The 54,387-nt window shown below is 47.5% G+C and overlaps 1 protein-coding gene and 2 pseudogenes across 6 annotated transcripts, besides 2 other annotated features; all 3 read right to left on the bottom strand.

Moving 5' to 3' along the window:
- RNU6-1097P (RNA, U6 small nuclear 1097, pseudogene) lies at positions 590–696 on the bottom strand (annotated as a pseudogene).
- RPL36AP27 (ribosomal protein L36a pseudogene 27) lies at positions 7,789–8,170 on the bottom strand (annotated as a pseudogene).
- NPC1L1 (NPC1 like intracellular cholesterol transporter 1) lies at positions 9,352–38,147 on the bottom strand. Of its 6 annotated transcripts, NM_013389.3 has the most exons (20): positions 38,023–38,147; positions 35,634–37,159; positions 33,659–33,759; positions 33,073–33,245; positions 32,657–32,785; positions 31,264–31,446; positions 30,556–30,670; positions 30,248–30,375; positions 28,897–29,034; positions 28,572–28,661; positions 18,869–19,059; positions 18,529–18,653; positions 17,809–17,935; positions 17,582–17,637; positions 15,403–15,483; positions 14,024–14,174; positions 13,520–13,751; positions 12,901–13,014; positions 12,620–12,782; positions 9,352–10,466 (listed from the first exon to the last, which is right to left on the bottom strand). In NM_013389.3, exons 1-20 carry the CDS (start codon positions 38,074–38,076, stop codon positions 10,264–10,266), a joined length of 4,080 nt encoding a protein of 1,359 aa, NP_037521.2. In that variant the 5' UTR covers positions 38,077–38,147; the 3' UTR covers positions 9,352–10,263. The 6 variants fall into 6 exon arrangements, with proteins under 6 accessions (NP_037521.2, NP_001095118.1, XP_011513628.1 ...); NM_001101648.2 differs by lacking the exon at positions 15,403–15,483; XM_011515326.4 differs by lacking the exons at positions 15,403–15,483; positions 30,556–30,670 and having other exon boundaries at positions 30,248–30,295.
- Positions 31,437–31,506: an enhancer, noted in NCBI's record as "active region_25941". NCBI's record gives its function as "activates an Ori minimal core promoter by ATAC-STARR-seq in GM12878 lymphoblastoid cells {active_cell/tissue: GM12878}" and the evidence as "EXISTENCE:reporter gene assay evidence [ECO:0000049][PMID:35858748]".
- Positions 36,819–37,440: an enhancer, noted in NCBI's record as "H3K4me1 hESC enhancer chr7:44579601-44580222 (GRCh37/hg19 assembly coordinates)". NCBI's record gives its function as "activates a minimal SCP1, AML or CMV promoter by ChIP-STARR-seq in naive and primed H9 embryonic stem cells {active_cell/tissue: H9 hESC(naive and primed)}" and the evidence as "EXISTENCE:reporter gene assay evidence [ECO:0000049][PMID:30033119]".

A 54,387-nucleotide genomic window follows, 5' to 3' on the forward strand; every position in this document is an offset into this window, starting at 1 on the left:
CTTTTCATAGCTTAGCTTGATAGCTCATTTGTTTTTAATGCTGAATAATATTCCATTGTGGGGATTAACCCATTCACCTACTGAAGGACATCTTGGTTACTTCCAAGTTTTGACAATTATGAATAAGGCTGCCATGAACACCCATGTGTTGGTTTTTGTGTAGACATAAGTTTTCAACTCCATTGGGTACATACCAAGAAATGTGATTGCTGGATCATATGGTAAGATATATTTAGTTTTAGAAGAAACTGAAGAACTGTCTTCCAAAGTGGCTGTACCATTTTGCATTCCTATCAGTAATGAAGGAGAGTTGCTGCTTCTCCACATCCCTACCAGCATTTGATGTTGTCAGTGTTCCAGATTTTGGACATTCTAATAGATGTGTAGCAGTATCACATTGTTGTTTTAATTATCATTTCCCTGATGATATATGACATGTAGCATCTTTTCATATGCTTGTTTGCCATCTGTACATCTTCTTTGGTAAGGCTAAGTTTTTAATTGAGTTATTTGTTTTCTTATTATTGTATTGGAGAGTCCATTTAGATTTTAAATAAAAGTTCTTTATCGGATAGATCTTTTTCTTTTTTATATTCTGAAGCACTTCACAAATGTGCATGTCATCCTTGTGCACAGGCCATGGTAATCTTCTCTGTACCATTGTAATTTTAGTATGTGTGCTGCTGAAGCCAGCACAGATGTGTCTTTCGCTAATATCTTCTCCCAGGCAGTGGCTTGTCTTCTCATCCTTTTTAAATTTTATTTATTTATATATTTTTTGAGACAGAGTCTCGCTCTGTTGCCCAAGCTGGAGTACAGTGGCACAATTTCAGCTCACTGCAACCTCTGCCTCCTGGGTTCAAGCGATTCTTGTGCATCAGCCTGTCAAGTAGCTGGGATTACAGGTGTGCACCACTGCGCCCAGCTAATTTTTCTATTTTTAGTAGAGACAGGTTTTCACCATGTTAGCCAGGCTGGTCTCAAACTCCTGGCCTCAAGTGATCCACCCGCCTTGGCCTTCCAAAGTGCTAGGATTAAAGGCATAAGCCACCGCACTTGGCCATTGTCTTCTTCTTCTTGACATTGTCTTTTGCAGAGCAGAAGTTTTAAATTTTAATGAAATAACACTCATCATTCTATTACTGCTAAAAAAAATTTATTAATTACAGTTTATCAGTTATTTATTTCATGGATTATGTCTTTGGTGTTGTATCAAAAGGTCGCTACACCCAAGGTCATCTAGGTTTTACCCTATGTTGTCTTTTAGGAGTTTTATAGTTTTGAATTTTACATTGAGGTCTATGATCCATTTTCAGTTAGTTTTTGTGAAGGGTGCAAAGTCTGTGTCTAAATTTATGTTTTTGCACATAGATGTCCAGTTGTATCTGTATCATTTGTTGGAAAGACTGCCCTTTGGCTGGGTATGGTGGCTCACACCTGTAATCCCAGCACTTTGGGAAGCCAAGGCGGGTGGATCACCTGAGGTCAGGACTTTGAGACCAGCCTAGCCAACATGGTGAAACCCCATCTCTACTAAAAATGCAAAAATTAGCCAGGCATGTTTGCAGGCCTTTAGTCCCAGCTATGCAGGACACTGAGGCATGAGAATCACTTGAACCCAGTGATTCTCATGGTAAAGGTATAGGTCCCATTGAACCAAGATCATACCAGTGCACTCCAGCCTGGGTGACAGAGAGAGACTCTGTCTCAAAAAAAAAAAAAAAAAAAAAAAGTCTACCTTTGCTTCACTATATTTATTTGGGTCTATTTCTAGACTCTATATTCTGTTACAGTGATTTATTTATCTGTTCTTTACCAGTTCTTTCACTGTCTTCATTACTATAACTTTATAGTAAGTCTAGAAGTCAGATAGTGTTAGTCCTCTGACTTTGTTTTCCTTCAATATTGTGTTGGGTATTCTGGGTCTTTTGACTCACCATGTAAACTTAGTTAGCAGTGAGATAACTACTCCCGATGCCTGAGACTCCAGGTCTCACTCTCAGCTGATGTCTTTGGTCTTAGGTAAATTTAGTTACCCGGAATGATGACTTACTTCTTCCTTACTGCATAGGCAACCTTGGTTATCTGAGATGATGATTGTCTTCCTCAAGGGGAGTATGACCTTTGAACCCCATTTATAACTCACTTAAAAATGGGTATGGACAGCCTGGACAACATACTGAAACCCCATCTCCACTAAAAATACAAAAACATCAGCTGGGTGTGGTGTCACACGCCTGTAGTCCCACCAGTTACTCAGGAGGCTGAGGTGGGAGGATAGCTTAACCCTGGGAGGCAGAGGTTGCAGTGAGCCGAGATCGCACCACTGCATTCCAGCCTGGGAGGGAGGGAGGGAGAGAGAGAGAGAGAAAGAAAGAAAAGAAAAAGAAAAAAAGAGAGAGAGGGGGAGGGAGGGAGGGAGGGAAGGAAAGAAGGAAGGAAGGAAGGAAGGAAGGAAGGAAGGGAGGAAGGAAGGAAGGGGAGAGGAAAAGGATGTTAGGTTGATAGGTTTTGACTGTGTCCCCACCCAAATCTCATCTTGACTTGCAGTTTGCATAATCCCCATGTGTTGTGGGAGGGACCAGGTGGAGATCGTTGAATCATGAGAGCGGTTTCCCCCATCCTGTTCTTGTGGTAGTGATTTAGTTCTCACGAGATCTGCTGGTTTTATAAGGGGCTTCCCCTTTCACTGGGCACTGATTCTTCTCTCCACTGGTGCCATATGAAGAAGGGCATGTTTGCTTCCCCCTCTGCCATGATTGTAAGTTTCCTGAGGCCTCCCCAGCCATGCTGAACTATAAGTCAATTAAAACTCTTTCCTTTATAAATTACCCAGTCTGGGGTATGTCTTTATTAGCAGCATGAAAACAGACTAATACAATGTGTATAGAAAGGTTTCAAAGAAGCAAAACCTTAGTAAGAATATTTGTGTGATGGGGGGAAATTTTTGTATATTTCGTATTTTATATGCTTGTAACATTTAAAGTATTTGGTCTATTAGTGTAAGAATTGTATAATTCCAATTTAAAATGGTATTTCATATAAGCTTAAGATTGTAAATTGAAATGTTGCTAAATCTATGTGCAGTGTTACAACATCTATAAAAACTTTATATTAATGATATTCCATAAATTTAATTTATTAGGTTTAAAAGAGTTAAGTATATGGGAAGATTTTGTTTCTTATGCAGAGTATTTAGGAAGAAAATGGAGACTATTACCTTTATAAATGCAGTTAAAATATGTTCAATTAATTAAATTTGTAAAGAGCCTAAATATTTTCCAAAGGTTACCTTTAAAGTAGTGATTAAATAGAAAAACAGAGGCTTGTACTATTGATTGAAATTAAGGCTGTTGAGGCAGCACTAATTTGATCAAGGTTTATTTGAAGCCAAATGTGAGAATCCGCTTAGGAAACACACCAACAATGTTAGGAATGTTCCAGTCTGTTACAAGGTAGAAGGCTTTTATAGGAAAGTTTAGGAGAAGGGAGGGGACTCCTCATACAAGAGTTTTTTCCTCTTTCATTTGAGGGTACAATACAGAGGTTACAATTGTTGGATACAGATTGCAACATACAAGCTAAAATGTCTACATGCAAGACAATCAATAAAACTTTATGATTCAGAAATAAATCAGTGTTCTTCCCAGTGTCAGAGGGTTACACATTAATCAGTACATCAACAATTTGAGGAACTCATGGTAAGATGCTTTCCTTAGGGACAAGATGTCACCATGGATCACAAGGCCTTTCCAAGGTAAGTATATTAGTCTGTTTTCACACTGCTGATAAAGACATAGCCTAGACTGGGCAATTTACAAGAGAAAGAGGTTTAATTGGAGTTACAGTTCCATGTGGCTGGGGAAGCCTCACAATCATGGTGGAAGGCAAGGAAGAGCAAGTCACATCCTACATGGATGGCAGCAGGCAAAGAGAGAGAGCTTGTGCAAGGGAACTCCTCTTTTTAAAACCATCAGATCTCTTGAGACTTATTCACTATCACGAGAACAGCACAGGAAAGACTTGCCCCCATGATTTAATTACCTCCCACCAGGTCCCTCCCACAACGGGTGGGAATTCAAGATGAGATTTGGGTGGCGACACAGACAAACCATATAAGTAGGTTAATTTGGAAGCCTGTTTATTTTTAAAGTAAATCGTCAAATGTGACCGATAGTTCATCAGTATACTGAACTTAAAACTGAAGGAAGAACAAGGTTTTTTTTTAAATTTCTGACTTCAGTACATCAGGTATCGGGGCGGAGGGGGGTGTTGCTATCTTTGAGGTACCTCTGGCTGCGTCTCTTCTCATCACAGTTAGATATCTGGAACTCAGGAACTGAACTGGGTTTTAGGCAGAAGTGAAGTGGAAACACTTTTTAAGCACCTACTATGTCACAAGTACTAGATGCTTTCACATATAATATCTCATTTCATCCTTTAAAAAAAACGTGGGGAGTCAGGGCAAATTTTCCTAATTTTTTTTTTTTTTTTTGAGACAGGGTCTCACTCTGTGACCCAGGCTGGAGTGCAGTGGCATGATCACAGCTCTCTGCAGCCTCCACTTCCTGGGATCAAATTATCCTCCCACCTCACCCTCCCAAGTAGCTGGGACCACAGGTGAGTGCCACCAACCCAGCTAATTTTTTTTTTAATGCAGAGATTGTGGTCTCTGTGTGTTTCCCAGACCAGTTTCAAACTCCTGGGCTCAAGTAATCTTCCCACCTTGGCCTCCCAAAGTTCTGGGATTGCTGGAGTGAGCCACTGTGCTCAGCCACTAATTTTTTTTTTCACAGATGGGGTATTGCTATGTTGCCCAGGCTGACCTGCGATTCTTAGGCTCAAGTGATCCTCCCATCTCAGCCTCTCAAGTAGCTGGGACAACAATTAGCATCACTGTGCCCAGCTAAACTATCCCAGTTTTTACAGGTAAAGAAACCAAACCCATGCCAGGTGTGGTGGCTCACACCTGTAATCCTAGCAATTTGGGAGGCTGAGGCAGGCATATCACCTCGGGTCAGGAGTTCAAGACCAGCCTGGTCAACATGGCAAAACCCTATCTGTATACAAAAATTAGCCAGGCATGGTGGCAGGCGCCTGTAGTTGCAGCTACTCGGGAGGCTGAGGCAGGAGAATCACTCAAACCCGGGAGGCAGAGGTTGCAGTGAGCTAAGATCACACCAGTGCACTCCAGCCTGGCCAACAGAGTGAGACTCTGTCTCAAAAAAAAAAAAAAGCAAAAAAGAAACTAAAGCCCAGATAAGTCAAATATGTTACCCAAAGAGGCCCAGCAAAGGAGTGACAAAACCAGCTTGGAAACTCTGCCTCACTGTGAAGAGTGAGACTATCTGCCCTCCCATTTCCTCTGAATTGCCATCTCTAGATGGCTCTGAACCTTTCCTCCACCCTCCATCTCCAGCATCCAGTCCCTCTGCTCATGGAGAAAGGCACATCAGAGCTCAGTTCTGACATCTTAGCCCCATACTGGGCCTATGTAGTTCCTATTCTGTGTGGAATGCCCTCCTCTCCTCCCTCAGATCCAATGTGGAAACGCTCCCCACACCACCTGGATTCTGACACCCCACATGTGCTGCCTGGCCCCACCTTACCCCATGGCCTGTAGGCCAAATTGTGAGGGAAGAGAAGAGGAAGAACTCTCACTGTGCTTTTACTCAGCCTTGCTCTGGTGACTGACAAAATTGAGGAACTTGTATTGGCCATTTGCTTATTTGAGTAGCCAGCCTAGCTTTTCTTTTGGTTGTCTGTCTTTTTCTTGCTGAGTTGTAGGAGATTTTTTATGCATTCTAAGCACAGGCCCTTTCTCAGATATGTGTGTATTTCAGATATGTGCAAATATCTTTTCCTCTCTATGGTTTGAATTTTATCTTTCCTAAGGATGTCTTTTGAAGAACAGAAGTTTTTTTTTATTCCAATACAGTTCAATTTATCAATCTTTTTCTCTATAAGTAAGGCTTTTGTTTCCTAAGAAAAGTTTTTCCTATTTCAGTCTTGGGGATACTCTTTTATGTTACCTTTTAGAACTCTATCATTTTATCTTTCACATTTAGATTGACAATCTATCAGGAACTGATTTTTGTGTATCTTGGGGGAGAGGGTCATGATTCATTTCTTTCTGTGTGGATACCCAACTAGGTCAGCATCCTACATTGAAAAACCTCCTTTACCCAATGCTCTGCATGCCTCCTCCATCATAAATCATGTGTCCTTGTGGGTATCATCTGTTTCTGGACTTTCTATTCTTTCCATTTTTCTATTTGTTCTTCCTTGTGCCAAAATCTCACTATCTTTATTTCTATATATTTATATTATCTTGATTTCTAGTAGTGTAAGTTCTCTGACTTTGTTTTTCTTCAAGATTGCTTTCGTGAATTTTCATCTTTTGTGGTTCTATATGAATTTTTGAATCAGCTTATCAGTTTCCACAAAAAATTTTCTGGGGTTATTATTGAAATTACAGTGAAACTAGTAATTAATTTGAAGAGAATTGACATCTCTGTAGTATAGAGCCCTCAATTCATGGTATATTCCTCCATTTCTTTTGACAGTTAATTTCTCTCAATATTATACAAATTAAAATACAAAGTTATTATTTTTCATAGTTTTCTTGACCACCTTTTGTTAGAGTAATTCCAATAGTTTATATATAGATTCTTTTGGATCTTTAAAAAAAATTTTTTTTTGTAGAGGTGGGGTCTTGCTATGTCTTGAACTCCTGGCCTCAAGTGATCCTCCTGCCTTGGCCTCAGAAATTGCTGGGGTTACAGGCATGAGCCACTGCACCCAGACTGAATCTTTTTTATACATATTTATGTTATCTGTGAATGATGTCAATTTTATTTATTTCTAATCCTTATAAACTTAGTTTCTTTTTCTTGCCTTATTACAATGGCTAAGACCTCCAGTGCAATGTTGGGTAAAAGTGGGCAACTTTGTCTCATTCCCAATCTCAGGGGAAAGGGTTTCAATGTTTGACTATTAAGTATAAAATTTGTTCAACCGTATGTTATTTTATATGTGTGTGTGTGTCTGTGTGTGTGTGTGTGTGTGTGTGTGTGTGTGTATAATAACATTATACAGTTGAACAAATACTACAGATAGGACTGGCATGGTGGCTCATACCTGTAATTCCAGGTACTTGGGAGGCTGAGGTAGGAGGATCCCTTGAGGCCAAGTATTCAAGACCAGCCTGGGCAACAAAGTGAGAACCCCATCTCTTAAACAGACAAAAATAAATACTAGAGATAAAAAGGGATATTTTTATAGTCATTTCAAACTATAAAAGTCTCAATTTATCAAGAAGGTTAAAACACCCTAAACTTGTATGCATCATACACACACACAGACACATACACACACACACACGGCTAAGATTTATTTTAGCTAGAATGTCTTGTTTCTAATGGGAAGGTTAGCCACATAACCCAGACCTCCCCCCTGCACTCCTTCCTCTCTTTGTATATTCTTTTTTTTTTTTTTTTTTGTTGAGACAGAAGCTCACTCTTTCACTCAGGCTGGAGTACAGTGGTGCCATCATAGCTCACTGCAGCCTCAAACTCGAGCTGAAACAATCCTCCCACCTCAGCCTTCCAAATAGCTAGCCTGGCTAACTTTTAAACTTTTTGTAGAGACAGTATCTCGCTATGTTGCCTAGGCTGGTCTTGAACTCCTGGCCTCAAGCAATTCTCCTGCCTCAGCCTCCCAAAGTGCTGGGATTACAGGCATGAGCCACCGTACCTGGACTCTCTTTGTATATTCTTTTTTTTTTTAAACATAAACTCAATATTTTATTGTCTTCATAATAAAACAAAAGATGACACTTAGAACTGGATCACTTGGCCCTTGCTCTTCTTACCTCCTCCCAGTTCAAAATGCTTGTATCTCTTAATAGCCAGCATTCTCTTAGATCTGCAGTTGGGCTTCATGCACTCAAAACTTAGCACAATCTTCTTTGTAGTTTTAGCCTTTTTCTGGAAAATTGGCTTAGTCTCCCCACCATAGCCCCTCTGCTTCCTGTCATAACATGGCTTTCCCTAGGCATACAGGGAAATGTGTCCTGTGTCACTCTGTGGGGCTGGTGCTTCCCACACTTCTTACAGAAAGTCCAGTGGGTTTTAGGAGTGTTCACCATGTTTGCAGGAGCACTATTGGCACTCTTTGTGTTTTCTTGATTTTATTTGCTGTTAAATATGTTGCAACTATTTTTCTGAGCTCATATGTGTCTTTCAACTTTCTTTAATTTTTTGTGTGTTTTCAGATGTTTTCCATTATTATATGGTCATACCTTAGTGTTTACCTTTATGGCTTCTGGACTTTGTGCTTAGGAAACTTTTCCCCCTCCAAGATTATAACATACTCTTCTGTGTTTCCTTCCGATAGTTGTATAGTTTCATTTTTGTGTTTAGTGCTTTAATCTGTCTGTACTTTTATTTTGTGTATTGTGTGAAGTATAGATATAACTTTATTTTGATCCAAATAATTTGCTCACTACTCTCACACCGTTTACTGAAGGATCTACCCTTTCCTCTGATTTGAAATGTCTGCTGTCAAAAGCTATTTTGTTCCTCAAATCTATCTGTTTATTCTGCACCTGTGGAGTTTTTAACAGGGTGAATTGTGCGATTTCTCCTCAGCCTCTATTCCCTCGTAGCTGTCCCTTCACCAAACCTCCTGTCCATCATGGTCAGCCAGCAACCCTCCCAAAGGTGGGCTAATGATGCTGGCACATGGGGCTCTTATGAGGACCCAAAAGTAGATAGTAGGCTCCAGAAACGCCAGCTCCTTTCCACCCCTTTTTGCTTGTCTTCCCTTTACATGCTGACAGTCCCTCTGAGCCTCAAAGCAACAGCAGCCCCTCAGCCAAACAAGGGCTGGACCCAGCATGGGGCAGAAAGACTCGAGGGGATCTGGAATGTTCCTTGACATTTCCACCCACTGCCCTGGCCTGGGGCCCTCCTGGGAGCTGGTTGTTTGTACGGTGGGTTCTTCCCTCCTTGAATGCACCGTGGTTCTCCTGTAGCTCCTCCAGGTGTTGCCTACTTCACAGTCTCTTCCAGAAAAGGAGGGGCTGCACATCCTACTCCTGACTGACTCTCAGGCTCTGTGCCCTCCCAGTTTGAAGAGAAATTACTCCCACTCCTCAAAGGCCCTTGTAAGGCATGAGCACACAATGGCCTGGCTACTTTCTTGAAAAGAGGGAGGAGAAATAGAACAAAACACAGACTAGTATCTCCACAAATCACTCTCCCACACATGTATTATTTGTGTCATTCACAAAAATTATCTTAAACCGAGAGGAGGAAGCCAGGGTAGGACATGTGACATAAAACACCATTTCTGCCAACAAATGTTTATTAAACACCTATGTGCACAGCACAGAGCCAGGATCTTCATCTCCACTGCAGTTCATGCTTCTGGAGAGCTGTCCAAAAGCTCGGGTTGGGCTGGTTTGAGGCCTGGGATCCAGGCCCGAGGTGAAGATGGGAGGACCAGCCCAGCCCCAAGAGCTCCCAGCCTTCAGACTCCTGGGTGGCCTTGACTGGCAGCAACAGCCTTAATAAGTATTGGAGCTGGAGACCAAACCCAACACCATTTTCCAGGAGGGGCTAATCCATGACCAAGGTGCTTATGAGAGCATCCTTCCTGGGCCTTATGAGAGCATCCTTCCTGGGCCCTTCTCTTGCCAGAAAAGGCCGTGGATGGCAGACCTGCAGGTGCGCCCTGGAGGGAGTGGCTGCCGACCGGCCTCCCACAGCGTTGGCTCTTGGCCTGAGCCTTTGCCTCTCTCTGGCCTCCTGTGATATCACACCCAGGGTAGTGGTCATTGTCTGTGTTCTCAGGGACACTGCTACGTGTTAAAGACTTACTGACACAGAATTAAGACTTTCGAGAGAGGAACTGAGAAGGGAAAAGTTGGATGAGAAGTGGGCTCCTAGGAAAGTGAGTGAGTGTGGGACAAACATGGAGTGTGTCTGTTCCTGCCAACTTCCAGACCCAGGCCCAGGAGGAGGCACTGCCCAAGGCCTAGGTGACTTGGAAACTGGGGACCCACTATGGGAGCAGAGGAGCCATCAGTGGTGCTGCCTGGATACCTCAAGAGCAGGCCATCCTCCAGTGACAGGCAGTCTCATGGGAATGGCCTCCCCTAGGATTTGAGGAGGGCGTGTGTCAAGGGGCAGTCACAAGGAAGATCCCCATAACCCTTTGGTTCAGGGCCATAGAGCCTAGACAGGGCCTCTGGCTGTATCAGAACTGCCGCCCATTGTTGGGCAAGAAGTTGCTGATGGCACCAGCACCTTTGATAGAACCTTCAAAGCTGTGGTTGACATAGATGTTGTCAGCTGTGGAGACTCGGGAGGGGTGATTTGGGCAAGAGGCCACCATGACTGCTGCCACCGCCTCCTCAGCCCGCTTCTGCTCCAGTGCCAGAGCCGGGTTAACGTCAGGCCCTGCGGAGAGACAGAGAACCACAGTCAGAGAGGTGGGCAGGGGACACAGGTGAGAAGCTATTCCTGGTTCTGTACAACAAACCCAGGGCAGGAAGGGTCCCAGGGGGGATCTGTGCCATGTGCCTTCCAGGGTCACTATGTTCACAGCCCAAGCTTCAGGGATGTCCTGGTCCCTCCATCCCCCAAGCATTTTGGGAACCTCCAAGGAATAGCCACCACCTGCAGCTCCAAGGCCCTGGATATCCTTTGTCCAAGCACACCCCACGACTGCTCCTCCTTGCCCCTCTCTTATGTCTCATCCACCACCCCCAGCGCACACACTCTACTCCTTCCAAGAGGGTCAGGGAGTCCCCACAAGAGACATGGTTAGGAACCACAGAGCTGTGTGGGCTCCAACCCCTACTACCTTTGACCAAGTCTGTAACCTGGGGCAGGTGTCTCAGTTCCCTCATCTGTAAAATGGGAAGGATAATAATACCTGCCTCGGGGGTAGTAAGAGAATTACAGACACATATGTTGATGCACAAACACACCCCTCTATAAATGTCCTCTAATAATATTATTACCATCTGGTGGGAGGTAAAATTGAACTCCTCCCAGCTTGCCCACCCTGAGAGCCAGAAACACCTTCATCCTGGGAGGCTCAATTTGAGCTTCCATGTGCCTCAGCCTCCCAAAGTGCTAGGATTACAAACATGAGCCACCACTCCTGGCCAGCATTTCAAAATATTAATGAGACCGGGTGCGGTGGCCCACGCCTGTAATCCCTGCACTTTGGGAGGCCAAGGCAGATGGATCACCTGAGGCCACAGGAGTTCGAGACCAGCCTGACCAACATGGTGAAACCTGTCTCCAATAAAAATACAAAAATTAGCCAGGTATGGTGGCATACACCGATATCCCAGCTACTCGAGAGGCTGAGACAGGAGAATCGCTTGAACCCAGGAGGCAGAGGTTGCAGTGAGCTGAGATTGCGCCACTGCACTCCAGCCTGGGCAACAGAGAGAGACTCTGTCTAAAAATAATAAAAATAAAAATAATTAAAATAATTAAAAACAAATTAATGATAGGGCTGGGCACAGTGGCTCACGCCTGTAATCCCAGCACTTTGGGAGGCCTTGGCGGTTGGATCACCTGAGGTCAGGAGTTCGAGACCAGCCTGCCCAACATGGTGAAACCCCGTCTCTACTAAAAATAAAAAATAAATAAATAAATTGGCCAGGCGTGGTGGTGCGCACCTGTAATCCCAGCTACTTGGGAGGCTAAAGCAGGAGAATGGCTTGAACTTGGGAGGCAGAGGTTGCAGGGAGCTGAGATCATACCACTGCACTCCAGCCTGGGCAACAGAGCGAGACTCCATCTCAAAAAATAAAAATAAAATAATGTAAAGTAAAATAAAATAAATAACAAATTTAAAGTAAAATAAAAGCCAAGCGCAGTGGCTCACACCTGTAATCCTAGCACTGTGGAAGGCCATGGTGGATCACTTGAGCTCAGGAGTTTGAGACCAGCCTGGGCAACATAGGGAGACCCCATCTCTACAAAAAATAAAAAATTAGCTGGGCATGGTGGTGTGCACCTGTGGTCCCAGCTACTCGGGAGGCTGAGGTGGGAGGATCACTTGAGCCTGGGAAGTCAAGGTGGCAGTGAGCTGTGATCATGCTACTGCACTCCAGCCTGGGTGTCAGAGCAAGACCCTGTCTCCAAAAAATATTAATAATAATAATAGAATGGAACCAGCAATATCAGAATGCTTCACATGTATAAAGGAAGTATTAATATTATTTAGTGAAGCATTTGTTTTAGGCAGGCATGTCTATGTGTGCCCGTGCATGTCACCTCTCTGTGTAAAATATATTTCTTGCTGAAGGGCATGCTTAAAAGTCCAACAGCAGTGCAGTGAAGATCCACAGTGTACAGGGCCACAGAAACGTTGTTTGAGACATACATAGCTGACAAAAAAAGATGTTCACAGCACATTAAATGAATAATAGTAGCTTCCAAGACAGAATTGCCACATGGTCATAGTCCTGGCTTCTGACATCTGCCCATGGCTCGTTTGCACTTCCTGAGCTTTTGTGGTGAGCATGCACTGTTACTGTTGTCGTCAGCATAATCATGACAGTCTGGTAGGAACAGGCCTGGGCACTCACCCACGTAGCTGAGGATGACGGGCAGGAAGACCAAGCCATGCAGCAGGCCCAGCAGAGTGATCAGGAGGTTGAGGCGGAAGAAGAAGATCTGAATGAGCTGGGCCTTGGCGAGGCCCAGGACAAGGATGCCAGGCAGGTTGGTCATGGCCACACCTGCAAACACCTGGGGGGTTCAGAGCCAGGTGTCAGGCAGGGCACAGGGCATCAGGCAGGGCACAGGGCATCAGGCAGGGCACAGGGTGTCGAGTGGGGCACAGGGTGGCCCACTCCTCTCCACTCACCGCACTTCCCATAGAGATGGTGGCCTCTTTGGCCCTCTCCAGCCAGGTGGGCTTGGTGCTGATGGCAAAGGAGCGGGTAATGTGGGACACAAACTCCACAGACATGCCCACCGCCTATGGGCAGAGAGGGGGCATAAGCCAAGAAAGGCAGAGGTGGGGAAGGAACTAGGGAGATGAGGCCTCCACCAGGACCAGCGTGGGGCAGGCATCTAGATTCTAGACAGAACTGGGAGTATTTGGCCGGGTGCAGTGGCTCATGCCTATAATCCCAACACTTTGGGAGGCCGAGGTGAGAGGATCACTTGAGCCCAGGAGTTTGAGACCAGCCTGGGCAACAAAGTGAGACCCTGTCTCTACAACAAAAATTAAAATATTAGCTGGACGCAGTGGCACGTGCCTGTAGTCCTGGCTACTTTGGAGGCTGAGGTAGGAGGATCGCTTGAGCCCAAGGGTTCGAGGCTACAGTGAGCTGTGATCATGTCACTGCCCTCAAGCCTGAGCAACAGAGCAAGACCCTGCCTCTAAAAAAAGAAACAAAAAAGAACTAGGAGTATTCTATGAGGCTGGATCCCCAACCACCCCTCCAGAGGCCCCCTGGTGCCTGTGTCTGCTGGGTTACCGAGACCAGGTTGATGAGGGACACAGCATTGTAACTGATGCCCCACAGGGCCATGAAGCCGACAGTGTCCACGAGGATCATGACAATGGAGAGCAGGTTGAGGAGGCCGGAGCGCAGGTCCAGGCCCAGCAGGAGGCAGGAGACAGCGAAGGTGGGCACAAGGCAGAGGCTGAGCATGAAGAGCCCCTCAGGGAGGATGGTCAGGTACTGCTCATAAAACACATTGGTGATCCTGCCAGAGCACAGAGCATGGTCACAGGCTCAGGCCTCTGGGGCCCTCATGGTGGGTGGGACACCCCACTTCAGAAGGAGAATGCTGAGGGTCAGGCAGGCTTATATTGGGGTACAAACCAGCCTAAGAAATAGGCCCAAGGCTGCAGCCAGAGCCTCCTGACCTAAAACTGGTCCTCATCTCATGCAACTCCTTGCAAGCCCTCCACCCTAACCTCCAGTCTCCAGCAACCATACCCCACCTCCCTCCAGCCCAGCCACTCAGGTCCTCACGTGTAGGGGAAGACCTCAAAAGCCGGGTCTGTTCCAGGCACTTTCCGCAGGTCAGCAGTGATGTTGGCTGCCAGCTCTCGAGCTGCCCGCAGAGCTTCTGTGTAATCCTGTGAGTTTTTCAGGGGCTTGTGATAGGCCATGAACCTGGAGGCTGGACAGCCATGGCACACAGAAGATGGAAGGGCAAAGGTCAGAGCCCTTTCCAGGACAACTTCAGAACACCGCAGACGCAGTGGCACAGGCATGTGATCAAGCGGGGTTCAGGGCTCTGCCACCACCATTTGAAATTCTTAGTAAATTTTGTGCAAGAGGCCCATATTTTTGTTTTGCACCAGCCCTGCAAACTCCATAGCTGGCCCCACTGCTGTGGGAGACCCAGGCCTGACCTTTGATGAGTGAAGCCTACAGAGATCTCCCTAGTGAACCGAGATTCTTCTCTGTATGGTTTCAAGATATGCATTGGATTTTTAAAATTAACTTAATTGGTTTTTAATTTGCATATTCCTATAGGAAAGGACTAGAAAGGAAGACAGAAAAATGAGAACGGTTGGATTATTAGAGCTGTGGCTTAGGGCTCCTGCCAGATAAAGGTTATTTCTTAATGACTTTTAAGAAATTAAGGTTATTGGCCGGGTGTGGTGGCTCATGCCTGTAATCCCAGCACTTTGGAAGGCTAAGGCAGGTCGATCACCTGAGGTCAGGAGTTCAAGACCAGCCTGCCCAACATGGTGAAACCCTGTCTCTACTAAAAATGCAAAAATTAGCCAGGCGTGGTGGCACACCCCTGTAATCCCAGCTACTTGGGGGGCTGAGGCAGGAGAATTCTTGAACTCAGGAGGCAGAGGCTGCAGTGAGCTGAGATCATGCTACTGCACTCCAGCTGGGCAACAGAGCAAGATCCCATCTCAAAAAAAAAAAAGAAGAAATTAAGGTTATTAAGACCTTTATACAATAAAGGGTTTTTTGTTCTTGTTTTTGTTTTCGAGACAGAGTCTCACTGTCACCGCAGCTGGAGTGCAGTGGTGCGATCTTGGCTCACTGCAACTTCTGCTTCCCGGGTTCAAGTGATTGTCCTGCCTCAGCCTCCCAAGTAGCTGGGATTACAGGTGCATGCCACCATGCCTGGCTAATTTTTGTATTTTTAGTAGAGACAGGGTTTCACCATGTTGGCCAGGCTGGTCTCAAACTCCTGACCTCAAGTGATTCGCCGGCCTCGGTCTCCCAAACTGCTGGGATTACAGGTGTGAGCCACCGCACCTGGCCCAAAAAGGTTGTTTCTTGGCGACACTCTGCCTCTATTAATAATACAAAAATTAGCTGAGCATAGTGGCATGTGCCTGTAATCCCAGCTACTAGGGAGGCTGAGGCAGGAGAATTACTTGAATCCAGGAGGTAGAGGTTGCAGTGAGCCGAGATTGTGCCACTGTACTCCAGCCTGGGTGACAGAATGGCAACTGTGTCTCAAAAAAAAAAAAAAAGTTATTTCTTTATTGTGTACAGTGAGCATGTGTATCTGAAAAAGAAACAATAGTGCTACATAGGTGTGGAGAAAAAAGAAGAGAAATGTTCTTGGATACATACAATCTCAGAGCAGGGGAGGTGCCTGGAGAACTTCCCACCAGGCCTCTGACCACCTGGAGGGTAGTTCACACACAAATGCCCAGCCCAGCCCAGCAATTCGGGGTCTGCAAAGTCTTGGGTGAGGGCTGAGAACTTGCGTTTCTTCTTTTTCTTTCTTTCTTTCTTTTTCTTCCTTCCTTCCTTCCTTCTTTCTTTCTTTCTCTTTCTCTCTCTTTCTCTCTCTCTCTTTCTCCCTTTCTTTCTTTTCTTTTCTTTTCTTTCCTTTTCTTCTCTCTTCTTTTCTTTCAATATCTGGCTTTTTTGCCCAGGCTGGTCTCAGACAGACTAGACTCCTGGGCTCAAGTGATCCTCCCACCTTGGCCTCCCAACGTACTGGGATTATAGGCGTGAGCTGCAGCACCTAGCTGGAACTTCATTTTGAACAATTTCCAGGTTATGCTGATGCTGCTGGCTGGGGGACCTCATTTTGGGAAGTGCTGCTCTAGACTAACCTAGTGCACACACAAGAAGACAAAGGTCAGAGATGGTGCAGACTTGCCCCCGGTTATGGGGGCTTGGCTCTACTGTGTGCTCCTTCCAGGCCCTGCTCCTCATTCCCTGACTGACACATCCACTCCCATCTGTCCACACCAGCCCCACCACACTGGCCTCACAGAGCCTGTTGTGCTCAGCTACCAGGGCTGGGCAGGGTGCATTGCCCTTCTGGAAACATGGGAACTTCATAGCTGGAAGGGTGGGGTGAGCGAACTTGAGGCAGCTTTCAGCCAGCAGTTCAAACTATGAATTATTTCAGTACAAAGTGAGATCATCCTTCAAAAACTCCCCCACCCACCGACGACCCCCATGTCCATCTCCAGCACGAGCTCCCTTAGGGCCCCTACACCGAGCATGTCTGCACGGAGCTATGGCCAGCTCCTTTACACAGATGGCTGTCTTGTTCTGCCATCTGCTGTATAAGCTGACAGCATGTTGTGGGTCCTTTTCCTGTCAGTCCAACTGCATCTCTCTTGTTACTTTTTTCTTTCTTTTTTTTTTTGAGAGAGGGTCTCACTTTGTTGCCCAGGCTGGAGTGCAGTGTTGCGATCACAGTTCACTACAGCCTCAACCTCCCAGACTCAGGCATTCTTCCCGCCCAGCCTTCTGAATAGCTGGAACTACAGGCACACGCCACCACACCCGGGCAATTTTTTAAATTTTACTTTGTAGAGGAGGCCGGGCACAGTGGCTCATGCCTGTAATACTAGCACTTTGGGAGGCCAAGGCAGGCATATCACCTGAGGTCAGGAGTTTGAGACCAGCTTGGCCAACGTGGTGCAATTCCATCTCTGCTGAAAATACAAAAATTACCCAGACATGATGGTATGCTCCTATAGTCCCAGCTACTCAGGAGGCTGAGGCAGGAGAATCGCTTGAACCCGGAAAGTGGAGGTTGCAGTGAGCCGAGATTGCACCACTGCACTCCAGCCTGGGCAACAAAGCGAGACTCCGTCTCGAAAAAAAAAAAAGAGGGTCTCCCTACTGTTGCCTGGGCTGGTCTCAAACTCCTGGATTCAAGAGATCCTCTCGCCTTGGCCTCCTAGAGTGCTAAGATTACAGGCGCCCAGCCTCTTGTTACTTTAAATGACTGCTAGGATTGTGCTGTGCCAAGCATCCTAATTCATTTAACCAGCTGCCCTTTGGGTGTAATTTGTGCTGGTAAGAAAGGTGCTTAGCCAGGGTGTGGAGAACTCCCAAGTATGGTATCAACTGCTGAATCAATTCCACAAACTTAGCACTGACCATGGACTTGGGAGTGAGAGAAGGGGTGAAGTCTGAGATGTGGAGCTGGGAAACAAGACCCCTGCTGACAGGGCCAGCGCAGTGAGAACCTCCTGACAAAGGAGGGAGACAACATGTGACAGGCTGTTCCCTGGGGTTTTCGGGGGCCCTCCAGAGCAACCGATTTATGTCCTCCCCTCCAGGCAAGGCCATGCTTACCTAAAACCTGGCCATCTGAAGTCAAGTTCACAGAGGTGCTGTATGCTGCCAGGCCGCTGCAAGAAGGTCAGGGCAAAGGCTTAGCCAGGGACGAAGCTTCTTTCATCTGCCCAGCCCACAGCCACCCCAGAGAGGCCCCTGATAGCCTCCTCCTGCCTCTCTATATTCAACCCCATCCTGTGTCCCACATGTCTGTCCTCCCCAGCAGAAGGCCCTCCCAAGCTTACCCTTTGGGACATTTGATGTTGGGCCGGTCGTTCAGGAACCAGGGAAGATACTTATGGAACTGCTCCACCGAGGGCCTCACAGAGCCCATCGTGATGCTCATGCAGTTCTTTAGGCAGTTCAGAGAGTCTGCAGAGAAAGCAGGGGTCTGGGCAGTGACACCCCAGGGCCAGCAGCTCCTGCTTTGTGCCCCTCCTTCCCCAACAATCCCATCAAAGGTCCTGGGCACTCCAGCCTCAACCAGTCGCTTCTAGGGGGATTTGCATTTGTCATTTGTGGGAGAAGTTCTCCTCTTGGCTATAGAAACTGTGGGCACCTACAGGCAGAAGGGGAAAGGAAGTTTGGGGCAGAAAAACAGGCCCCACAAAGGCCTCTCCACCTACAAATGCCACTGCTTTGGGCGGCAGGGCCATGTGCTAACCTCAGCAGCTCTCCCCTCCTGACTCCCCACTGCCCTGCCACCCGGGAGCACCATGTGCTCTGAAAATGGGGGCACAGTACACAGCAGTATACATGTGTGATGCCCACGGGCCAGCACGGTCACCCACACAGGTGCTTCTCACAGAGTGCCTGTCCCTCAGGCCACATCTGCACCCATGCCCCCGACAGACCCTGCAGGATGCGTGGGAGAGGTTGAGGGAGCCTCTCCAGTCCTCTCCTTTCTGTTGCCTCAGTTTGCCCGAGCTGTGGTGGACAGTGAGTCCCCATGGCCCCACACTCACTGACGGTCGAGGGGCAGAACTTGTCCTTATTGGGGCCAGATATATAAAGGCGGCAGCAGGAGGACGGGGTCAGCCAGTCAATGAAGTCATCCACCCAGGAGGAGGCAGGGATGGCCAGGTAAGACCTAAGGGGCAGGTGGGAGGAAGGGTGAAAAGGCCAGCTGGGCAGGGTGGTGGGTCCTTCTCGTGGCCCAACCCCCACGCAGCCCTCCCCAGGCATACGGCAGCAAGGCAGCAGGGCAGCAGGACAGGGATAGAACATCAGGAAGAGGGGACTGGAGAGGACTGGAGGGACTCAAACAGGGAGTAGGCTGGGGTTTGGGGCGGGCCAGGAACTCACTGCTCAGGGAACTCTGTGGCATACTGGATCTTCTGGGTGAAGGAGAAGTTGTTGCAGCCTGCACTGGAGCAGATGGCATTCATCCCAGCCTCGCTGGAGAAGTTGTAGCCCAAGGTGGTAACAAAGTACACCGGGGCCCCCACCTCGAAGTAGCGGTTCAGAAAGAGGAAATAGTCAAGCAGGTACGAGTCCTAGGAGTGGAGGAGGGTCAGTGAGCTTTGGTTCGCTATGCACACCCCTAAAGGGCTCAATCCAGCTCACACTCTCGAAGGTACACACAGAGGTACATGCTAAAAGGCACATGTTCAGAGGTCCATGATCAGAGGAACACACAGAGGAACATGTTCAGAGACACACATGCAGTTACACACTCAAAGGGATGTGCTCAGTGGGACACTCAGAGATATACACGTAGATACATGCTTAGAGGTACACAGAGGTACATGCACACAAGTACACAAAATATACACAGAGATGTACATGCTCAGAGGTCACACACAAGGTACATATAGAGAAGGACATGCACAGACACACACACTCAGGGGTACCCTCAAGATGTATGTGCACTGTACAGTTACACCGGAACACAGTTTTAGGTGTACCCCCAGATGAACATACTCCAAGGTTCACAGAATAGGTATAATCACAGGTGCAAACAGAAGTACACTTATGCAGGTACAAACACAGAGCAACACCTATCACCTCACATGAACACACACTGACACACACAAACATGCACAGACACATAATTGTACCCCTTCCTATCACCCCCAATATGGCACAGCCACCGTCTAACAAGCTGGCCTGTGACAACGGCCCATATTTGTGTGCACATATAAATGTCAGTGTGCACACCCTCAAAGCCATGCACCAGGCATCCTCATGGTCTGCTCCCTTCTATAACATAAAGGCTCAGAGTGACATTAGGGAAAATGGCACAGTAGGAAGTGTCAGGAATCCCTCTCCCCAGCTAGACAACAATTTGTCTGGTATAACTATTTTGTTTTTGTTTTGTTTTGTTTTGTTTTGAGATGGATGGAGTCTTCTGGGCTGGAGTGCAGTGGCGCGATCTCTGCTCACTGCAACCTCCGCCTCCTGGGTTCAAGCGATTCTTGTGCCTCAGCCTCCTGAGTAGCTAGGATTACAGGCATGTGCCACCGCTCCCAGCTGATTTTTGTATTTTTAAAAGAGATGGGGTTTCACCATGTTGGCCAGGCTTGTCTCAAACTCCTGACCTCAAGTGATCCACCCGTCTCGGCCTCCCAAATGGCTGGGATTACAGGCATGAGCCACCACACCGGCCCTAGTGTAACGATTTTGGAACTCTGGAGTCTATTGAGGGCTGGAAGCTTCCAGGATAAGGCTTGGACAGTAAATTGTGGTTAATTTCAGGCAATCTCAGCTTTAGTACAGTAGCAGCTACCCATTTGCCACTCCCAGCCTCAAGGCATGCAGCTGTGTATGCTTTCCAGAAGCAGCTTGTACACAGCTTGCAGGAGCCAGGTAGGCAAGGACACCATCCACCAAATATCAGCTGGGCATGATGGCTTACACTTGTAATTTCAGAACTTTGGGAGGGCAAGCAGGAGGGTCACTTGAGCCCAAGAGTGGGAGACCGATCTGGGCACATAGCGACACCCTGTCTCTACAAAAAAAAATACAAAAGTTAGCTGGGTGTGGTGGCACATGCCTGTAGTCCTAGCTACTCAGGAGGCTGAAATAGGAGAATCATTTGAGCCTGGAAGTTTGCTGCTGCAGTGACCTATGATTGCACCACTGCACTTCAGCCTCAGCAAGAGAGCCAGACCCTGTCTCTAATAAATAAATAAATAAGTTCAAATATCAAGGATCTGAGTTCTGATAATTGATCATTACTTCTGATATTGGTGGTACAGATACACAGGCAGGCAGCCACTAATGCAACTCCCACCACCGTTGTTGCAACCACCTCCACATCTTACTAAAGTGACTTCCAGGAGATTTAAAGAGTAAGCACCTATCCCCGACACCTTCATTTTTCCCTTTTTCTCCTTTTGGGAACCATACATATAAGGACAAGGACATTCAAAAGCAACCATAAATATAGGGATATTTAGACAGTCACCACACTGCATAAATGCTCAGAGAAAAATGCAGTCTCAAAAATACCTGAGAAGACATTAACTCTGTGCCTTTGGCTGATCCCCAGCACAGAAACACCAACAGCAATAAATAAAATAAAGCAAGCCCTGGGAAAGAAGGAGAATCTGATCTCCAGAGCTACCACATTATAAGAATCAAATGTCCATTTTTCAACCAAAAACACACCAAGAAAAAGAAAAACATGGCCCATTCAAAGGGAAAATATTAACCAACAGAAACTGTTCCTGGGTAAGACCAGACAGCAGACTTACTAGACAAAGACTTCAAAACAATTGTCTCAGCCAGGCACAGTGGCTGATGCCTGTAATCCCACAACATCAGAAGGCCAAGGCAGGCAGATCACATGAGGCCAGGAGTTCGAGACCAGCCTGGCTAATATGGTGAAACCCTGTCTCTACTAAAAATACAAAAATTAGCCAAGCATGGTGGCAGGCACCTGTAATCCCAGCTACTTGGGAGGCTGAGGCTTAACCCCAGGAGGCAGAGGTTGCAGTGACCCGAGATCACACCATTGCACTCCAGCCTGGGTGATAGAGCAAGACTCTGTCTCAAAAAATAAATAAATAAATAATAAAATAAATGAATAAAACAATTGCCTTAAAGTTGCTCAAAGAGCTAAAAGAAAACAAAGTCAAGGAAAAATTTATGAACAAAATGGAAATATCAATGAGGAGGAAACATAAAAAAGAGCAAAAAAACTCTGGAGCTAAAAAGTACAGTAACTTAAATGAAAAATTCACTAGAGGGATTCAAAAGCAGTCAGAAGAAAGAATTAGCAAACTGAAGATAAGACCATTGAAATTACTGAGTCTGAAGAAGAGAAAGGAAAAAAAATAACGAAAGTGAACAGAGCAGAGCCTAAGGGACCTGTCAGACATCATCATCATCAAATAGACCAAAATATGAATTGTAAGAATTCCAGAAGAAAAGAGAAAGGGGAAGTGAGATTATTTGAAAAAATTATGGCCAGAACTCCCCAAATTTGATGAAAGACATGAATATAAACATTCAAGAAACTCAATAAACTCCAATAGGATAAACTAAAGAAACCCACACCAACGGATATTATAATTTTTTTTTTTTGAGATGGAGTCTTGCTCTGTTGCCAGGCTGGAGTGCAGTGGCACAATCTCGGCTCACTGCAACCTCTGCCTCCTGGGTTCAAGTGATTCTCCTGCCTCAGCCTCCCAAGTATCTTGGACTACAAGTGCGCACAACCATGCCCAGCTAATTTTTGTATTTTTAGTAGAGATGGGGTTTCACCATGTTGGCCAGGATGGTCTTGATCTCTTGACCTTGTGATCCACCCACCTTGGCCTCCCAAAGTGCTGGGATTACAGGCATAAGCCACTGCACCCAGCTGGATATTATAATTTAGCTGTCAAAAACCAAAGACAAGCCAGGCATGGTGGCATATACCTGTAGTCCCAGCTACTCAAGAGGCTGAGGTGGGAGGATTGCTTGAGCCCAGGGTTTCAAGTCCATTCTAGGCAACATAGCAAGACCCTGCCTCTAAAAAATAAAAATAAAAAGTAAAATAAAATAAGTTTTTTAAAAAATAGAAAATATTGAAAAAAAAGAAGTGACTTGGCATATACAAAAGATCCTCAAAAAGATTATCAGCATATTTCTCATCAGAAACCTTGAAGCCCAGATGGCAGTGGGTTTGTAGATTGAAAGTGCTGAAGAATGCTGGGCATGATGGCTCATGCCTGTAATCCCAGCACTTCAGGAGGCTGAGGCAGGTGGATCACCTGAGGTCAGGAGTTTGAGACCAGCCTGGCCAACATGGCAAAACCCCATCTCTACTGAAAATACAAAAATTAGCCAGGCATGGTGGCACAAACCTGTAATCCCAGCTACTCAGGAGGATGAAGCAGGAGAATCACTTGAACCTGAGAAGCAGAGGTTGCAGTGAGCTGAGATCATGCCACTGCACTCCAGCCTGGATGACAGAGTGAGACTCTGTCTCAAAAACAAACAACAACAACAAAAAACAAGTGCTGAAGAAAAAACAATTGTCAATGAAGAATCCTAATTCCAGCAAAACTGTCACTTAAAAATGAGGGAGAAGGCCAGGCATGGTGGCTCATGCCTGTAATCCCAGCACTTTGGGAGGCCGAGGCAGACAGATTATTTGAGGCCAGGAGTTTGAGACCAGCTTGACTAACATGGTGAGACCCCATCTCTGCTAAAAATACAAAAATTAGCCAGGCGTGGAGGCATGCACCTGTAATCCCAGCTACTTTGGAGGCTGAGGTAGTAGAATCTCTTGAACCTGGGAGGTGGAGGTTGCAGTGAGCCGAGATCACACCACCGCACTCCAATCTGGGTGACAGTGAGACTCCATCTCAAAAAAAAAAAAAAAAAACTAAAAATTAAAAATAAAAATGAGGGAGATGCCAGATGAGGTGATTCGTCCTATAATCCCAATACTTTGGGAGGCTGAGACACGAGGATCACCTGAGCCCAAAAGTTCGAGACCAGCCTGAGTAACACAGTGAGACCCCCATCTCAAAAAAATTGTTTTAATTAAAAAATAAAAATGGGCCGGGCACAGTGGCTCACACCTGTAATCCTAGCACTTTGGGAGGCCAAGGTGGGTGGATCACCTGAGGTCAGGAGTTCATGACCAGCCTGGCCAACATGGTAAAACCCCGTCTCTATTAAAAATACAAAAATTAGCCTGGCATGGTGGCATGCACCTGTAATCTCAGCTACTCAGGAGGCTGAGGCAGGAGAATCACTTGAACCCAGGAGGCAGAGGTTGCAGTGAGCTGAGATCACACCATTGTACTCCAGCCTGGGCGACAAGAGTGAAACTCCATCTCAAAATAAATAAAAAATTTTAAAAAATTAAAATGAGGGTGAAATTAAGACATTCTCAGATAAACAAAAGCTGAAGGAATTCGTTATCACTAGACCTTCCCTGAAAGAAATGCTAAAAGGAATCCTGTAGGTTGAAATAAAAAGACATTAGACAGGCCAGGCATGGTGGCTCATGCCTGTAATCCCAGCACTTTGGGAGGCCAAGGCGGGCAGATCACCTGAGGTTGGGAGTTCAAGACCAGCCTGACCAACATGGAGAAACCCCATCTCTACTAAAAATACAAAATTAGCCTGGCGTGGTGGCACATGCCTGTAATCCCAGTACTCGGGGGGCTGAGGCAGGAGAATCGCTTGAACTCGGGAGGCAGAGGTTGCGGTGAGCTGAGATCATGCCACTGCACTCCAGCCTGGGTGGGCAACAAGAGCAAAACAACTTCTCAAAAAAAAAAAAAAAAAAAAAAAAAGACATCAGCAGTAACTCAAAGATGTATGAAGAAATAAAAATCCCTTGGCTAGGCATAGTGGCTTACACCTGTAATCCCAGTACTTCAGGTGGCTGAGGTGAGAGGATCTTTTGAGGCCAGGAGTTTGAGGTTATAGTGAGCTATGATCACACCACTGCATCTCAGCCTGGGCAACAGAGCAAGACTCTGCCTCTTTAAATAAATAAATAAATCCCTGGCAAAGGTAAATAAATGGGCAGTTATAAATGTTATGATTTATAACTCCACCTTTTTGTACATGATTTAAGAGACTCATGCAAAAAAAATCATTAGCCTATGATTTTGGATACATAATGCATAAAAATACAAAAGTTTTTGAGACATAGTCTCGCTCTGTCGCCCAAGCTGGAGTACAGTGGTACGATCCCAGCTCACTGCAACCTCTACCTCCTAGATTCAAGCAATTCTCATGTCTCAGCCTCCCAAGTAGCTAGGTTTACAGTTGTGTGCCACCATGCCTGGCTAATTTTTGTATTTTTAGTAGAGATGGGGTTTTGTCATGTTGGCCAGGCTAATCTTGACCTCCTGGCCTCAAGTGATCCAACCACCTCACAAAGTGCTGGGATTGCAGCCATGAGCCACTACACCCAGCTGAAAAATAAAATTTTTTGAGACAAGGTGTCTCTCTGTTGCTCAGGCTGGAGTACAGTGGCATGATCATAGCTGACTGCATACTTGAATTCCTGGACTCAAGCAAGCCTCCCACATAGCTGGGACTACAGGCACGTGCCATCTTGCCCAGCTAAATTTTAAATTTTTTCTAGAGATGGGATCTCACTGTGTTGGCTAGGCTGGCCTCAAATTCCTGGCCTCAAGCAATCCTCTTGCCTCCACCTCTCAAAGCATTGGGATTACAGGCATAAGCCACCATGGCTAGCTCAAGATATAATTTTGTGACATCAATAACTGAAAGGGAGGTAAGATGGAGTTGTTATAGGGCAGAGTTTTTGTATGCTATGGAAACAAAGTTGGCATAAATTTAGAGTGTTATAACTTCAGCACATTTAAGATAATCCCCATGGTAATCACAAATAAAATTAGCTGTAGACTATGCACAAAAGAAAATGAGAAGGAAAATGTAAAATTTCACTAGTAGCAATCAACTAAGCACAAAATAAGTCAGTAATGCAGGAAATGAGAAACAAAAAATCTACAAGGCATATAGAAAACAAATAGCAAAATGACAGAAGTAAATCCCTCCTTATCAATAATTACTGTAAATGTAAATGGATTAAACTCTCCAATCAAAAGAGAGTAGTAGGACCAGGCATGGTGGCTCACGCCTGTAATCCCAGCACTTTGGGAAGCCGAGGTGGGTGGATTACTCAAAGTCAGGAGTTTGAGGCCAGCCTGGCCAACATGGTGAAACCCTGTCTCTACAAAAAATACAAAAAAATTAGCCAGGCATGGTGGCATGCACCTATAATCCCAGCTACTCAGGAGGCTGAGGCAGGAGAATTGCTTGAACCCGGGAGGTGTAAGTTGCAGTGAGCTGAGATCGCTCCACTGCACTCCAGCCTGGGTGACAGACTGAGGCTCCATCTCAAAAAAAAAAAAGAAAAAAAAGAGTGGTAGAATGAATTAAACACACACACACACACACACACACACACACACACACACACACACACACACACACGATCGAGATTGTGAGAGTCAGCATACTGTGCCCTAGGCAGCCCCCATCTGCTAAAAAACAGCAAAACGTGATCTAACTATATGCTGTCTCCAAGAGACTCACCTTAGGTCCAAAAACACAAATAGATTGAAAGTGGAAGAACAGAAAAAAGATATTCCATGTAAATAGTAACCAAAAGAGAATAGGGGTAGCTATACTAAGATCAGACAAAATATACTTTTTTTTTTTTTTTGAGACGAATCCTCACTCTGTTACCCAGGCTGGAGTGCAATGGCGTGATCTCAGTTTACCACAACCTCTGCCTCCCAGGTTCAAGTGATTCTCCTGCCTCAGCCTCCTGAGTAGCTGGGATTACAGGCATGTGCCACCATGCCCAGTTAACTTTGTATTTTTAGTAGAGATGGGGTTTCTCCATGTTGGTCAAGCTGGTCTCAAACTCCTGACCTCAGGTGATCTGCCTGCCTCAGCCTCCCAAAGTGCTGGGATTACAGGAGTGAGCCACCACTCCCAGCCAAAAAAATAAATATTGTATGAGTTCACTTACCTGAGGTGCCTAGAGTGGTCAAACTCATAGAACAGAAAGTAAATGGGCCGGGCACAGTGGTTCATGCCTGTAATCCCAGCACTTTGGGAGGGCAAAGCAGGCAGATCACAAGGTCCAGAGTTCGAGACCAGCCTGGCCAACATGGCGAAACCCTGTCTCTACTAAAAGTACAAAAATTAGCTGGGAGTGGTGGCACACGGCTGTAGTCCCAGCTACTCAGGAGGTTGAGTCAGGAGAATCGCTTGAACCTGGGAGGTGGAGGCTGCAGTAAGCCGAGTCTGCACCATTGCACTCCAGCCTGGGTGACAGAGCAAGACTCCATCTCAAAAAAAAAAAGAAAAAGTAGAGGCCAGGTGCGGTGGCTCACACCTGTAATCCCAGCACTTTGGGAGGCCAGGGCTGGTGGATCACCTGAGGTCAGAAGTTCAAGACCAGCCAGGCCAACATGGTGAAACCCTGTCTCTACTAAAAATACAAAAATTAGCTGGGCGTGGTGGCGGCCACCTGTAATCCCAGTTACTTGGGAGGCTGAGGCAGGAGAATCACTTGAACCCGGGAGGCGGAGATTGCGGTGAGCCGAGATCACACCATTGCACTCCAGCCTGGGCAACAAGAGTGAAACTCTGTTTCAAAATAAATAAATAAATAAAAGGTGGTTGTGTCAGGGGCTGAGGGGAGGGGAGAATGGGGAGTCACTGTTTGTTGGGTAAAGTTTCAATTTTGCAAAAAGGAAAGAGTTTTGGAGATGGATGGTGGTGATAGTTGAATAGTATGAGTGTACTTAATATCACTGAACTGTACACTTAAAAATGGTTATAATGGTAATTTTCTATTATGTGTATTTTACCACAATAAAAAACGGAAAAAAAATGATAAAATTTTTAAAAGCAGTAAGAAACAAATGTCCCCAACAGAAAAATAAACAAAAGACATCAACATAAAACCTCAGCAGGGTCTGGCAGCCCATCACATCCTTCCTTCTTGCTCTTGGGGCACTAGAGACCCTCTTCACCTCAGCCCTGTGACATAGCCCCCAGGGCTTCTGCAGGTGGCAGGTTCATTCTGTGACTCCTCACCTGCTCTCCCTCCATAAAGTCACCCAAAGTACAGTCCTGAGCCATCTGCTCTTGTCCTCCCTCACCTGGCTTCCAGGACCCCAGGCCAGTACTGCCTAACACACCTACCCCAGCCGCACCCCACTCAGCCCTGTTGTGGGCTCAGGCCTGGCTGCTTCCACTGGGGCTCCTGCCAGTACCCAGACCCTTGCCCAAACCTCCATCACAGTTCCCCAGATGGGACCTAGACATCGAGTCCCCTCGATGCCTTCCCTCTCCCTAGAGCTTGCTCATGCAGTCTGACCATGTGTCTCAGACTTTGTTGTCTGTGGCTGCTTCCTCTTGGCCACCAGCCCATGGCCACCGCTGATGCATATCCAGAGGAGCCGGGTCCCCAGCCTTGGCTGATGCATTGTGCCTGTTGGCCCGCACACTTACTGGTCCAGGCTGGGCAATCAGCACTCTCCCCGACCATGCCCTTGGCCTCCAGCTCATCCCACCCCCACAGTCGCTGCCACGCCCAGGAAACACACCTGGGCTCACCCTAGCCTCCCACTGGCGAGTCTGTCATCACTTTCCTCTGCAAATCCTATGTGACCTTGGAGGTCCCCTCCAACCACGGGGCTTTCCTTCCCCTGAACCCCTGCCCTCCCCGGGCTTCAGGCCCAGAGAATTCGCAGGGCTGGACACTGGGCAGGCACTCAGCAAAGTGGCAGTCATTCTTTGTGGCCTGCCATCTCACATGGACAGCCCTCCGATGCCTGGGCCATCTCTCTTACTGTGGCCTGGGGCTGGCACCTGGCTGTTGTGCTGTTCATACACGAATGTGGCTTCACTCCCCAGGACTGCTGGAGGTGCCTCCAGAGTAATGAACAATTCTGCACCTCTGGCCAAGCCCCTGGCCGGAGGACCCCCCAACCCATCCCTGCTGGTTGCTACTGCCCCTCCCCAAATCCCAGGGGCCTAAGGGTTGAGAAGGGCCTGGGCTCACCTTGGGCAGGGCCAGCTCCTGGTCCAGTCCCACGCTGATGTGGCACATGGAGTAGAGGCTCACTCCGAACAGGGCGAGAAACAGCAGCAGCTGAGAAGGGACCTGCTGCATGAGACCACCCTGCCCAACAGCCGTCCCCCATCTCCCCACAAATTTAAGTCAGTCAGGGTGTCATGGGCAACATTCTGGAGTTGAGCAGACTTGCGTGCCAGCCCCAAGTATCAGCATTTGGGCCTAGGCAACCTCCCCACCTCCAACCCTGCTCTCCCTGAGGCGAGGTCCCCACCTAGTGCCCCTGCTCTCGTGTGGTTCGAGGCCCACTCACCACAACACCTCGAGTGATCCAGTGCAGCAGGAAGGGGGCATAAGCCTTTTGGAAGAAGCCAAGCAGGAGCCCCTCTCCCTGGCCAGGCGGGGGCAGCTCCTGGGGCTTGACACAGCAGCAGACGTCCAACCGGGAGGCCTGGAGTGGGAGGCACCCCCTCAAGGTAGTCCCAGAGCAGACAAGGCCCCAGGGACCACCTTCTTGCCCCCAGGGAGTGTCACCTTCTGTGGGTGGCCCGTGCCAGTGCCCTCATGGAGACATACCAGTGTGCTGTTTTCTTTGCTTTTATTTTAATCTTGATAAAATATCTTTAAATTTTACACCATCATGGGAACCAACAGATCAACTCCTGTCGACCTCTCATTTATACAGCTGACCCTTGAACAACACGAGTTTGAACTGCCTGGGCTCACTTATCCCTGGATTCTCTTCCACCTCTGCCGCCCCTGAAACAGCAAGATCAAGCCCTCCTCTTCCTCCTCTTCCTCAGCCTACTCAACCTGAAGACGACGAGGATGAAGACCCTCATGATGATCCACTTTCACTTCGTGAATAGTAAATAGATTTTCTCTTCCTTATGATTTTCTTACTAACATTTTCTTTTTTCTTGCTTCCTTTATTGTAAGAATACAGTTTATAATACATATAACATTCAAAAGATGTGTTATCGACTATTTATGTTATCATTAAGGCTTCCAGTCAATAGTAGGCTAGTAGGAATTAAGTTTAGAAGGGTCAAATGTTACATGCAGACCAGGCATGGTGGCTCACGCCAGCACTTTGGGAGGCCAAGGTGGGCAGATCACCTGAGGTCAGGAGTTCGAGACCAACCTGACCAACATGGTGAAACCCCATCTCTATTAAAAACACAAAAATTAGCCAGGCGTGCAGGAGGAGGGGGCCTGTAATCCCAGTAATTGGGAGGCTGAGGCAGGAGAATCGCTTGAACCCGGGAGGCAGAGGTTGTGGTGAGCTGATATCACGCCATTGCACTCCAGCCTGGGTGACAGAGTGAAACTCCGTCTCAAAAAAAAAAAAAGTTACATGCAGATTTTCAACTGCTTAGACAGTCGGTGCCCTAATCTCCACATTGTTCAAGGGTCAACTGTATTTTATTTCTCAACATCATGCACTTTAGGAGGTTTGATTATATTTAAAAAATTGTCAAAACAAATTTATTTTTCTGTAGGAAATTGGAGAATACATGGCCTAAATATTACTCTCCTGGCACAATGCCCCTGTCCCCCACCCCATTCTCTGGGCCATCTCTGTGGTGGTAAAGCCACCCCATCTCCCTGCCATGGTGGGAACCCAGGGGCAGGTCCCTCAGTACTGGCCCAGCTGCCCCTACCTCCTGCCTCTTGCTGTCCAGGGAGAGCAGGGCCACAAAGGCTGACATCTGCAGGAGGAAGTCAAGGATCACTGCAAGGCCAGAGGTCAGGGCAAAGGTCCGCACAGCTGGCATGGGGGTCAGGGCCCCTGTGAGGGAGCAGAGGGCTGTCAGGGCACCCTGGCTTCAAGGGCAGAGTGGTAGCCGACATTGACAGGGTGCAGGGGGAAGGGAATCTGCACTATACCCACTGCCCTCTGGGAACTCCTAGGCCCCGGCACTAACCCAGCAAGCCTAATGCCGAGTGGGGAGGTCTCACCCAGGCTCACCTAGGAAGAAGCAGATGGCCTCAGAGAGGCTGCACAACAGCATGCTGGGAGCCACCCTGCCTAGGGCTCGCCCAATGTGGACCTCTCGTGGCTCCCCAGGCCTCCGGGGCAGCCTCTGTGTGGGAACAGCAGGGATAAGAGCCAGGGCCCTCCAAGGGCACCGCCCCTCAAAGGCCAGCAGGGAGTTGGCAAGTGCCCAGAGCTGCAGCCAGGCCTGAGGAGCTGCTCTGACCTTCCTGAATCATCAGAGACTCTCATACTCTCCATGGCCAATATTCTTCTTCCAGGGTCTGGCTGGGAGAAATGGTTGGTGCATTTGAGATGTCTATAGCATCCCTGTTCCAAGCACTGTTGGAACCCTAATTGTTCACCAACAGGGAGAGGTGAAATCGACTCTGATTTATCCTTACCATGGAATGCTACCTAGCAGCATAAAGACAGGAGGAGGCTGTAATGTACTAACATGGAGAGGTTTTACTAGACATTGCAAGGGGTTAACAGAAAGCTAATTCCAGATGGTAGAGGCAGGATGAAGTCATTTATGTCAACACACTCTAGTTTCTACAGATATTGTAAACATGCGTGTCGATGAACAGAAAGAGTCTGCAGGGAGACCCAGCAAATTCACGCCAGAGTCCCATCAGGCCAGGAGGTGAGGTTGGGAGAAGAGTGGGCAGTTGGGGGTGTGGAGAGCTCCTCCCTTCTTACCTGGTACTCGAGAACAAAGATGAAGATGTTATCAGCCCCCACGGACAGCACCAGGAAAGGAACCACTTGCAGGATGACCAGGGAGGAGCGGATACCCAAGTAGGAGAAGAAGCCCATGGCAGCCATGACTGCTCCCAGGACCACGGCCACCCCGCCGAGGCCCAGCGTGGCCTTGGAGTCCACCTGCAATGCAAACAGGCTCAGCCCCCTAGCCACTTAGCACCTACCCAGTATGCCCACCAGCCTCAGCTAGGCCAGACAAAGTAGCCGGCAGGCACCCTCAGTGCCTGCAGGTGCCCGATACTGCCCCCAGTGGTGAGGAGCTCACATCTCACATTAAAGCCCCTCTGCAGAGCCATCCTCCCAAGGGGAGGTCCAGGAAACCCAAAGGCATGGGTGAGCCTACTCCATCTTCCTTGAGCATGCATTGCAAGAGATTTTAAGTCTTAGCTTTGCATTTGGGCAAGTGAGGGTATGGCATGTAACAGACAGAAAACTGCTCTTAGGCCAGGTGTGCTGGCTCACACCTGTAATCTCAACATTTTGGGAGGCTGATGAGGAAGAATCACTTGAGCCCAGGAGTTTGAGACCAGCCTAGGCAAAAAGCGAGACCCCATCTCTACAAAAACTACAAAACAAAAAAAATGGCCGGACGTGGTAGCTCACGCATGTAATCCCAGCACTTTGGGTGGGCGGATCACCTGAGGCCAGGAGTTCAAGACCAGTCTGACCAACATGGAGAAACCCCATCTCTACTAAAAACACAAAATTAGCCAGGCGTGGTGACACATGCCTGTAATGCCAGCTACTCGGGAGGCTGAGGCAGGACAATTGTTGAACCCAGGAGGCGGAGGTTGCAGTGAGCCGAGATCGCGCCGTTACACTGCAGCCTGGGCAACAAGAGCAAAGCTCTGTCTCAAAAAAAAAAAAAAAATAGCTGGGCACAATGGCAAGTGCCTATAGTCCCAACTACTTGGGAGGCTGAAGCAGGAGGATCACTTGTGCCCAGGAGTTTTGAGGTTGCAGTGAGCTAAGATCATGCCACTGCACTCCAGCCTGGGCAACAGAGCAAGACCCTGTCTCAAAAGAAAGAAAGAGAGAAAAAGAGAAACAGAGAGAGAAAGAAAAGAAAGAGAAAGAGAGGGTAGGAGGGAAAAGAGAAGAGAAAAGAAAAGCAAAGAAAAGAGAAGAAAAAGAAAGGAAAAGAAAAGAAAATTGCTCTTGACCTTTCAGCACAGAACACTTGCAAGAGGTATTACCCTTTGGGGCAGCCACTTGGGTGTGTCCACTTTGCTGTTCTGAGGTGCTGTGGTTAGGAAAGTTGTAGAAGGCCTACTGAAGATGCCTGGGGTCCTGGGCTAGCCCACTTAGCTGTGTCCCTCCCGCTTCTCACCATCACTCGGCTCCAGCTGGAATAGCTGCCCAGGGCCAGAGAGATGTACAGGAATATGACAATGTAGCTGGTGGCAAAGATGGGCAGGTCTTCAGCTGTGGTGCGATTGATCTCGTCTTCCAGAGAGCGCTGTGGACACACACCCGACCAGCCCCCACTGACCGTGCCTGCTTCAGCCAGGCCAGCTCTCAATAGCTCGGTCACTGGGCACTAATTGTGTGTTGTGTCATAGGGCCTGATGGCCCCCTATAATCGCAGGTGAGGCTATAAGAACAGCCATCACAATCACCCCGTTCTGAGCAGGCAGCCACTGCCCAGGGTCACTTAGGAAGGGCCAGGGCCAGGATGGGGACACAGGAACTGACCCAAGACCACCTGGGTTGCACCCCCAGAGCCAGGGACCCTGCAGCCCCTACCTCAGCCATGAACGTGACCTGGAACATGCCAGCCATCCGACGCTGGAAGGCTCGCATTTCCTCTAAGAAGGCCTCCTCCCACAGCTTGGCCTGGGCCAGACGGGGGTCCCCGGCAGGGTAATTGTTGAGGGAGAACGTCATGATCAGGGCCTCTGCCTCAGAATAGTCCTTTCCTGGGATAAGAAATACTCAGACCCTTCCTGCTGCACCCGTGCCTCCCTCCCCCTCCAGCTGCACCCCTATATTCCCTCCCCCTATCTAGCTGCACCCCTCCCATCACCCCTTGCTCCTTCTCCCCCACTCCTTCCTCATCTGATACATGGCCTTACCTCCTACACCCCACTTCTCTCAGCCAAAGGCGAGACCTTTGGGCCCAGGCAGAAAAACCACAGTGCCTGAGTAACACTACTAGAAGATAAAGGAGATGGCAGAGAGAGGAAACAGGACAGGGTTGGCCTACAGCTTCCAGAAGCCAGGCTACCCCCAGGCCGCGAGAATCCCCAGCACCACTCCCACCCTCCCGTCTATGGTTCCTGCCCCAATACTGCATCTTCCTTGGCTTCCTCTCAGGGCCCACTTAGCTTACCTTTGTACCCCCCAATGGCAAGGAAGGGGAAGACAGGGGCCCCGTAGTCAGCCATGCAGCTCAGGGCCAGGGCTGTGCCATCCTTGAAGGTGAGCGGGGCACTAGAGGGAGATGACCGCAAAGGGAAAGGGCCTTTCCTGGCCCTGCCCAGTCCCTATGGCCCCTCCCTTCCCCTCCCACCCCAGACCCACAGCACTATGGAGGGTGAGCTGGTGGGGTGGGGGACACTGGCTGCAGATAGCCCAGCTATCTGCATTTAGGCCATTTAGCTATTTAGGACCCAGCCGAGTGGGTCCTAAATGGCTCCCATCCAGCAAGATCTCCTGCAGGCCCCCACCCACGGAGTGAGTTGGAGCTGCCCTGAGTGCCTTCTCTGTGGCAGGCAGGGGCTGCTCCGGGACCTGTCCCTCTGAGCCTCTCATGTCTCCACACACTGGCCTGACCTTCCTGGCTCTGACATTATCTGACTCTGGATTGAGCGTCACACCTGAAGTCCCGTGAGGGTGGAAGAGCTGGGATTTGAGCCATGGGGTCTGGCATGGGCTGTCTCAAACGTTGCCCTCTCAGCCTCCTTCTCCTGCCTAGGGCCCCCGAAACCCTTTAGGTATTGAGGTTAGATTTGGAACCCTGGAGCCCAGCAGCCAATGTTTTCACAGTTTACTAGACTGGTGCCCTCAGGCAAGTCTGTAGGTCCTTCAGCTTAGCCCTTTCTGCAAAGCCCGTCATTGCGAAGATGCAGTGGGACACCTGAGCAAAGCTCTCTACCCCCCTCTCTCAGATCTCAGCAAGCGAGTGCTGGTTGCTGTGTGACCTTGAGCAGCTTACCACACCCCTCTGAACCTCAGTTTTCCTGTCTGTAAAATGGAGATAATTGGACCACCCGAGAGTTGTTGTGAGCATCCGAAGTCAAAATAAAGATAATACCCTATAATGGACTATAAAGCTACCGTCAGACATGAGTCTGAGGTCAGACCATGATGCCTCCCCAGAGCAAACAATGGCTCCTCTCGTTCCTGCTATTTCCAAGAGAGAGCCCTTGGGTTCCTGGCACAGACACTCTGGGAAGCAGCCCAAACTTGGGGCCCAGCTGAGGGATGCAGAGCCAGGTAGCAGGGGACAGAAAGTGTCGGCACTCTCTTCCAATCCAGTGGTTCTCAAAGTGTGGCCTGGGGCCCTTAGGCGTCCTGGAGACCCTTTCCAGGGTCTGTAAGGTCAGAACTGTTTTCATAATAACACTAAGATGCTATTTGCCCCTTTTAACTCTCATTTGCTCTGGAGTATGGAGTACTAAACGTTCATCTTGAGGACCTCTGCTCTACTCCAACCTCAAGGAGCCTCCACTGCCAAGGCCCTGCTGCTGCCCTTGGCTCTTGGCCCCCTTGGCCCAGCAGCGTTGTTGGCATCTTGTTGGCAGCACACCAGAGTGGACAGAACCAAAGACCGAACCCCAATCAATAGAAGTGTGTGTGGCTGTGGCCTACCCCAGGACACCCGGCCCAGGTGCCTGAGACCAGCCACGACCTCTGGCCTGAGGGCACCTTTTCCAATGCATACCATGGTACCTCATGGGTTACTGATGGCCCTACGGCCCCTGGCACAGAAACAAGAAGCAAAACATAGCAAATATAAATATGTACTCTGCCAATCGGGCTCCTCTGTCAGACTTAAAGCAAGAGTGTGGCAGGGAGCTCCCACATGTCAAGAAATCTGCAGAAAGACAGAGTGGACTCGGGGTTGAAGGGCCAGCGATGGCCACGCACAAACCTGCAGCCATGAGCAGGAACTCTGACCAAAGGAAATGGCGGCCGGACGAGGGGCAGAGATAATCATCTGGGCGGCCCCAGGCCAGAGCCGTAGGAATAGCTACCTCTGGTCCTTCAGGACCAGCTGTATGCCCGGCCAGGTTCCCAGGAGGCCATGGCAGCCCAGCCCCAGCCCCAGCCCACTCCTCGCTTGGGCCCCACCATGGACTCACTTGGCACAGTACAGAAAATGGTCCTTCCAGTCGACTTGGGAGGTCTGCCCCATCAGTGTCTGGTTGGCTGTGAGCAGCAGGAGCGTGCGGTTGTTCTGGAAATACTGCAGGAGGCTGTTGATGCAGCAGTCGTAGAGACTGGTATTGTCCGGATTGAGGGGGGCGTAGCAGATGTCCTGCAGGGAGATGTTGCGCTGTGCTTCGGGCGACCATACCTGGAGGTGCCGCAGCCTCTCCTGCAGCTCTAGCAGCTCCAGCAGCAAGTCCAGGTCCAGGATTCCGCTGAAGTTCTTGGGCCCCAGCAGCAGAGAGTCATACCTGTAGCTGGACCGGTTAGGAGCCGTCAGGATCACCTGGTTGGTTCGGAAGAAGGGGCCGAAATGCTGGTCATGGAAAGCTTTCTCACTCCGGGCTTGGCTGTTGGGGGCCGACCACAGCTCCACGGGGTCCGTAGTGAGTTCTGTAAAGACCAGGCCCGCTGCCAAGGCCACCACCGGGATGACAGATAGCACCAAGATGGTCAGAGGCCACGAAGCCACCCACGTGCCCCAGCCCTGGAAGAACTGGCCAAGGAGGGTGTGGGTGGAGAAGCTGAGCTTGTCAGAGAGGCTGGTGCCCTTCTTGGGGTCCACCATCTTGCTTTTGTCCCTGGCGGGGGCCACACGGAATCCCACAAGCAGGATGGTGACCACAGCGAAGACAGAGCAGAGGATGATGATGAGGACCAGACTGCCCGGCATCTGGCCCAGGTAGAAGGTGGAGTCGAGGGCCTGGGGGCGGGCTATGGCAGGACAGGATGCAGCACAGTCTTGGCAGGAGCAGGTCGCCACGTCGTCACCTTGGGACTCATTGCAACGTGCAACCCCCTCATTCAGAGGCTGAATCCCACTCCCCACGGCCTGGCCAGGCTCCAAGAGGTGGAAGGTGATGTCCAGTGGGGCCAGACCATTGCCTGTGTCTCCCTGGAAGTTGAGCCAGCGCTGGGCATTGCAAAGGGCAGAGCCATACACGCCACACATGGTGCCCACAGCCAGCGTGGCAGCTGCAGGGACGCGCACACGGCTGCAGGAGTCATAGCTCTGCTCGGCAAAGCTATGCTGGTAGAAGGCCTCATAGGCCACCACAGCTGGGAGTTGTCCAGCCCCTAGCTGGGCCACGCGGGTCACATTGATGAAGAGGCTCTGATTGGGGCTGCACGTGTTGTGGCAGTGCAGGTTCACAAAATTGTCAGAGCAGGCTGGGCAGCGGGTGAGGAGGGCCTTGGTGATCGACAGACTCGCTTCCAGTGATACCAGCTGCTTGGCGGAGCAGCAGGCTTGGGTGTTGGGGCCGGTGTAGAGGCGGGGGCAGATCTTCTGTAATAGGATCAGGTGATCACCTGTGATCTTGCGGGCCGGCGTGTTGGACAGGCAGGACACGTTGGAGAGTGTCATGAGGCTTCCAGACAGCTCTGGGTTCTTCCCACATTCGTCATAGAAGGCGCAGTAGCCAGGCTGGTGGATGGTTGTGTAAGGCTCACTCTGGGCCTGCAGAGCACAGCAACATCACGCGTGGGCCCTGACACAGCTGGGTGCCATCCAGGCAGCAGGCAGCCAGGGAGGGTGTGAGGGTAAGAAGGACATGGAGCAGGGGCAGGGAAGCGGGGAGTGTGGGGAGTAGGAAGCCTCCTGGAGGCATGTGCCAGCCAGCCAGTGTTGGAGTGACAACACTGGCCTTTCTTCCTGGGGGTGGCCTGATAGACCTGCAGCTTAGGAAAGTCATGCTGGAGAGGCCAGAGATGGGTAAGGAGGCAAAGCTGACTCCAAGGTCCCGGGCTCTGCCCACGTCAAAGTCAGCCTGAGTCCCCACACTGTACACCACATCCAGAGGCCAGGGTCTCTCATGGAGAGTCTGTTCAGGAGGCCCCCCGACTCCCACCACCACTACCACCACCTGCTTGAGGCCAAAAGCTGTCACCCACCTCCCAGACACAAAGTAAGCGAGGAACTTAAGAGGTGCCAGCGCTGGATCTTCTCCCAGCCTCCAGAGTGCTCAGTCCTCCCTAGGTGATGCTCACCAGGTAACCCCATCCCAGCACCTCCTTGCCTCAGACCTCCCTCAACTGCAGGCCTGGACCCCACAGTAGGGCCAGTGACAGGAGGGACTTGGAGCACCCCAGTCCAGCAGCCTCTTTCACCCCTGTGTGCATTCAAGCCTGTAACCTGGAAACCCTCCACCTGCACCCCTCCTCTGTGGGGCCTGGCATCCCTCATGTGTCCAGAGACTTGCCCAGCCCGCAGGCCCTGAGGCTCCCTTGCTGTCACCCAGTAACGCTCGCCTGGTACACGGCTGGCCCCAGGGTCCCTAACTGGAGGCCGCAGGGGAGGTGGAGCCAAGCCCTGGGACTCACCAAGCGCAGGAGCAGGGCCCACAGCAGCCAGCCCCTCAGGCCGGCCTCCGCCATCCCAGGTCTGGGAAGGGGTCAGCGGGGAGCCAGGCCAGGCCTCAGGAACAGCCAAGGGCTGAACACACATTAAGGCAGCCTCCTCCCCTTCGATGACAACCCTGGCCTGACTGGGTTAGGGACCAATGAGGCTGAGCCCTGCTGGTTAATGATCCACCACTCCCACTGTTTGGCCCCAGTCCACAGGCCCCCGCTTTAGATGAGCCTCATCACGCAGGTGCTAGGGTCTCCACTCACTTCCCAAAGCGACCGAAGCCAGAGGGCTGAGTCAGCTAGGGGAGAGACCACGCTATTAGCCCCTAACACTGCTGGAGTTGGTGCCAGGGCCTGGAGGCACAGATGGGACCAGGCACTGGCTGGGACCCGGCCTCAGGAGCTCAGCATGGCCGAGGAACCTCCGCACCCTCCCTGGCTCAGCCTCAGACCCCAGCTCTGCCCTACCCCCTCTTGGGACCAGGGCCAGCAATGGGCTCAGAGGAACCCTCTGCACTGTCATCCCTAGCAACTGTTGTTAATTAATATTAACAGCCTGATAACGGAGGGGCAGGCAGGGTGGAGTGACGCAGTGACAAAAGTCCCCTCCTCCAGGAAGCAAAGGGAAAGAACAGCTCACTCTAGGGCCTGACAGTTGACAGAGACCCCAGATAGTGGAAGACTCTCCTTTGCTCACTTTGCTCTTCATCCCCTCTTCCCCCCGACCTTCTCCCTCTTGTCCCTTGCCCAGGCCTGTCCCACCGGTCACCCCTAGCAAGGGACAGAGCATGGCTGGGAGCCTTGAGCAGCAGCCCTGCTCCACCTGGGCCCAGGGGTGTGGTACACACTTTCTGCTCCCTCCTGATAGGAATCTTCAAGGCCTACCTTGGGTTCTCACTATCACCAGGATGGGCCATGACCTTTACCCCCATTTGGTAATGGGCCCCCATTACCAAAGCTGAGCTGCAGATAAGGGCAGCTTGTTGGGAACATCTCCTGCGTGGCCACCTACTGGAGACAGCTGCAGGAAGGGACCTGTCTCTAGTGTTCTGTGGACCCCTGCCTGATTCACAGGGGAGCCACCCAGCCTCATGCAGGAGAAGACAGAGGCTGAGAGGAAGGGGGCCAAGGCAGGGTCAGGCTGACCCCTAAGTTCTCAAGACAGCCATAGTGGAGAGGAAGACAGTCAGCAGCCAAGGACCTGCCCCTGTGAGTGACAGCTCCATCCAGCACCTTCCCAGCACTGCTCCCAAGTCCCTGGCCGGCAGAGGCGGACACCCCACCACCCATGAAGCTGCCTCTCTAGGTCCTCTGTTCCCGGTGTTGTCATCTAGTTCCTCCAGAAACAGATCCTGAAACAAGGATCCCAGTGCAAAGAGTTTATTGGGGAGATGACCCCAGATGACAGCAGTCGGTGAATGGGGAATGAGCCAGGGGATGGAAGAAAGCTGACCAGAATGCATCCAAGAGCTTGCTCCTGCCCCCAGGGACCTCCGGGAACTGGTGGGGACGTGCCCAAGAAGGTCCCCTCCAAGGAATAAGGACACAGACAGCTTTCCACCACATTCATCTGTCACTGGTAGAGGACATTCCTGGAAGATTTCGCCCCAGCACGTGGCGGGCACCTTCAGTGTCAAAGGGCCTTAGGCAGGGCCGTGGGCACTTGCGACAAGAAGACACTGTCGGCATGCACAGAGCTGTGTCAGAACAAAGATATGAAAGGCCCACCCTGCCTTTCATATGTTTCTTCCCATGGGGGCTGTCTAGGCTAAGCCCCTGGAGCCCAGCTGTGCCCAGTCTAGCACCACAGAGAGATAGAGTCCAGCTATGTGGTCTCCTGGGGTCATTTGTGAAACACACGCAGCATAACAGCGGCACAATCCGGCTCGGAATGACAGTGAAAATTTCACACCCGATCTCCCAACCCAGCTGCCGGTGCCTCTGGACACACGTGCCGAGCTGTAACCATATGATATGTACATGCATCCTGCTTTTTCTCTTGACTTTTCACATAAATCCTCCCTGTTGCCTTCAATCTCTGATCAGCACGTCCGTGACTAGGTTATGGTCCACAGAACGCGTGGATCTTCTCCTCTTCTGGTGCTGACTGTCGAGCCGGTTCCCAATAGTTCATTTTTGATAAATAAGTTTCTGGTTGACTTCTTTGCACCTAACAATGTTTCCTCCTTCTTTGAATTTATTTCCTTAAAACAAGTTCCCCTAGATGAGATTTGTGAGTCAGAGTACAATGTTTACCATTCTTTTTTTTTTTTTTTTTTTTTTGAGACAGAGTCTCACTCTGTTGCCAGGCTGGAGTGCAGTGGCGCAATCTCGGCTCACTGCAACTTCTGCCTCTTGGGTTCAAATGATTCTCCTGCCTCAGCCTCCCGAGTAGCTGGGACTACAGGCATGTGCCACCATGCCTGGTTCATTTTTGTATTTTTAGTAGAGACAGGGTTTGACCATGTTAGCCAGGATGGTCTCGATCTCCTGATCTCGTGATCCGCCTGCCTCGGCCTCCCAAAGTGCTGGGATTACAGGCATGAGCCACCAGCCCCGGCCCAATGTTTACGACTCTTACGTGGACAGCTCATTTCTTTCCTCAGGCTAATCTAGGATTTATTGGGTAATTATCAGATTCTCAGTTATTGGAATTTGGTGAAGGGTTGATGCCAGTCTTGGGTAATGAAGACTCGGTGATTTCCCGAGGGCCGTGACTCTTACCACTGACATGGGCAACTCGCAAAGGCACCATCTTCCCACAGTCTCACCTTCATCGTGTATTATGTTTGTCATTAGAACTTACTAATTTAATGACTGCCAGATAATACCTCATTTTCCACTTTCTATTGGTATTAGTAAGATTGATATTATAAGTTTGATGTTAGAATCATAAGACAGGTCTGAAATGTGGCTACTCTGAGAAGGTCCCGAGAGGGGCCCAGAGCTGTGCCAGTTCACTGAGGGAGCAGCCGGGGGTGAGGCAGCCATCAGCAGAGCAGCCCTTTGTTGCTGGCTCCGGGGTGACACCTGGCAGAGGCTGCCCCAGGTGAGTCATGTACAGACAAGCCCTGGAGACATGAGGATCACTCACTGAAATAAGCCAGGCACAGAAAGACAAACTTCATGTGTTTTCACTCATTTATAGGAGCTAAAAATGAAAACAAACGCATGGCAATAGACAGTAGGTAGAACGATGGTTACCAGAGGCTGGGAAGAGTAGTGGGGAGGTAGGGGGAAGCGGAGATGGTTGGTGGGTACAAAAATATAATTAGATAGAATGAATAAGAGCTGGTATTTGATAGCATAACAGGGTAATTACAATCAGCAGTACATTTTAAAATAACTAAAAGGGTGTAATTAAAATGTTTGTAACAGAGAAGTGACAAATGCTTGAGGTGACGGTCACTCCATTTACAACCTGATGTGATTATGACACATTGTATATCTGTATCAAAATATCTGATGTACCCCATAAATATATAATCTACTGTGTACTCATAAAAATTAAATTAAAAAAAATCACTCGCTGACTTGCTGTTCTGCATCCCAACAGCATTCAAAGAATTTGGGGATCTGGGCTGAGAGGAAGGTAGGTGAAATTGCTAAGCCAGTCACCTGACCTGGGCCACAGGTACCTTGGCTGGATATGTGTACAACACTCTAACTGGTACAGATGTAAGTAATCACATCCCCTACTTCTCGCTCTTTGGGGTAACGAGCCTGCCGGTGGCCCCTTTGTCTTTCTTGCCATCAGAACCTGCACTCTTTGGTGAAGGATTGTGTCCACTGCTCAGGTGAGAGAGGCTCTCCCTGTTCTCCCAGACCCCTTTGCAGCTAGCAGGGGCCCTGTGATCCCCGTGGGAAGGCTTTTTCTTCCCTCATGAAAGGGGAGGTATGCAGCTGGCATGATATTCTAGCCTTCCCCACTTTTCGCCACACTAGACAGATGGAAGGTCTAGAGCTGTAGCAACCATCTTGTGGTCCTGAAGCATTGAACGCGAGGAAAAAGTCGAGATGCAAAAAATGCCATTGGAAATGACATCAGCAAAATGGTGGCCTAGGAAGCTCCAAGCTCTCATTTCCAAACTGAAACACTGAATAAACAAGCCAAACTGTCAGAACCAACTTTGTTGTCACTCTAGAAAACAAAGGCCTACAGCAACCAGGCAAACACTCAATTTAAAAAAGGCCATCTTCAAAACAGTAGCAAAGTTTTGTGGTGTTTTTACTTAGTCTTGCCCCACCCCTTCCCCAGCATGGCAGCAGTCTTGGTCTTTTTTTTTTTTTTTTCTTTTTGAAGCAGGGTCTCATTCTGTAGCCCAGGCTGGAATGTATTGGTACAATCATGGCTTACTGCAGCCTCAAACTCCTGGGCTCAAGCAATCCTCCAACCTCCGTCTCCTGAGAAGCTAGAATTACATGTATGTGCCACCACACCCAGCTAGTGTTTTAAATTGTTTGTAGAGATAGGGTCTCACTATGTTGTCTGGGCTGGTCTCAAACTCCTGGCCTCAAGTGATCCTCCTGCCTTGGCCTCCCAAAGTGTTGGGATTACAGGCGTGAGCCACTGCACTCAGTCAACAGTTTTGGAATTGAGACAACAGTAGTACAGTTCTCAGCTCCCTCCTCCAAAGAGAGCAGGCCTTATTTGCAAACTATTACGTGCATCTGTTCTTGTCTGGGGGATCCTGGAAGAACTGATGCAAGATGCTGTATCTCTTACCTAAAATCAGGACATTGCTCAGAAAAGATGCCTGGGGCAAGAGGTTATAGGTAGAGACATGCCATAGACCATTTTAAACCCAGAGGAGAAGCTTAGACAATTTGGATATTCAGCAGCAACTCGTGGGCGCAGTGGCTTACATCTGTAACCCCAACACTTGCGGATGCTGAAGCAGGCAGATTGCTTGAGCCCAGGAGTTTGAGACCAGTCTGGACAACATAGCAAGACCCTGTCTCTACAAAAAATTTAAAAATTAGCTGGGGGTGGTGGCATGCAACTGTAGTCCCAGCTACTTGGGAGGCTGAAGCGGGAGGATTGCTTTAGCCCAGAAGTTTGAGACTGCAGTGAGCCATGATTGTGCCACTGCACTACAGCCAGTGCAGTAGAGCAAGTCTCTGTCTTAAAATATATATATGTACATAAATTTTTAAAGCAGCTTTGAGCCAAGCACAGTGGCTCATGCCTGTAATCCCAATGCTTTTGGAGGCCAAGGTGGGAGGATCACTTGAGGCCAGGAGTTTGAGACCAGCCTGGGCAATAATTGCAAGACCCCCATCTCTACAAAAAATAAAATGTAAAAAAAGTTAGCTGGCATGGTGGCATGTACCTGTAGTCCCAGCTATTTGGGAGGCTGAGGTGGGAGGATCATCTGAGTTTAGGGGTTTGAGGCTGCAGTAAGCCATACCGCACCATTGCACTCCAGGCTGGACATTGACTCAAAAGAAAAAAAAAAAGAAGAAGAAGAAGCCGCCAGGTGCAGTGGCTCATGCCTGTAATCACAGCAGTTTGGAAGACCAAGGCAAGAGGACTGCTTGAGGCCAGGAGTTTGAGACAAGCCTGGCCAAGGTAGTGAGAGCCTGTCTCTACAACAAAATAGAAAAGCAGGCTGGGCATGGTGGCTCACACCTGTAATCTCAGCAATTTGGGAGGTTGAGGTGGGAAGATCCTGCCCTGATCCCAGGAGTTTGAAACCAGCCTGGGAAACATGATGAGACCCTGTCTCTACAAAAAAATAAATAATTGGAAGGGGCCAAGATGGCCGAATAGGAACAGTTCCCATCTGCAGCTTCCAGTGAGACCAGTGCAGAAGGTGGGTGATTTCTGCATTTCCAACTGAGGTACCCAGTTCATCTCATTGGGACTGGTTCGGCAGTGGGTCCAACCCACAGAGGATGAGCAGAAAAAAATAAATAATTAGACGGAGGTTAGGCACCTGCTGTCCCAGCTACTTGGAAGAGACACAGGAAGATCACTTGAGCCCTCAAGGTTAAGGCTGCTGTGAGCTATGTTCACACAAGGACAGGATGGGGAGGGGAGGGGAGGAGAGGGGGAGGGAGGGGGAAGGGAAGGAGGGAGGGAGAGAAGGAAAGAGAGAGAGAAAAAGAAAGAGAAAAAGAAAAAGAAAGAAAGAAGAGGAAAGAAAAAAGCAAAAGAAAAAAGGAAAGGAAGGAAGGAAGGGAGGGTGGCAGGGAGGAGACAGAGAGAGAGAAAGAGAAAGAAAGAAAGAAAGAAAGAAAGAAAGAAAGAAAGAAAGAAAGAAAGAAAGAAAGAAAGAAAGAAAGAAAAGAAGAAAGAAGAGGAAAGAAAAAAGCAAAAGAAAAAAGGAAAGGAAGGAAGGAAAGAAGGAAGGAAGGGAGGGAGGAGAGAGAGAGAAAGAAAGAAAGAAAGAAAGAAAGAAAAAGAAAGGAAAGAAAGAAAGAAGAAAGAAAAGGAAAGAAAGAGAGAGAAAAGAAAAGAGAAAAGAAAGGAGGAAGGGAAAGGAAGGGGAGAGGAGAAAAGGGAAGGGAAGGGAAACTTAGCTGGGCATGGTGGTGCATTCCTGTAGTCCCAGCCACTCGAGAAACAGAAACAAGAAGATCACCTGAGCCCAGGAGTTCAAGGCTGCAGTGAGCCATGATCATGTCACTGCACACCAGCCTAGACGACAGAGTGAGATCCAACTCAAACAAAAATAAAACGGCTATGTATACAGGAAATTGAGAATGCCGCATGCATGTACAAGGCAAAACACATGTTCAGAAAAGCCCTGAAACTTTTGTCGCAGGCTGATCCTAGGCTCAGAACAAGCCTAGCTAAGTGTTAAAAGAGTCCCAACCCCAATTTGCAAAAGATAGGAGAGGTATGCTTGTGTGTGTACGTGTGTGTGTGTGTGTGTGTGTGTGTGTGTGTGTTGGTGTTGTTTTTTAGCTCCTGGCATTCAAGGAAATCTCTGTCAAAACACTGGCTAAACACAAGCTGAAGAAACAGACACTTTGGTGACCACAAAAAAACAATGAATAGTCTTTGCAAAAATAGCTTGGGAAAGTATAAAAACAAACATTACTACAGTCTTCAGAAATTAAAAAAAAATGCTGAGGAAGAGAGAGAATCTGATTTCCAGACTTATCACATTATAATAGTCAAATGTCCAGTTTTCAACAGCAACAGCAAAATCACAAGTCAGACAAATGGGAAAAGATGGCCTATTCAAAGGAAAAAAAAAAAAAAGTTGACAAAAACTGTGTCCAAGGCAGCCCAACATTACACTTATTAGACAAAAAACTTTAAAATAGCTATCTTAAAGAGCTAAGAGCAAAAATGGATGAGGACTAAAGTAAATTAGGAAAACTATGCATGAACAAAATGAGGATATCAATAAAGAGAAATTATAAAAAAGAACCACACAGAAATTCTGGACCTGAAAAGGATAATAACTGAAATAAAAAACTTCACTAGAGGGGCTCAAGAGCAGATTTGAGAAAGCAGAAGAAAGAATCTGTGAACCTGAAGGTAGGACAATTGAAATCATCAGGTCTGAGGAACAGACATGAAAAAGAGTGAGGAAAAGTGAACAGAGACTGCTACTTATGGTACACCATGAAACAAAATAACGTGGGTGTTATGGGAGTTCAATAAGGAGAAGAAAGGGAGAATGAGACAGATTATTTGAAGAAATAATGGCCTAAAACTTTCCAAATTTGATGAAAGACATGAATATTAAATATCTGAAAAGTCCAATAAACGCCAAGGAATATAAATACAAAGAGACTTATATTGAGCCATATTATAATCAAACAGTTGAAAGGCAAATACTAAGAGAGAATATTGAAAACAAGAGAAAAGTGACTCATCACATACAAGGTGTCCTCAATAAGATTATCAGCTGATTATAGCTGATTACTCATAAGAAACATTGGAGGTCAAAAGGCAGTGAGCATGATATATTTAAAGCGCTGAAACAAAATTATCAACCAAAAATCCTATTTCAGCAAAACTATCCTTCAAAAATAAGTGAGAAATTAAGACATTTTCAGATACATAATAGCTGAGAGAGTTCATTACCACTAGACCCGCCTTATAAGAAATGCTAAGGGGACTCTTTCAGGTTGAAATTAAAGGATGCTAGACAGTAACTCAAAGATGTTTGAAGAAATAAAAATCCTCAATAAAGGTATTTACATAGGTAAATATAAAAGCCAGAATTATTTTAACTTTGGGGTTTTTTTGGGGTGTTTTTTGTTTGTTTTGAGACAGACTGGAGTGCATTAGTGCAATCACAGCTCACTGCAGCCTCGACCTCTGGGCTCAACTGATCCTCCCATTTCAGCCTCCCAAATAGCTGGAATCCCATTACAGGCACATGCCACCACGCTTGGCAAAATCTTGTATTTTTTGTAGAGGTGGGGTCTCACTGTGTTGCCCAGGCTGGTCCCAAACTCCTGGAGGCAAGCAATTCTCCCACCTCAGACTTTCAAAGTACTGGCATTACAGGTCTAAGCCACCATGCCTGCCAAGTCACTCTTTCTTTTTCCCTTTTTTGTAAAGCTGGGATCTTGTTATGTTGCCCAGGCTGGTCTCAAACTCCTGGCCTCGAGCAATCCTCCCACCTCAACCTTCCAAAGCACTGAGATTGCATGTGTGAACCACCACACCCAGCCAAAAAAACATAATTCTATATTTTTGAGCAAACAATGTGTAAAGATGGAATTTTTGACACCAATAACCTAAAGCAGGGACAAAGCTGTATAGGAGTAGAGTTTTGTATGCTGTTAAGTTGGTATCAATTCAAATTAGATTTTTATAACTCTAGGATTTTATTTGTAATCCCCAGGGTAACAACGAAGAATAATACATAGAATATATGCAAAAGGAAATGAAAAGAGAATCAAAATGTGTCACTACAAAAACAATTTTTAAAACCCAGCCAAGCAAGGTGACTCATGTCTATAATCCCAGCACTTTGGGAGGCTGAGGCAGGAGGATCATTTGAGGCCAGGAGTTCAAGACCAGCCTGGGCAACATAGTGAGATTCTGTCTCTACAAAAAATTAATAAAATAAAACAAAAAGCAAATAAATAAATAAATACAGAAGTCAATAATGAAGAAAATGAAAGACAAAAATCTATGAGACATACAGAAAAGAAAAGGTAAAATGGCATAAATCCTTATCAGTAATTACTTCAAATTTAAATGGATTCAACTCTGTAGTCAAAGTTGGAGAATGCAGAATACATTGTTTTAGAGATAGGATCCAACTATATGATGTCTAAGACACTCACTTTAGATCTGAGGACACAAATAGTTTGAAAATAAAAGAATAGAAAAAGATATTCCACGCAAATAGTCACCAAAAGAGAGCTGGAGTTGCTACACTAATATCTGACAAAATAGAATTTTTATTTTATTTATTTTTGGAGACAGGGTCTCACTGTTGTCCAGGCTGGAGTGCAGTGCCACAATCTTGGCTCACTGCAACCTCTGTCTCCCGGGTTCAAGCTATTCTTGTGCCTCAGCCTCCCAAGCAGCTGGGATTACAGGCGTGTCCCACCACACCCAGCTAATTTTTTGTATTTTTAGTAGAGACGGGGTTTTGCCATGTTGGACAGACTGGTCTTGAACTCCTGACCTCAAGTGATCTGCCCACCTCAGCTTCCCAAAGTGCTGGGATTACAGGCATGAGCCATTGCACCTGACCACAAAATAGAATTTAAATAAAGAATTGTTACAAAAGACAAAAATGACATTATACATTACTAAAAGGGTCAATTCATCAAGAATAAGTAATAATATATATGCACCAAACAATGTGACCTTAAAATATGTAAAGCAAACATTACATCATTGAAAGGAGAAATAGACAATGCAACAATAAGTAGTTGGAGACTTCAATACTCCATTTTCAATAATTGATGGAACAACTAGCCACAAGACCAGTAAGGAAATAGAAGTCTTGAACATTTATAAAACACTTGGACACTTGTATATATACAACATTCCACTCCATAACAGCAGGATACACATTTCTTTCAAGTGCATATGGAATATTCCTCAGGACAGACAGTACGTTAGGCGACAAAACAAGCCTTGTTATATTTTAAATAATTAAAATCATAGAAAGTATATTTTCCAGTCACAATGGAATGAAACTAGAACTCGATAATAGAAGGGGCTGAGCACGGTGACTCACACCTGTAATCACAGCACTTTGGGAGGAGAAGTTGGGAGGATCTCTTGGGCCCAGGGGTTCAAGATCAGCCTGGGAAACATAGAGAAACCCCATCTCTAAAAATAAAAATAAGTTGGGTGTGGTGGCTCACACCTGTAATCCCAATACTTTGGGAGGCTGAGGGAAATGAACTGCTTGAGCCCAAGAGTTCAGAACTTCCTGGGCAACATGGTGACATCCCATCCCTACTAAAAATACAAAAAATTAGCTGGTGTAGTGGTGTGCACCTGTAGTCCCAGCTTCCCAGGAGGCTGAGGTGGGAGGATCACCTGAACCTAGGAGATCAAGGCTGCAGTGAGCCATGATCGCACCACTGCACTCCAGCCTGGGCCACAGAGTGAGACCCTGTTTCAAAACAAAAATTAGCCAGGCATGGTGGCACACACCTATGGTACCAGCTACTCAGAAGGCTGAGGCGAGAGAACTACTTGAACCCAGGAGATCAGTGCTTCAGTGAGCCATGATCACACCACTGCACTCCATCCTGGCTCAAAAAAAAAAAAAGTAAATAAATTACAGGAAAAAAACCCTGAAAATTCATGATATTTGGAAATTAAACAACACATGCTTAACAACCAATGGATCAAAGCAAAAATCACAAAGGAAATATAAAAATACCTTGAGACAAATGAAAATGAAAACACAACATACCAAAACTTATGGGATGCAGCAAAGCTGTGCTAAGAGGAAAATTTTTAGCCATAAACACAATCAAAAAAGAAGAAAGCACCCTGGCGCGGTGGATCATGCCTGTAGTCCCAGTGCTTTGGGAGGCCAAGGGGGCAGGATTGAGGGAGACCAGCTCGGGCAACATGGCTAAACCCTGTCTCTACAAGAAAGATAGGAAAAATTCGCCAGGCATGGTGGCACGTGCCTGTAGTCCCAGTAACTTGGAAGGCTGAGGGATGAGAATCACTTGAGCCCAAGAGGTCGAGGCTACGGTGAGCTGAGATTACAGCACTGTACTCCAGCTTGGGCAGCAGAGCAAGACCTTGTCTCAAAAAAATTTTTAAAAATTAAAAAAAAAAAATTTTTTTAAAGAAAGGGCCAGGTGTGGTGGCTCATGCCTGTAATCTCAACACTTTGGGAGTCCATGGCAGGAGAATCATATTAGGCCAGGAGTTCAAGACCAACCTGGATTAACATAGCAAAACCCCATCTCTACAAAAAAGAGAGAAGGAGGAAAGAAAGGAAGAGGAAGAGAAAGAAAAAAAGAAGAAGGAGGAGGAGGATGTTGGGAAAAAGCTGAGTGTTGGGAGGGAAACTGAGGCAGGACTTGCATAATGTCCTCTGGAATGTGTCTAGACTTGCTGGCTCCTTGCTTCTAGCCCTCCTAGGCTCCTATTCCCATTATCTCAAGTAGCAGAACATGTTCCATATAAATGCTAAACTGTCACAGCTGTAGATCATGCGCCTGCCCTTTTGACCTCCACATTCTCACCACCTGTTTCTTTTTTTTTTTTTTAATACTTTAAGTTCTAGGGTACATGTGCACAACGTGCAGGTTTGTTACATATGTATACATGTGCCATGTTGGTGTGCTGCACCCATTAAGTCGTCATTTACATTAAGTATATCTCCTAATGCTATCCCTCCCCTCACGCCACAACGGGCCCCGGTGTGTGATGTTCCCCTTCCTGTGTCCAAGTGTTCTCATTGTTCAATTCCCACCTATGAGTGAGAACATGCCTCACCACCTGTTTCTTTGTTGGATTACCAATAAATACTGTGGACTCCCAGAGCGCAGGGCTTTCGCAGCCTCCATGATCACGATGGCCCCTTGGTGTCCCACCTTTATCTCTCAAACTGTCTTTGTCTCAATCCTTTGACTCCACCGGACTTTGTCACCCCCACGACCTGGTGTTGGGTCTGATCACCCCAACAGGAGGAGGGGGAGGAGGAGGAAGGGCGAGGAGGAAGAAGGAGGAGGGGGAGGAGAAGAGAAGAAGAAAGATTTGAAATTTTCTAACTGCACACCTTAAGGAGCTAGAAAAAGAAAAACTAAACTCAAAGCTAGAATTTTTAAAAATAATAAAGACTACAACTGAGATAAGTGAAATAGGGAATAGAAAACTATAGAGAACAGCTATGAAACAAAAAGTTGATTTCTTGAAAAAAATATTCTGAAGGAGCAATCTATAATACAAATAAAATAATACAGAAAAATAAATTTTAAAAGAAAAAAATCAACAAAATTGACAAACCTTTAGGTAAGGTGACTAAGAAAAAGAGAAGACTCATATTACCAAAATCACAAATGAAAGTGGGAACTTTACAATTTTACAGAAATAAAAAATACAATATAATACTATAAATGACTGTATAACAAACGATAATCTAGAAGAAATGGACAAATTGCTAGACATTGCATACCAAAACTGATTCATGAAGAAGCAGAAAATCTAAATAGACATATAACTAGTAAGGAAATTGAATCAGTAATTTTTAAACTCCCCCAAAAGAAAAGCCCAGGATCAGATGGCTTCACTGGCGAATTCTAGCAAACATTTAAAGCAGAATTAATATCAGCTGGGCATGGTGGCTCAACGCCTGTAATCCCAGCACTTTAGGAGGCTGAGGCAGGCGGATCACCTGAGGTCGGAATTTGAGACCAGCCTGACCAACATGGAGAAACCCCGTCTCTACTAAAAATACAAAATTAGCTGGGCATGGTGGCACATGTCTGTAATCCCAGCTACTCAGGAAGCTGGGGCAGGAGAATCGCTTGAACCCAGTTGGCAGAGGTTGCTGTGAGCCAAGATCACGCTATTGCACTCCAGCCTGGGCAACAAGAGCAAAACTCCATCTCAAAAAAAAAAAAGAAAGAAAAAGAAAAAGAAAAAGAAATAATATCAATCCTCCTCAAATTCTTCCCTAAATTGAAGAGGAAAGAACACTTCCTAACTTATTCTATGAGGGCATGTTCATAGTATCCTGATCCTATGGTATACTGATATCAAAACCAAAGGCACTACAAGAAAACTACAGATCTCATAAATATTGAATAAAATATACATGAATACTGAGTAAAAGTACTAGCGAACCAAGCTGAACATCGTATTAAAAAGATTATACACATTGGCCAGGCGCAGTGGCTCAAGCCTGTAATCCCAGTACTTTGGGAGGCCGAGGCAGGCAGATCACTTGAGGTCAGGAGTTCGAGACCAGCCTGGCCAACATGGTGAAACCTCGTCTCTACTAAAAATACAAAAACTAGCCGGCTGTGGTGGTACATGCCTGTAGTCCCAGCTACTTAGGAGGCTGAGGCAGAAGAATCACTTGGACCTGGGAGGCAGAGGTTGCAATGAGCTGAGATCATGCAACTGGACTCCAGCCTGGGCCACAGAGCAAGACTCCCTCTCCAAAAAAAAACAAAACAAAAAAAGAGTATACATCATGACCAGGTAGACTTTATTCCTGGAATATAAGGATGGTTCAACATATGGAAATCAATTAATGAACTATACCAGATTAACAGGATGAAGGGAAAAAATCACATGATTCTCTCAACCGATGCAGAAAAGACATCTGACAATATCCGACATCCTTTCATAATAAAACCACTCAGAAAACAAGGAATACAGGTAACTCTCTCAACATGATAAAGGCCATGTATGAAAAAAAATGTCCAGGTGTGGTGGCTCATGCCTGTAATCTCAGCACTTTGGGAGGCTGAGGCGGGTAGATCACTTGAGGTCAGGAGTTAAGAGACCAGCCTGGCCAACATGGTGATACCCCATCTCTACTAAAAATACAAAAAATTAGCCAGGCGTGGTTGCACACGCCTGTAATCCCATCTACTCGGGAGGCTGAGACAGGAGAATCACTTGAACTCAGGAGGCAGAGGTTGCAGTCAGCTGAGATTGTGCCATTGCACTCCAGCCTGGGCGACAGAGTGAGATTTCGTCTCAAAAACAAAAACAACCAAAAAACCCCACAGTTTATATCATCCTCAGTGACAGAAGGCTGGCAGGCTCAATGATTCATGCTCATAATCCCACTGCTTTGGGAGGCCAATGTGGTAGAATCACTGGAGCCCAGGAGTTCAAGAGAAGCCTGGGCAACATTACAAGACACTGTCAAAGCAAGGTCAAATCAAGGGTCAAAGCAAGGTCAAAGGAAGGTCAAAGCAAGACCCTACCAAAAAAAATCTTGGTGTAGTGGTGCATGCCTGTAGTCCTAGTTACTCAGGAGGCTCAGACAGGAGGATCACTTGAGCCCAGGAGTTTGAGGCTGCTGTGAACCACGATTACATCACTGCACTCCAGCCTGGAAAACAGAGGAAGACTCTGTCTCGAAAAATAATTTTTTTTTTTAATGATGAAAGACTGAAGGTTTTTCCTCTAAGATCAGGCAGAAGAGGGCTGGGGGTGGTGGCTCATGCCTGTAATGCTAGCACTTTGGGAAGCTGAGGTGGGTGGATCACAAGGTCAGAAGTTCAAGGCCAGCCTAACCAACATGGCAAAACCCCGTCTCTACTAAAAATGCAAAAATTAGCCGGGCGTGGAAATTAGCCAGGCACCACACCTGGCTAATTTTTGTATTTTTAGTAGAGACAGGGTTTTGCTATGTTGGCCAGGCTGGTCTTGAACTCCTGACCTCAGTTGATCTGCCCACTTCTGCCTCTCAGAGTGCTGGGATTACCGGCACGAGCCCACCATGCCCAGGGGAGATACTTTCTTTTTTATATTTTGAGATAAGAAAAGCTTTATTTAAAGTCAACTGGCAAGGAAGGAGGGAATGCTCAATCTCTTTTCCTGAGCTAGGGGTTGGGTTGGGTTTTATAAGCACAGGGTAATAATGAGGCATGATCTAATTGGATCTCACAATGAGGTGATGCTGGAAGGTAATATCTGACTGGATCCTGCCGTGGGGTGATGCCAGAGCTTGATCTGATTGGATCCTGGATCCTGCCATGTGGTGTGTGGTGTCCGATGTTTTGTTTTTTAACTTTGTTTTTTGTTTTTTTGAGACAGAGTCTCGCTTTGTCACCCAAACTGGAGTGCAGTGGAGCGATCTCAGCCTACTGCAAACTCTGCCTCCCAAGTTCAAGCAATTCTCCTGCCTCAGCCTCCTGAGTAGCTGGGATTACAGGCATGGACCACCACACCTGGCTTTTTTTTTTTTTTTCCTTTTTTGGTAGAGACAGGGTTTCACCAAGTTGGGCAGGCTGGTCTCAAACTCCTGACCTCAAGTGATCCGCCCACCTCGGCCTCCCAAAAGGCTGGGATTACAGGCATGAGCTACCATGCCTGGCCTTGTTTTTTAACTTTTATTTTACATTAAGTTGTACATATGCAGGTTTGTTATATAGGTAAACTTGTGTCACGGGGGTTTGTTGTACAGATTATTTTCTCGCCCAGGTACTAAGTCTAGTACCCAATAGTTATTTTTCCTGCTCCTCTCCCTCCTCCCACCCTCCACTGGGTTCCAGCATCTGTCGTTCCCCTCTTAGTGCCTATGAGTTCTCATCATTTAGTGAGAGAATATAAGTGAGAATATGTGGTATTTTGTTTTCTGTTCCTGCGTTAGTTTGCTAAGGATAATGGCCTCCAGCTCCATCCATGTTCCTGCAAAGGACATAATCACATGTCTTTTTTTATGTCTGAATAGTATTCCATGACATATATGTACATTTTCTTTATCCAATCTGTCATTGATGGGCATTTAGGTTGATTCCATGTCTTTACTATTGTGAATAGTGCTGCAATGAACAGACGTGTGCATGTGTCCTTATGGCAGAACAACTTACATTCCTTTGGGTATATACCCAGTAATGGGATTGCTGGGTCGAATGGTAGTTCTGCCTTTAGGTCTCTGAGGAATTGCCACGCTGCTTTCCACAATGGTTGACCTAATTTACACTCCCACCAACACTGTACAAGTGTTCCCTTTTCTCTATGACCTTGCCAGCATGTTATTTTTTCTTTTTTTTACTTTTTAATAATAGCCATTCTGGCTGATGTGAGATGGTATCTCATTGTGGTTTTGATTTCTGTTTCTTTAATGATCAGTGATATTGAGTTTTTTTTCAAATGTTTGTTGGTTGCATGTATGTCTTCTTTCGAAAAGTGTCTAGGAATGAGATACTGTCACCACTTCTATTCAACATAGTGTTAAAAGTTCT

This window comes from Homo sapiens, chromosome 7, assembly GCF_000001405.40.
Source record: "Homo sapiens chromosome 7, GRCh38.p14 Primary Assembly".
Classification (NCBI taxonomy): Eukaryota; Metazoa; Chordata; class Mammalia; order Primates; family Hominidae; genus Homo; species Homo sapiens.

Bases quoted from the DNA above. Each gene is read 5' to 3' on its own strand.
- NPC1L1 (NM_013389.3), bottom strand. From the start codon at position 38,076: ATGGCGGAGGCCGGCCTGAGGGGCTGGCTGCTGTGGGCCCTGCTCCTG. The intron at 30,376-30,555 runs GTGAGCCTGGGT...GCTCCCTCACAG, and splicing joins GGCCATCTGCTTCTTCCTAG to GGGCCCTGACCCCCATGCCA. The intron at 14,175-15,402 runs GTAATTCTCCTG...ATGGCTGTCCAG, and splicing joins CCTCTACCTCCTGGATTCAA to CCTCCAGGTTCATGGCCTAT.